The following is a 66136-nucleotide window of genomic DNA, read 5'->3' as shown; positions in this document are numbered from 1 at the left end:
GTCTTACCACGACCTCCTTAAAACATTATTTTCAATGTATGATTAAAATAATATTGTTTTAAGAGATGATAGTAATCCCCCTGTTCGCCTCATAGATCTTTTATTTTTGTTTTAAAGGTTCCTTATTCTACCTTAATTATCGTGTTCTATTTTATGTCTCCTATATTTTATTTCAGACTTTCTCTCTAGGGTACTTGTTTAGATTCTAGGAAAGAACCTGCGATTTTTGTAGTATTCAATATTAATTGCTACTTGCTTCAATAAATAACTTTTTCTCGCCTTAGCTCTAGCTTGAAGAATTTATTATTTTTGCCAATGCGGTATGCGTATAGGCACTAATGGATAGGATTGCAGTTCTAGTAGAGACTGATTATAGTTTATCGTCCGTTATAAATAACTAATCTATTAAATTTTTTGCCTACCAAATATCGAAATTTGACAATTGCTACAGGCAGAGATTGTTAATTTTCAATCTTTGGTAGGAAAAACATTGGATAGATTAATTATTATTGGTAATGGCTGGGCATATGGCCGTGTAACCTAACTAAATAAAAAAGGATCGCTATGGATGGATCATTATCGCTACACTGAATTATAAAAAATACAACATCGCTACATGCGACAAACATCTAATTTGTGGAAATAAAGCAACAAATTGCTTTAATAAAGTTTTATAGCGTCCAAAGCAATCGAGGACACTTATATTGATCAATTATTCAGTGGCCACGCATTTTCAAAGGCATATGTTGTGCCTGGACGACCGAGTCGCTGTGTTTTCAGGTGGGTTTCAGTTAATAAGATAACCAGGCTAAAAGTGCTATTTTATATGACGTAATGTAATTGATGCTATTATAAATCATATCACATTACTGCCTCGACAATATAAGTATCTTACAACCAGCTTACAGGTTAGTGAACCGAGCTGAAATACATATACGGTTTGGTTTGGGTGACAGTGCAAATTAGCTTAGTGACGTCACTGTAAATCCAATATGGCGGATGCCCCGAGACTGACGGCCACGAGGGAACACAAAGTCTTTATCTAACTTTTTAAAATCTTTTACGTATATAAATTATTTTCCTTAACTTTTGAAAATAGTTAATTTTTTGTATGGTTGTTGATTTACATGACATTTTTTATTTGAATTTTATATTTCTGTGAGTATCTTTAGTATATAATCTACTGACGACCCGCGTGGCAGAGCGGCCACCATACCGGTCTGACGTGCAAAGGGTCCCGGGTTCGATCCCCGGCCAGACAGATATCTAAATGATGAATTTAGATTTCTGTTTCTGGGTCTGGGTGTTTGTGTTTTTGTCTATGTGTGTGTCCATGGCACCCACGACACAGGGAATCCTAGTGTGGGGCTGTGAGTGTAGAAAGCGCTTTACTTATATAAGTATATCTGTGTTGCAATCATATTCTTCTTGCTGATTCTTGATCGTTATTAGTATGAAAGCTACCTTACATCATAATATAAACCTATTTCAATACGGTTTTACCTTAAGCCTTGTAATGAAATTATTTTCAGGAAGAAATAAAATTCGTAATGGAATTTGACGCTTCCAAAGAAGTGAAGGAACGGAAATTGGACGTAAGATTTGTTTTTTATTTTTATAAAACTGAGTTTATTACTTTTATGATTAATGGTAATCAGTGGTATGAGTTTTCTAGTCAGTACTGGCCATACCAGAGGTCTAGGGTTCAAAACCCAGGTACACACTTGAAGGTGGTAGAACCCTTTATTGTTCGGCTCCAGCGGCACTACAACCACACCTAATTCTACCTCATAACAGTAGTATACAGCGGTGCTATGTTCTGGTTTATAGGGTTTGGTATGAGAGACATACTTTTACTAGGCGTTCCAGCTTAGTTCTCAGGGGTAGGGACGGATCTGTGGCCGACCTCAGGTAGGAAATTAATCCCATCTGGGGTTGATTACAGTTATCCATGGTCTGCAGTAGCCACTTACCATCAAGTGGACTGCATGTTCGTTTGATTCTTCTATATGAAATAAAAAAAACACTGAGTTGTCGAAGAGCGTATTAGAAAGAAATTACTATTACTCGCTTTGATACTAAGTATAAGTAAATAGAAAAACATAGATTTGGTGTCTTTACGACAAAATTGGGATATCACTAAACCAATATTTCACAATATGGAAAAATGTATGGATTATATTGGTACTGGAATAGCGTCAATCACCAGTATTTTCCATTCCGTTTCGTATAGTGAGAAGAATAATGAATTTTTCATATCGCAACCACGCAGCCGTTGTCCGTTTTACTCGTTTTAATTTAGGGGCGCACTAAAACAATGGCTTAGTTGCGGGTCTTCTTTTCATTTAAATAACAGTTTTACTTATTCCTAAGAAAATTGAAGCCAGGTTGAAACACTTTGCGAAATATTTTTTGTCGGAATCAATTTCTTGAATTATAATACCTACTACGAATAAATTTATTTCTCTTTGCTTTTTAAAATATACGGCTTGAAGTACCATGTTTTTAAATACGTTATTGTAAAAAAATAATGTAAATATAAAATATAAAATTATAAAATCTTAATTAATTATGAATTTCAATGTAGAATTCTATAATAATTCTATTATTTTTAAAATTATTTTGTAATAACTTTAAATTCGTTCATAATATTTCTTTGAATTTTGAAATACATCCACAGTAAATAAATTTTACAAACGATAATTTTCATGTTGAATATGTAAATTTTATTTTTTTTAGAAATTTCTGCCTACAATAACATTCATATTTACTATCGCAAAATGGTTTGGGATCCCAGTTTATGGCGGCAGAGGATTTTTATGTCTTGCTGTATCGATTCTCTCGATGTTGGTCATGATTGAAGTCGCTGCCATATGGAAGGTATTGAGAGCTATTGGCGGATATCCTATAAATGTTACTGATAACCGTAAGTAACTTTACAAAAGTTTTTTTTTCAATAATGTAGGAGTAGCAGACGAGCATGCAGTCCACCTGGTGGTAAGTGGCTACTGCCGCCTATGGACATCTGTAAGCAACCCCAGATAGGATTAGATATTTCTAACTAAGGTCGGCAACAGATGCGCCGCGATGCGTGAGGACTAAGCTGGAACGCCCCGGCATGCATCTAAATAAACTGTAGTCCGCTGCATGCGGATTACAGTAGGTATATTTAGGTGCAGCTAGGAGATATAAAATATTTGCGGGATCCTTGGTCTTCGTCCTTTCTCGTTTTCCTAGGGTCAACGAACTTTTGTCATCCGAATGGATTATAGCAAGTAAAACATTGACGTTGAGATGTATATTGCAGGTGGGGTAACAGCACGCCTCTCAGGTGCAATATACTATGGAAATGCGGTACTATCATTAATATGCTCATGGAAATTGATCAGAACTTGGAAGGGATTATCTAAATACTGGCTAAGAATTGAAAGGAACTCAGGGATATATTTACGACCGGATGGTAGTATCAAAAGAAGACTTGTTTTTGTGAGCAGATTCGTTGCGTTTTGTGCTTGTTGTAAGTATCGTTGTAATTGAGACTTTCTCACAGCCTGACCTAGTTCTTTTTAAAGTTTATACCTTCAGAATAGTACACTACGATACGCGTGGCCAAAGTAGCCTATTTTTGCACGGCGTGAAGTTAGCGCCCGAGCGCAGCGAGGGTGCTAAACGCCGTGCAGATAATAGGCTACTTTTGTAACAAGTATCGTATACTATTTTATAGCTCGTGTGATATAAACCCGCTTATACTTGTGAAGAAATATGAAAAAATATGATAATTATTTTGAAACTTATAAATGATTGAAACTAAAAATTATGAACTAAAAAAACAATAAAAATGTGACACAACCAAAACCATTGAAATATAGAAAATTTTGTAATTATTCTGCTCTTGTGATAAAGACAAATCTAACACCACACATATGTCGAAAACGAAATCTATCAAGCCATTTAGGCTACATACAGGAGTCTAGACCAATGACTTACAATGGGAACTCCACCTAAACGTATTAAAGAAACATATGATAAGCAATCACATAATGTACCTACTAATACATAACTAATACTAGTGATACAGTAGAAAATCGATTATCCGGACCTCAGTTATAAATATTCGCGATTATTCGGATTGAGAAACGTGAACAAGTAACTTTGTAATAACCCTTACAGATAAGCCACATTTTGTGTGACATGTGCATTTAAATTCCGGAAAGTCGTCAAATCGCAACAAAATAGTTACTATAAAAAACAAAAACCCGATTGCTAAAAATATAACCTATGTTATCGCCACAATTTAGACGAATCCAACGACACATCATGTATCAAAATTAGTGAAGTCGTTTGAGTTTGCCAAAGAATGAAAAATACATACGTAACAAACATATAGTCGAAAAACATCACCTTCCTAAATCGGTTTAAATAGCTTTTCTTCATAAACTCAATTATCCAAATTTTCGATAAATCGAATGCCACAAATACTACAACAAATAGGTCGCTATGTCGAGATTCTACTGGAGTAGTATTATGGCTAATTTTGATAATGATTCCTAATTTAAATATCTCCTACTATGGTGTGTAGCGAAAATACACAGTCAAAACAAACAATAAAATTCGATAAAGCCCAATAGTTAGTCTTATAGTGATGCTATTGCTTAGTATGTACACAATGGCAAAAACATTTATAAATACGTCCAAAATAAAATATTAAAAGAATTATAGCTTTAAACAAAATACTCATTACTCACTTTTAATTTTTAAATGGCATTTAAAAGTATGAAACGTTCATAGCTATGTTTATTTTTTACAACTGTGAGGGTAGTGTATTAATATTCGTACGGTGTAAAAATCGGCTACTTTGGACACAGAAATGCGTGGCTAAAATGCGGGTTTAGGTCACAGAGTGCTATAATAGTACATTACAATACGAGGACGAAAAATTTTTTTCTGACAAGTGTGAGTTTGCAGGCCGAGCCGCAGGCGAGGACTGCAATCACACGAGTCAGAAAAACATTTTTCGTCCGCGTGTTGTATAAAATTTTATATTACGGGGTCGGAAATGGGGGTTTTGCGCACGCGAAGCGTGCGTAAAACGTCAATTTACGCACGCCGTGATATAAAAGAATTCTATTACTAGGTCTACGCCGTCCGTCCATTTTTTAAGAGGAGGATTTTTTGTACCTCTTTACGTCGTCGTCACCAACCCAATGCTGAAAACGGGTCTACTCTCAAAGTGATGGGATAGTTAAGGAAAAGTTAAAATTAAGTGCTAAATGTCCCCTTACGAAGATTTTTATTTTTGTCTTCTTTATTTTAAATATGAATGCACACTAAACAAACACAGTATGGTTATAAGATACATTCTGAACTTAACTCAACACACACTTAAATCGTTTAAGGGCAAGTGTAAAACAGACATTGGCTTTTAAAAATCATTGTTGAATAAATTTCGACACTGGAACACTGGGTATCTACCCCGTGTCCCATTGTCGGAACTGGGTAGTTACCCAGTGTTCCATTGTCGGAATTTATTATATTTGTATCTACCAAGTAGGAGATCCAATTTTTTAAACTTTCTTATATTTCAGTTGAACATATGCTCAGTATGATGTCTGCAACGGGATTCGATTGTCCGCCATCGGAATATTTCAAGCGATATATTTTAACCTCACACGGGTTTTTGCTGCAACCGTGTAAGTTAATTATAGTTACATTAAACATGTAAATAATGTATTTAAAGTAATGTTACTTTCATTGCATATTTTTCATTTACCAAGGTGATATTTTTTGCGGCGAAAATATTTACCAGGTAAAATGAACCTTAGTCGCTTTTTTGCGACTCATTTCTGTTAATTATAATAAACTTTGTACCCGAGTACGGAGAGTAATGTTTTAGTCCGTGTATATGTACGAGTATTTGCATTTGCATACCTGATTTTAACAGGGGGTGTCATTAGTTTTTTGTAATAATTATATTTATTTTCAGATAACTATAACATATGGGTGGCAATGCTAATATTTCTAATGAGCAAGGTATCCACTGTCCTGTGGAACTTTCAAGACTTGATCGTAATCCTAATAAGCATGGGTCTCGCGTCCAGGTACCATCGGCTCAATTTACTAGTGAGTCGTGTCGTCATGTTGGAGAGGCGTGCAAAGAAATATAAGGTTTACCTTTTATCTTAATATAATATCTACGGAACTGTCTAATGACAGATGTATAAATATTAAAATATAATATAATACAATACAATAAAAATAATAATACAATATAAAAGTAATCATTTCGTGCTTCGCTAAATATTTAAAATTTACAATATTAATTTTATTTCAATAGCAAATTTCTCGTATTATTTTGGCGCAATCTTCGATACAAATAAATAGAATATGTAGTTCCGACAATAATGTGTTCCAAATTATAATTAAATTACAATTTGTATTATATATTTTTTAATTAAAATAATATTCCTTATATTATAATTTCGTAATGAAAATTTGTATATTTTATTTTCTTGAAAATAATTATTCAATTGTAAATTTTAATAATATAACGTTACAATTTGTGTAATAAAAAAAATATTTATTTCTAATTACAATGAAAATCTTGAATGGTTCTTAGGTTTTATTCATTTAATAATAAATTAAATTTTAAATTATTTTTTTTATTGTTGGCATAGTCCGCGCCAAACTGTTATATTCAGATCGGTGAGTTTTTCGTGGACACTAACAATAGAGATGAATTGACAAATTTGCAGAATAGTGCGAAGCTATCAACAGGTGTGTATACTTGGAGGATGATACGAAGGGCGTATGTGAAACAAGCAGAACTAGTTCGTAAAGTTGATAACAAATTGGGTCTCCTGATAATACTTAGTACGCTGAACAATTTCTACTTTATCTGTTTGCAACTATTTCTTGGGTTAAGGTGAGTTTACCCTTAACGCTACCCATTTATTGAATAAAATAACCATAATATATTATTATAATTAGTAACTTCTTTTATATGTTTTTTATTTATTAGTTATAGCTTTTACACGAATTTTGTATTAAAGTTTTTTTTAATATGTATAACTTAAATTTCAATGTACGGTGAATTTTAAATCAGCCGTATTTTTGAAGTTACATTTAGGTTATCGTATTTAAGAAAATTTAAGAGAGTAAATTTTCAACAACCATAAACTTGGTAAATGTCATAAGTTTTGCAGAAAAAGGTAATTACTTAAGTTATTTTGGATTTTTAACAGATTTATGTATTATATGTACCGACTCGTTTTTTTTCTTAAAAAGGTCTATGTCCTAGATTAAGCGGTGGCCCAATAATAAGTAGTGTGTACTACTTCACGTCGCTCGCTTGGCTGCTTTTCCGGGCTTGCAGCGTGGTGCTTGCGGCTGCAGATGTCAATTTGCACTCACAGAGGGCGCTGATTACAGTGTGTGGGTGTCCTAGCGCGAGATATAATGTTGAGGTTAGTAAAACTTGACTTTCTAGTTATAAACATAAGTCACTGATCCTTTCTATACTCATATAGTAGTTATATGTCGTGGCTGTCTTGGACAAACTATAATTATACAAAAGCTGACACCCGAAAAGAAAATCTGGATTTTTTTATATGTGGAGGGATACGGTTATTGCGACGAAGTGTATGTAATTTTGTATATCACGGGTCACACAAGAGTAATAGTAAATTTCCGATATTCCTGCTCGAGACACTTATGAGCAATTAAGAACACACCTGTGTAATAGCTCATAGGGTCTATGTGAATTCATTTAGATCTTTGTCTCAGAGATCGGTTGACTAGGATCACTCCCACAATTGGTAGAAAACTACCTATTTCTATAGTACGAGTAGGTACCTATTCCATTAGGGATCAGGATCATCGTTAACTAAACAGGAGATTAAGTTTCAATGATAAAATGATTTCCAACGGTAATTGCAATGAAAATTCCTCATAAAAACCGACAGACGGCATAAATTGAAAACGATAAAAGTAATGGAATCAATTGTTTAAATCGGGTTATTTTACGGCCGCTCAACAGAATACCGTTAATCAACTCTCAATTGATGTTTAATGGAATGAGCTGAATCGTCGAATTAATCAGATTTGGAATCATTTCAGATGTAAATAATCCGTATCTGAAAATATCTGGGATAATGTTTATTATGTGTGTTATTCTCCAAATAAATTCCAATTCCAAATAATTAAAATAATTATTTATTTTTATTGATATTAAATGAAGACGCCTGTTTTATTAATGTTCATTTATATTTATTTAATACTTCATTTCAAATGTTAATTTTCCATATGTTCTTATGTATAAAATTCTCGTGACACAATGTTAGTTACCGTACTTCTCCGAAAAGGCATTCCCGATTTTCACTAAATTTTAAATGCGTATTCAGTAGGTCTGAGAATCGGCTACTATCTATTTTTCATACCCTTAAGTGATAAGGGTTGTTCATGTTCACCCTTAACAGTTTTTTATTTATATGGCAACACAACGTTTGCCGACACAGCTAGTACCTAATCAAGTATTTTAATGCTGAAAGAGCAAATAGGCTGCCCAGTGGTAAGTTGTCAACTCCCAAGTCCACGCATATCTGCATACCTGAGAGCCTTAAAAATGATCTCAAAGGTATGTAAAATGTACCAACATGCACCAGCGCATTGGACTATGGTCTAATCCCTCTCATTCTGTAAGGGGAGCCGTGCCCAGCAGTGGGACAATAATCGGTTGATGATGATATTTTTTGTTGTCTTAGAAACGCGACAATTATGTATTAATAATAAAATGTATTATTTTGCAGATTAAACGACTAGAATATCAGTTAATTCATGACAATGTGTTTTTAACGGGACTAGGACTATTTCATTTGGACCGAAATAAGTTGTTAGAGGTAAGTTTACCCGTATCTTATTATGAGAATTATTTAAATACGGTTTTATTTTTAATTTGAAAGTGTTCCATATTTTTAATAATTTAAAATTTGGTCTATTAATATTTAATATGCTCATGTGATACTTTTTCGAGGAATTTCAGCAGGTTAGCGACGCATCTGTGGCCGATATCAGGTAGGAATCTAATCTTATCTGGGGTTGATTACAGCTGATGTCTACGGACGGCAAAAGCCACTTACCAGCAGATGGAGTGCATGCTGCTACTACTATATTATTAAAAAAATATATTAACTTCAGTAAATATGTTTACAGATAGCGGCGTCCATTTTAAAATACGAATTAATATTATTACAGTTCGACCAGTAAATAAAAATGGATAAAACAGATTTATTAAGAATGGAAAATGGAAAACAGTTGATTGAGGCATAAAATAGCCGTCAGTCCAGAAAAGGAAAATTACTTCATCGTGGATTATTATCGTTTCTTCTTATTATACTAGTATTAAAGAAAGATCAAATATATTTCTGCTTTCATTGTATTTTAAAATATTTGTATTATTAAGTAACATAATTAACTAAGTGACGTATAATTAGTAGGTATTTTCATTAAAAAAATATATATATTTTGTAAATAAGTTATTAATGTAATTATAGTAATAGTCATTAAAATGTAAAGGCAAATTACAGAGTTATGAAAAAATGCACGGCAATAAATAAATGGGTACATGCTTGTCAATAAATATTTATTTTGGTAACAAAAATCTTCTTTTTTACCCTTTTAAGTATAATAATATAATGACAGCTTGATATACATATATGTATGTGCGCTATACTCAGGTCTCGCACGAAGCTAATCGATGTAATGGACTATATTATACAAAATTGTAATCCTTGTACTAGCAGATGAATAGATATATCCACCTACCTTGCCTTCCAAGCCGATTTGCAGACTGGAATCGTGTCAGGGGTAACGCACACGGCGCTGTCACAAGGCTCAAAGAAGTAGGCACGGTTGTCTTCCTGAGAAGTAATTACTATGCACATCTCAAGACACACGCGGTAACACTGTTATTCCACATAGAAAAAAAGGAGCGAGTGTATGATCTCCCCGAGCGCAAGAGGATGACTGGTTGCAATGAATGACGTTTGAAGACAACTCTGGTGCAATTTTAACACCTACCCACCTACTAGTTGACAAGGAAAGAAAATTAAATTTAGCTGACATGAACTAACAGACGTCAAATACATTCAAGTATATAATAGTATATAGCAAATAAATATAGCAATAGACCGGATTATACCGGACCAATTAATTCTAAATTATGTTAAAATATCTGTCAATAAATCCGGGATGGTGTCATCGTAAAGTATATTTTTTTATATGATATCTTGACAATGTCTGCTCTATGGCCTCATATATATTTTGATTACATAAACACATAATAATAGATGCATTACATAGGCTATTTGCTGAAAATAAATGTAATTACATCATGCGTCTAAGAGCTTCTTGTTAGGATTGTGGGTGGTGGTGAGGTTGGAGTAACTCCAGTCACTTGTAGAAGAACCAACTCGTAGGTCACTATTGTTCCTGCGATCTGAAAATGAAAAATAATTTACAATTTTTTTTTTATAATATAGGAGTAGCAGACGAGCATACAGTCCACCTGATGGGTAAGTGGTTACTGCCGCCCATGGACATCTGTAATCAACCCCAGATAGGATTAGATATTCCCACCTGAGGTCAGCCACAGATGCGCCGCTACCCGTGAGGACTAAGCTGGAACGCCTCGGAAAAGTCTGTCTCCTAGCGAAGCCCCGGAACCACACCGTTCAAACCGGAACACAGTAGCGCCTAACACTGCTGTTATTAGGTAGAAACAGGTGTGGCAGTGGTGCCGCTGGAGTCGAACCACAAAGGGTTCTACCACCTTCAAATTCAATTCAATTAATAAGATTTTTCAAAGGTTAATCTTTTAAATATATAGTAGACTAGCATGTGAGCGATATCTATAATCAATCTTAGATAGGAGTGTAGTCCTACTTGAAATTGGACACAGGTGCGTTGCTACCACTAGGGTTAAGGAACGCTTTAAATGTGTCTTCCTTACCACGCCCTTCGACCTTCAAACCTGAACACACTAGAGCTTTACTGGTATAAGAATATGGTCTGGAGATGGCCAAAATCTAACTACAAAAAGTTCTACTATCTTTTTACAGTGGTTTAATGCTGTTGTGTTGTGGTTTAAGAGGCGTGGTGACAAAAAACAGTGGTACATCATTCTCCAGTCAGACATCCGAATAGTCTCCAGGAAGTCATTAGAACTAGGGGAGGCAACAATTGAAAATTTTGTGAGTAAATAAAAATAAATACAATACAATACAATACAATACTCTTTATTGTACACCAGATTTATAGTGACAAACAGAAATACACAATAAAAATTAATTAAAGGTACAACTGGCGGCCTTATCGCTAAATAGCGATCTCTTCCAGGCAACCGTTTACAAATAGGAAGAAAGTAATAATGTATAAAAAGAGATCCAGGGTAGGGGTGTACATAAGTATAATGTAGCGAGAGTTATATTTTAAATATATCAGCAGCTAGAGTAGCAAAGAATGGAAGAAAAGGAAAGAAAGAGGAGAATACATAAAGTAGGAAATAATAGAATAGTATAAAAATAACAGAGTAACTAGGAAGCAGATTATAGTGATAGATAAAATTCTTTTACCTGATTTTTAAAAGAATCCAGTGACTGCGCACGTCGGATAGTAATTGGTAAGGCATTCCATAGGCGCACAGCCACTGAAGTAAAAGATTTACTAAAGAATGATGAAGAAGAAGAAGGAGTTAATAGGGAAAGGTTTTTATTGGAGCGCAGTAAATGTGTATCGTGAGACAGATACAAATAATGGATAAATGTTTTTCGTACATTAAACTTTTCTGTATTTTTTCAAGAAAAAGGTATTTTTCTGTATTTTTTATTCTGCACTTTTTTTAATATATTTTTTGTTGTTGTTCATTGGTACAATAATAATTAATACAAATAAAAAACAATATTCGACAAATTTATTTGCGTTTACGAAAGATTAAAAAATATGTAAGTTATTGTGCGGTTTATTGTGTCGGCGAGTGTACTAATAACTAAAGTCTGAAGTATTTCTGCTTCAGGTTAGTAATATTTTTGTTACAAAAATAAGAATTATATCAGACAGAATACACTCCATTGATTCCTTATCATGTTCCTCATGGATAAGCAATAACTCATTCCCGTTTCTATTTTTAATATAATATCTATTAGGGGTTGACTATGAACGGATGCGTGAATGAAGATAGATAGCTATAGTTAGACCTAGTACTGTACACAAAAGTCTTTGAATTGATGAACGACATTCTTTTAAATCTCTAAAAAATGTAATAATGTAATTTGTTTCAAAATTCAAGATCTTTCAAAATAATTTTGAATGAATGCTTTCACTTTAAATCCTCAAGTGTATATTATTATCGCTTGTGTTCTTCTTTATATACGAGTGATTGAGCAAGCGTATGAGCATTTCGAAAAAACATAGATTTTTCGGAAAGATTTGAGTCAGTGGCCATCTCTAATCCCACTCACCCGATGTTGAAATCATTGCCACCCTAATAAAAAGACTAAAATATAAAGTGAAAGTGACAAGTTGTAATAAATGATATAAATAAAACAAATCACTATGAATGTTAAAGTGCGCAACATAGTTTTTTACCCTAAAATATTTGTAAAATGTGTATCTATTTCATTAAAAATCTAGAATCCTCGCGTAAAGCCGCATCGAGCCGCTTGTATTCTGTATTAAATGTTTAAAGCTGGAAGTTAAATGTGTGTTTAAAATCCTAGCATTCCTCAGCTGGCTGGGTGAAGTGGAGCAAAGAAAAATACCTTTTAACTAATTTGCAGTGTAATCTTGGCCGAGGAACATGGGCATAATAACTAAATAGACGTCTACTAGGCTTTGATTGAAACGATAGATATGTATGACATGTGAAAGAGGGGGAGAGAGGAGAAGAGAAGAGAAAAGGAGAGGAAAAGAAATTACGAAGATATTTAATGAAAGAGAGCTGCTGTATTTGTTCCGATACACAATGGTGCTAATATGAATGCACATATCATTTACTGTCTCTACTAGGTTGCAAAGTGAGAGTTAGAGATATTAAGTGGTTAGTAGTGTCGGTGAGTAAGTGGCGGTAAGTAAGTGGTAAATCACTGATGCGTTGATAACTATTCTAGAACACTGTATACTGATATCCTTATGTTACACTTCATACCAGACCCATCAAATTTAAATCGCTATTTCAATACAATTCGTTATATTACCTTTAAGGCATTATTTTCGTTTGTACATAGAAGGAGTATGCACACAAATTGAACAACCTGTTTAGCCACTTAAACTCATATTTGGTTTCTATAATCGTGATTTGATATTCAATTTCTGCAGTAACGTAATACCAGAAAGTGCAGGTCTCGACATTAGGGCTCTATTCGGTTATCTTCTCATTCCGAGGAAACTACCACTGAGCTCCACGTTATTATTTAATTACCAACTCTGAGGTCTCTGGGGTAAATACATTTTTGGTTTAAGTTACTAGCGATTAGCGGAATGCGATTTTAAAATAATATTGACTTATTAATTATTATTTTTATAAGTTAAGAATGCATTGAGACTGGAAGCTTGTATTAATTAAAAAATAAGTTCTTAATTCGGAAGTTTAAAAGACCACTTAAAATGCAGCGTTATTTTGCTGTGTACGCCATTATTGTACAATTAAACGCGTTTATTGCGATATTAATTAAAATATTTTTTATTTAAAATTGTTTATACGTGCTTAAATTGTGTTTATAAAACTAATCTTAAAAGAAGCTTCAATTTAAATATTATTGTAAATTAAAGGTTTTTGTAAATGTTCAATTCACAGAAAGATTATTTAGGCAATATTTTAAGTTATTGAATATCGTTTAAATAAAAAATGGATTATAAATTCATTAAAACTTAAGAATTCAAAGTATGAATAATAAAAACGCTCATAATTAAACCACAATATCGTAATAGTCGCTATGCACTTCTAAATCGCGTCAGAACAATTCTTGGGGCGAATTACTTGTAACGACCACGATTTTCCCGCGAAATATAAACTCAAGAGATCATTTAAACTATGACGTGTTTTCCGTAAACCAGTAAAGTGAGAATTTGAAGCATAACTTTGTTTAAATGCTGGAATTGTGATTTTAAACCCCTGGGATATTGTTATCTATAGTATGTAGGATATTGTTTTTAGGGTTCCGTGCCCAAAAAGTAAAAACGGAACCCTATTACTAAGACTTCGTTGTCTGTACATCTACGACAGGGTTCTATTTCCTGAACCGTAATAAATGGACACTTAATTTTTTTACAAAGTATGTACAATACTAGCCGCTATAACAAAAAATACTAAAATACAAAAAACAAAAAAATTTGGTGGTACGGAACAATCCGTGTGCGAGTTCGACTTGCACTTAACCGATCTTTGACATAATGTACTTACTGCTAAGACCAACCCCCTTTTCACGTTAAAGAATTGGAGACCGCTTAGCGCCACAGTCTCGCCATGGATTTGGTCTAGGAACCTTTGTATCTGTAAGAGAAAGGTGGTTTATCATTTTTTTAGATTTTTGCCACGAGATGCTCCTGAAGTGCCATGGAAATCTTCAAAAAGGTGCAAAAAGAGCTCTCCGAAGTCGGCTTCTGCTGTTACAAATGTCTGTAGGCGCCTTTTTTCCTTCAGATAGCCCATCTTCCCTTATCGGTCTCTTACTGCTAGATTTATGTATAAATAATTATAGTTTAAAGAGTAAAATCACACTAGGAGAATCGTTAATTCTGATTCCTGACGATCCTGATGAGGAGAATGGGATAAAATTATTAAGATCGTGCATTGTCAGCGGTTCTTGACAATTGTTCAACATTTTTAAATGAATCGGACCGATCAAAGTGCGTAAAATTTGAGTTCAAAGATTCCGTTACATACATACAGGTCAAGCTAATAAAAGCGTGGTAAAAAGAAGAGGATGGGAGCTTTAGCTGATGTCAGCCAAGGTCCGCTCAAGTTGGAATAGTATAAGTGCCTCTTTCTTATCGAACATTTTAATCGGAGTACAACAGCGGTAAACACAGCTATTATTCGACAAAAAAAATGTGGCGGTGTGTCATCTCAGTCGGACGAAGTAGGGATAGTATTAATGCAAAAAAGTATCGATATTATTTGAATTTGGCATTGACCATATTATTACAATTATCGATATATGGAAGATAATATCGAAGCTCTAAGAATTTAATATTTAGCTTAATGTACAATATATTTGCCAAGGTATGCTTGTATTGTTACCAATCAACATCATCATCAACCCATTACTGTCCCACTGCTGGGCACGGGTCTCCTCTCAGAATGAGAAGCATTAAGCCATAGTCTACCGCGCTGGGCACCAATCAACCACTTGAGTTTGAGTTGATTGGGTTTACCAATCAACATATTTCTCATAAATGAAATAGTTTGACGCTCTGAAAAAATATATCGATATACCTTTTCGATAGTTGGGAGAATATCTAAATGTTAATCTTTTTTTGTTAAATGTTAATTATGAAAATTAAGTTTGTTTAGTTAAAATTTACGATTTATTGAACCGATAATAACGAAATATCAATATTTTCCGACAAGTCTATTCGACGGATTCTACTACATCGTAACGAATAAATCACTTCCCTAAACTCTAAACCTCAAGCCATCTTACATGTTCTAAGCTTATTCCTGGAATCTTATAAGCGGTGCACACATGATACAAAATACATGTCAGAAATTACTTCATACCTCCACACAATATACGGACGACGGAACCTCATACAATTCATATGCGGGCTTCTTGCTAGATGTGTGCACTTGGGCTGCTACCAGCGACACCGCCAGAGATCGTAGCACGAGGAAAATGAACGAGTACACGAAATACATTGCTTGCTCGTAACCTTTCAATGGCCTGTTGATAGAAGTAAAGCAGGAATGTATGTGTAACAATTTGGTATTGATATTTTAAGAAAGGAGTTGTAGAAGCTTAAGGGAACATAACGTTATAAATATAACTAGTATAATATGTTACAAGTTTGTGCCATACTATAATCTGTTTATCCATTATTCATACCTCTATAATACCCTATGTGTCGATGTAAACTGCACCTTTTACGTATGTTATATCGAAATAAAATGTTTCCAACGCCTTGTAGCAACATATTATTTCTTAACATATTTCATTTAAAAGCAATTAATTATATTATGGCAAGCAGATTGCTTCATTTTGTTGCCACTACGGATCGTAGAGAAATACTATAATACAAAAAAAAGTCCTTGAAGCTATAAATGTTCAAGATATGCGAAATTCCTAATGTAATCTCCATTAGTTGTAAGTTTCAATGAAGAAAACTATTAACAAAATTGTGTCTTTAAAACAACAAAAATCTTACTTTATTGCTTCTACTTACTAAATATCTCTTCATTACTTATTTTTTAAGCATTAATAAATAAATGCAAATAAAACACTAGCTACAAACCTATTTCCAAGTGTATATTTCCCAAGCAAACATAATTATGTGTTAGGTCTGCGTTTAACATAATTGTAGAGTACTAATATTTACCTCACGTCCACGTCCTTGAGTCTACACGACGGGGTAGCTTGTATTCCATCCCTGTGAATCAGTTTATAGTCCATAAATATTTTATTTACAAGGTAGAAGCGAATGTGTTGTCCACTTGATGTTAAGTAGTCACTGTCGTCTATAAGCATATTTTTTTATATAATATAGGAGTACAGACGAGCATGCAGTCCACCTATGGTAAGTGGCTACTGCCGCCCATGGACATCTGTAATCAACCCCAGATAGGATTAGATATTCCTACCCGAAGTCGGCCACAGATGCGCCGCTACGCCTGAGGACTAAGCTGGAACGCCTCGGAAAAGTCTGTCTCCCTTACCACACCCTTAAAACCGGAACACAGCAGCGCCTGACACTGCTTTATTAGGTAGAGATAGGTGTGGCGGTGGTGCCGCCGGAGTCGAGCCACAAGGGGTTCTACCACCTTCCGCATCTGTCACTAACTCTATATTTTGATTTATGCGCTTTGGTCTTATGCGCAGAGAACTCCGGGTTCGATCCCTGGCCAAACAGATATCTGAATGATAAATTTAGATCTCTTTTATGGGTCTGGTTATAGAGTAATTTTGTATTCGCCTATATGTCGTGGGTGCCACAGACACCGAGTGTGGGGCTGTGCCTGTAGAAAAATGGTCGTATAGAAAACAGGTGTTCTTCCTGAAGCCGATTATACATGTGGCAATCCTGATGAATACGATAGTTGCCTCATATGCATGTCAGTTATAATATACATAGTAAAGATTTTGGTACTTAAATACTTACTAAAAATAAAAAAATAATGAAAATATTGGTAGGAAGTACGGTCCTTCCATGTGCTAGTTTAACTTGGCCAATTATTTTACAATATAGTATATAGTATCAAATAAGCACACAGTCCAGTCCACCTGATCGTAATTGGTCACAGCCGCCCGGGAACATCTATAATCAACCCCAAATAAGATTAGTGCCCTAAGTGAGGTCCACCACAGATGCATTGCTGCCCCTGAGGACTTAGTATGCAGTACTATAAAATATGCTGATGATGGTACCATACAACGAACCACAAAGAGTTACATTCTTATAATATCTACAATAATATTACTGACACATTTTTTGTATACCAAAACTTACGATAAAGTATGGAGTAACTGTAGACAGATGAAGAACAGGTTATTTGCGAAAGTTATGAAAATAATTCCACTTATGACGTCATCGACACATCTCACTAAATTCGTGGCTCGGTTGTATTCTTCTCGTGTTGCGCGCCAGAATGATGATGGCGGCTTCTGAAGGCCAAAATACGTTAATTAATGTTTATTTTAGAGTGGCAGACGAGCATGCAGTCCATTTGATTGTAAGTGGCTACTGCTGTCCAAGGGCATCTGTGATCAACCCCACATAGGATAAGATTCGTACCTGAGCTCGGTCACAGAATTGGAATACCTCTGAAAAATATGTTTCCATTACCACACCCTTCAAACCACAACACAGCAGCGCTTAATACTGCTGCAATTTGGCAGACATAGGTGTGTTGGTGGTGCTGCCTGAGGCGAACCACAAAGGGTTCTACCACCTTTAATTATTTTTCATTATGATCCATTCGCGATGGTGACTAAGGATTCATATACATTTTTTTCCACAGACATAGAGCGCATCAGACAAACGTCTTCAGACATAGAGCGTAACAGACACGTGCCGTGACAGACAAAAACTTTTCTTCCATACAATGTGTATTGACGAATCTACGGTAACACATGGTTTCAGACATGCTTGTCAAAATATTATTTAGAACAACACGATTTTGTCTGATCCGGCCGGCCTGTGTCTGATACATTCAATGTCTGTAGATATAAACGTGGTCAGCGGCGCAGTTTGCCATTTGTGGCGGTAAACTCAGGTTATTCGTATTACGAGTATGTAAGGTGCATTTTAAACAGGAAGAGCTTTGAAACTCAATTTTCCGACTATTTCCTCGGGGCGGTAAATTCAACTTCCGCTCTACGCGAACCTACGCTTGGCCACTAATAGGGCCTAATAATTGATGTCTTTGTCCATCTATTTTGATTTTAAAATGAAGAAACAAGTCAAACAATGGAACAACAGCTGAAGGTAAGTGGTCATTGGAACTCGAGAATATACCATAGATCGAAATAAATCTATACCGTTCGTAGTTGTGAAATGATAAGACTAAAGTTTTTTTTTATAATATAGGAGTAGACGAGCATGCAGTCTACCTGATGGTAAGTGGCTACTGCCGCCCATGGACATCAGTAATCAACCCCAGATAGGATTAGATATTTCTACCTGAGGTCGGCCACAGATGCGCCGCTACCCCTGAGGACTAAGCTGGAACACCTCGGAAAAGTATATCTCCCTTACCACACCCTTCAAATCGGAACACAGCAGCGCCTAACACTGCTGTTATTAGGCAGAAATGGTGTGGCGGTGGTGTCGCCGGAGTAGAACCACAAAAGGTTCTATCACCTTCAAATTAAGATTAAAGTTTTTAATGAAATGAAATAAACTTCATTGCGTGATATATAAACTAAGGTTAAATGGGTTGACGGAGTGATTGAATGAGTCGTCGTCAACCCATTACTGACGCACTACCACGGGTCTCCCATAGTGCACCGCGCTGGCTAAGTGCTTATTTATAGACTTTACAAACCTTTGAGATTTTTTTTAAATATCTTAGAGATCCAGATATTTTCACGATGTTTTCCTACACCGTTAAAGCAAGATAATTAATTTCTAATACGCGCATATCTTTGAAAAATCAGAGGTTTGTTCCGACCACTCGATCGAAAGGCCGAGTTCCAACGACTAGGCTGCACTACTTTTGAAATAGAATTGAACTGAATTTAATGACTACACTAGTGATATTATCTTGTTTTGTATGCGTCATGTGATGCACTCAATGTTTTCCTGATTGGCGTAAATGATCAGTAGGTATGTGCGGTCGAAAATCGTAAATGCCTTAAGAAACCTGTTTACCTTTTCTTTAGCTGCCACGATCTTACGGTTGACTTGTTCAAGTCTCGACGTCAGGTAAAAACTGATACAGATTACGAATAGATCAGCATAGTTCCAGTTAAATGTGCACTGAATGTTTAGGATCTGAAAGAGTATGAACATTTTTGATGTGTTTAGTTCCAATAAGGCAAAGATAAAATGCTGTTTTCTTTGTAGGTAATTCCTTAGAACTTTTGTGGCTTTGTTTGTTTGGTGTGGTAAGACTTTATATTGCTAACTTTAAACTTCTGTATTCTAGTACTTAAAATAGTTATTAAAAAGTTAATTGCCAGGCATATTTTTAATTAATTCTACTAATTCATTTTTTATTATCTGTTGATAGCAAAGTCCCGCTCTACATTTGAGCTAGGAAACAATAATAGGTACAGTAGTAATGCTGTCGTAACAGAATTACTTCGTGCCTAAATCTCTGCTGTGATACTATGATTAGATCATTTTAGACTAAAATTATCGCTTAATAGAGATATTTTACTATTGATTAGTAAAATGTCTCAATTTATTCTCTCAATTTTAATAGTAAAAAAACTGTGATTAGACTTTAATATAAATCGTAATGAGCCTATAGCTACTTACTTGTGATAAAAACGCTATAACATAGTTGTAAGGCAGGAACACGAACACCCAAGGAAAGCTGTTCTTGATGAACGCCTCGTAACGGTTGTTTGGGTGACAGTCAAGTGCTAACGCTGCCCCCGACAGATCAGAGAGGACATGCTCTACTGTAATTAAGTTAAAAAAGTGTAAATAGGGAGATTTAGTTTCATTGCAAAGTATTTTTATTAAATCAAATCTCATTTATTCAAAATGGATTCATATAGAATACTTTTTTAAAGTCAACAAACTATCACCGCTTCGGAAGGTGTTTCGCTATAGAGATTAAGCAGCGCAAAAAAACTACATAACATACATGGTAAAGTAATATCTGACGGCTTAAAAGCATGGAAATAACAAATTATAAAGAATGCGTCACATAGGTATACTCTTTTATTACGTTGCGACAACGAACTTCTTAATACTGTACCTAACTATGTAAGTGACAACCGTCTTTTATGAGAATAAACTTTTTTAAATCTAAACCTAAATGGTATAGGCCTGTGACAGACGGACAGACGAGGCTTAGTAATAACATTTTTAAGTTCTGTACCCTTTGGATACGGATCTCTTAAAATTGTAACCAACAAAAGAGAAAATAACTGAAATAATAATTACTCGTATTTAAAAAATGCGAGTCTAATAAACTCGTTATCAATTGGAACTTACTGATAGCCAAAATTAAGACAAGCACGCAAGATATATTGCATTTTCTGATAACTCCTACATCGGTGCAGGGATCAGATGCTTCTGTTTTTGATATGATTTGACACAACTTAGGCCATTTCGTAGCAATTCGTAAGAAGAGAAGAACGGTTATGAAGTTTGAACCGTAGAATACCAGGAACGCTGGAAAACAAATTAATTAAATTAAAGACGACCCGCGTAGCGGAGCGGTCACCATACCGGTCTGACGCGCAGAGGGTCCCGGGTTCGATCCCCGGACCCTTTGCGCTAAATATAATAAGAATCTAAGATATAAGAATATAAGATATCGAAATGATGAATTTAGATTTCTGTTTCTGTGTCTGGTTGTTTTGTATTTGTCTATGTGTGTGTCCATGGCATCCACGACACAGGGAATCCAAAGGAAACCCTAGTGTGGTGCTGTGAGTGAAGAAAGCATTTATTTATTTATTTATAAAGCGTTTAATTACATGTCATAACAGTTTGTTTGGAGTTTATTGTCTTTTGTATTTCCAAAGAGTATTTTACAGCTCGACTGTAAAGATATGGAAGGGACGAAAAAATACGATGAATTAAATTGAATTCAATACAATTCAAATCCTTATTATCCAAGCTTGATTAAAATATTTTTAACGTCATCAATACCTATGGTAGATTGTATTGCTTGCATATATTAGTAAGGATTACTCGCTCCTAAAAAGAAAATGTAACCTTTTGAGAATTGTCACTGTCATCTATTTTCGTGTTTGAAAAATATTAAAAAAATTTAGTTTTTAGATCATTTACGAATGAAACGACATTTCTTCACTTTTTCTTCGATTTCGTGTCTTAACGGCGCATGTCGGCAATTTAAAGGGCTGACAGAATTGTCAGACGTTTAAATTGTTTAATGGCTTCCTTCAATTACAAGGCTGTGAGATATCTATACTTATCTATGATTGCATGTGTGTATGGTGTGTTGTGTGTATGGGTGTATTATGAACGTCAAAAATATGGTTACTGGGATTGAAAATTCCACCATTTATAGCAACAACGCCGGGATTTCCTATGAATAGGGTGTAATGGACACACAAAGACGAATACGCAAACATAAATACATCACTTAGATGTGTTTCTGACCAGGGATGTAAGCTGAAACACTTTCATACTTTTTGCTTAACAAAATTTTCATTCGATGAATTCATTTCTGCCATGGCCGGTCCCAAGCCCGGGTGAGAAAAGAGGAGGGTTGGTTCAGAGGAGACCTACCTGCCGTAAAATGTCAACGCCGAGCACCGGGCGGCGGTTAAATAACCTGGAAACTCTGCAAGGAGCGGTTCGCAATGGCCGTGAGAGACTAAATCCTCTCTAAAATATTGATACGGAAGGACGCGGGAGTCCACCGTGATTATTTTCCCAAAAAACCACCTCATGAAATCACAACTAGCGCATATGGAGACGTCTGGCGACCCGACTGACAATCGGCGCTATCCGGTTACCGGGCTGGGTAGTGTGAAATTGGCTACCGAAGATTCCGAAGGGGTTTCTCACCGGGCCCCTGCAGGAAGAAATGCTACTGGTGAAAAACTCAACATAGCCAAGAAAGCAGCAATACGTAACCATCTTCGTATTGGAGCCTGGAACGTCAGAGGACTTCTAAAACCAGGAAAACTGAACATCGTGGAGAAAGAAATGGAACAACACCAGCTAAGTATCCTGTGCGTCAGCGAGACACACATGCGTGACCAAGGCCATTTCACTACTGACGCAGGGAACACCATGTACTTCGCAGGTGCCGACAATTCCAGTGTGAATGGCGTGGGCATCACTGTACCACGCAAACTCAACGCGCACGTCCTCGCATACAACCCTGTTTCAGATCGAATCATAACTTTAAAGATGGACGCCAGACCGTGCAAACTTAACATCGTTGCAGTTTACGCGCCAACCTCAGAATCAACTGAAGAGGAAATCGATAGGTTCTATGGGATGCTGGAAAAAGTACTGGATCAACTACCCAACCGGGAGATCACAATGATTCTCGGCGATCTTAATGCTAAGATAGGCAACACAGATGCTGATACCCACATACGGCAAATAGTTGGAAGATACGGTCTCGGAGATAGAAACGATAGAGGGGAGAGATTTCTAGAGTTTTGCATTGAAAGGAGTCTCACCATTCTCAACTCCTGTTTTCAGCATCACCCAAGGCGCCTGTATACTTGGAAGTCTCCCGGAGATAGGTACAGGAACCAAATCGATTACATTCTCATCGGAGCACGTTGGAAGTCATCTGTCACAAACGCAAGGACATTCCCTGGAGTCGACTGCGGTTCTGACCACAACTTGCTCGTAGCTTTTCTCGCACTCCGTCTGAAGTCACCCAAATTAGCAGTGAGGAAACCAAGACAGCTAGAAGGCCCTGAAAGGGCAGTTTTTCGTACAGCTATGGAATCAAAGCTGAATGAACACCCACCAGAACAACACAACAGTGCTAATGAACAATGGGAGGTGTTCAAGTCACAAATTTCTGACACGCTAAGGGACATCACTCAGGGTAGGATAGCAGACCAGAAGAAAAAGACGTGGATTTCAGAGCACACGTGGGAGCTTATCCAACGCAGGAAAGAGCTTAAGGCAAGGTCCATGGAGCATGATGACTTCAACAGAGTCTACTCAGAGTTATCCGCCGAAATTGATAGTCGTTGCAAAGAAGACAAGAACAACTATCTTGGAAACATCTGCCGCGAGATTGAAGACCATTCCCTCAGATATCACACAGCAGACCTTTTCAAAAAAGTCAGGCTGCTCACAAGGCAGTTCAAGCCCAAAGCCTGGTCAATTGAAGGGAATGATGGACATCTCATTCATGATCTCGAGGGCGTAGCGGAAGCATGGCGTATCTACTGTTCCCAGTTGTACTCCAGCCCACGTAGCGACAACGAAAATGCAGATCTGGAATGGGGAGCACTCGAGTTGGAGCCAGAAATTATCCGCTCAGAAGTGGCAGATGCTCTAAAGCGACTAAAACCAATGAAGGCACCAGGGCCAGACGATATTACAGCGGAGGTCCTCATAGCCCTAGGTGAGAAAGGAGTAAGCATCTTGCACATGATTTGCAAATCCATCTGGCGCACCGGCGTATGGCCTAATGACTGGACAAAATCTATAATCATACCCCTACACAAAAAGGGAGCAACAACGAAATGTGACAACTACAGGACACTCTCTCTTATATCCCACGCCAGCAAAATCCTCTTGCACATTGTGAATTATCGCTTTCGCTACTACCTAGATTGGCAGATTCCACAGGAGCAAGCAGGATTTGTGAAGGGCAGAGGGACGCGCGAACAAATCCTGAACGTGAGACAGATCATAGAGAAGGCATACGAATTTGACACACCGGTGATATTATGCTTCGTCGATTATAGCAAGGCCTTTGATTGCGTAAACTGGCAACATCTATGGCGGGTACTTGGCGAGCTAGGCGTGCCACGACATCTTACAGCACTCCTCCAAACTCTGTACTACAACAGCCAAGGAGCCGTCAGAGTGGAAAAATGCTTGTCGAAACCCTTTAGTTTTGAAAAAGGTGTTCGTCAGGGCTGCATCTTATCTCCGATCCTCTTCAATGCAAATGGAGAGTACATCATCCGTAAATCTTGTGATGACTGGGACGGTGGTGTCAGCGTGGGCGGGGTGAAAGTATCAAATCTCCGTTATGCAGACGACACGACCCTTCTCGCTGCAAATGAAGAGGAGCTAAAGACCATCTTGGAGAGGATAGAGCGAGTTAGGAACGACCTAGGCCTATTTATAAACAGATCCAAAATCAAAATCTTGGTGGTTGATCGCTTCAAAAACTACACTCAGCGATACACTCAATTTAGAGGTAGTTGACAGTTTCACATACTTGGGATCAACCATCAGCAACAATGGATCCTGCGAAACAGAAGTGCGAAGACGCATAGGCATGTCCAAAAATGCCATGACACAATTGAAGCGAATCTGGAAGGACAGAAGTGTCTCAGTTAAAACGAAACAAAGGCTGGTTCGCACTTTAGTGTTCTCCATATTTCTGTATGGCGCAGAATCTTGGACTCTCAGGACAGCAGACAGACGTCGCATTGATGCGTTTGAAATGTGGTGCTGGAGAAGAATGCTACGCATCCCTTGGACAGCCCACAGAACAAACGCATCCATACTGAAACAACTCGAAAAAAAGACCAGGCTGTCCACTACGTGTCTTCAGAGGATCCTACAATATTTCGGTCACATCTCAAGGAAGCAAGGAGATAATCTCGGAACCGGAAAAGTAGAAGGAAAAAGACCTCGTGGTCGCAGCCCTATGCGATGGTCAGACCAGATTCGCGCTGCCCTTGAGTCAAAGAAGCTGTACGATGCTCTGCACACTGCTGAGGACAGAGCCCAGTGGCGCAATATTGTGCAATCAAGTGCAATTCATGGAGGAGGTCACGACCCTCAGTAATGAGGAATACGAAGCAAGGAGGAGGAGGAATTCATTTCATTCGATTCTGATCAAATTTGCGAACTCTAAGACCAAACTGTTAGTCCGGTCGGAAGTGGTTGCGAGTAAGTGTAGTCATACAATTTGCTATGGCGACGCGATTCATTTCGATATTCAGAGCGGACTAGCAGTTTTACGCGGACTATACTTGTTGAATTTTAGCAAAACAAGTAAGTGTACATTGATTGAGAATATAGATTTCTGTTCTGGGTCTGGGTGTTTGTGTATTCATCTATATGCGTGTCCATGACATTCTGTTGAAGATTTTTTTTTTTTTTTTATAATATAAGAGTAGCAGACGAGCATGCAGTCCACCTGATGGTAAGTGGCTACTGCCGCCCATGGACATCTGTAATCAACCCCAGATAGGATAAGATATTCCTACCTGAGGTCAGCCACAGGTGCGCCGCTACCCCTGAGGACTAAGCTGGAACGCCTCGGAAAAGTATATCTCCCTTACCACACCCTTCAAACCGGAACACAGCAGCGCTTAACACTGCTGTTATTAGGTAGAAATAGGTGTGGCGGTGGTGCCGCCGGAGTCGAACCACAAAGGGTTCTACCACCTTCATATATATGTATATATGTATAATGTATGTATAATAGATATATGTATAAACTTAATGTAAATTAATTTTCTTTTTAAATATATGTGTCACTTTGACTTGTTCAGTCAATCTGTCAAGTGAATGTATTATATAGTGTACAGATTCCATGTAATATATCACTACTAGATGAACCGGCAAACGTTGTGTTGCCATATAAATAAAAAAAATGTTACTGGCCTCCTCAGCCGATTCTCAGACTTACTGAATATGCATATAAAAGGTGAAAATCGGTAAAGCCGTTTCAGAAGAGTACGGAAACTACATTTTTGACACGATAATTTTATATATAAGAAGATTAATCTCCGAAGTTTGTTTATGTTATCCAACAACTCCTTCACATTCACGACACAGGAAATCCTAGTGTGGGGCTGTGCGTAGAAAGCGTCTAATCAAGAGAACGAATTTAAATCCTTAATCATATTTCAGAGATTCAATTTTGAAACTTACGAGTATGCATATTCATGGCGTTTCATATTCCGATTTCAAAGGATTTTAATCATAGATATACTACTAATGAAGACTGTTTCAATTATAAAAAGTTGCTCATCAAATTATTCAATACTGCTTTGAGTGCTATTGTTTCCGAATTAATGTTCTTTCCGGTCCAGTAAGTCCAGTACATATTGTATTAGTAAATTAGAATTGCTACTAATATTATTGGGTTGGGCTCAGTTGCTGAATATAAATTGAATTGTTTGCTAGTGGGTATGTAAATGACAATATGTACTTTAAATTATGTTGTAGAAATCTTGCCGAGTGTCGTTATCATTATTTTCTACAGAAATGATTTATTATCAAGAGAAAGACTTATATGACACATTAAAACATAATTCTTAAATAGTGACGTATTAGCCAACCTTAGAACTAAAATAGTATGTGTAAATAATTCACTATTATCTGTGAACATTTACAACACCACACAGTTTATATGAGCACTTAAACAAGGCTAGACAAGGATTTTAATATCACATTTTGTAAACATATTATTAATAACATAAATTACTTTCTTGGTTCAATTTACAACTTTTATTATTCCCGCGTAAAATACAAGTCTCGCGCCAAGCGCGTTCTTTTACTTTTTTAATGCTAATGCACACAATCTTATAACCGATACAGCCAGGTGGTAGAACCCTTTGTGGTTCGACTCCGGCGGCACCACCGCCACATCTATTTCTACCTAATAACAGCAGTGTTAGGCGCTGCTGTGTTCCGGTTTGAAAGGCGTGGTAAGGGAGACAGACTTTTCCGAGGCGTTCCAGCTTAGTCCTCAGGGGTAGCAGCGCATCTGTGGCCGACATTAGGTAGGAATATCTAATCCTATCTGGGGTTGATTACAGATGTCCATGGGCAGTAGTAGCCACTTACCATCAGGTGGACTGCATGCTCGTCTGCTACTCTTATATTATAAAAAAAAAGCCAGTGACTATATAAATGGGCACTTATTATTATAAAAATAAAACGTCATGAAAATAACACAAAATAATTAATTCAAACACTACTATAATTAAATAATTTGGATATATTGCTAACAATATAAACAATTAAAAGAAAATACTATACAACTAGTAACTTACTATTTGATGCAAGAGTAGCATCTGAATCTCGGACGAATCTTAAAATACAGAACAGAAGCAACGCTCCTTGTCCAATAATGGAAATGATGCTGTAAATACACCTCCCGGAGAAATACGTAAACCTGCGAAATAATTTGATAATTTAACACAAATAGGAAATGCGAAATCGTGACATCATAACTTCATAAAGTCAACTTTTTGTGAAAACGAAAGAAAAGTATGAAACGAGTAAGTGAAGCATAAAAAAATGGTTTATATCTAAAGTATTGCTATCCATAAACATCTACAACATTGAAATGTAAGAACTAAGTACATAAGCAGTATGAGACGACCCGCGTGGTCGAGCGGTCACCATACCGGTATGACGCGCAGAGGGTCCCGGGTTCCATTCCCGGCCAGACAGAAATCAATTTTTTTTTTTTTTTATAATATAAGAGTAGCAGACGAGCATGCAGTCCACCTGATAGTAAGTGGCTACTGCCGCCCATGGACATCTGTCATCAACCCCAGATAGGATTAGATATTCCTACCTGAGGTCGGCTACAGATGCGCCGCTACTCCTGAGGACTAAGCTGGAATGCCTCGGAAAAGTCTGTCTCCATTACCACACCCTTCAAACCGGAACACAGCAGCGCCTAACACTGCCGTTATTAGATAGAAATAGGTGTGGCGATGGTGCCGCCGGAGTCGAACCACAAAGGATTCTACCACCGTAGAAATGATGAAATCTAAATCATGAATTTAGATTTCTGGGTCTGGGTGCTTGTGTATTTGTGTCTGTGAGTGACCATGGCACCCACGATACAGGGAATTCAAGTGTGGGGTTGTGAGTGTAGAAATCGTTTAATCTTTTAATATACCTTACAAATAACTTTACAACATCATCAAATTGATGCTATGCAGCATAAATAGGTATGGCGTTGTCTTTGGGAGCATCGTATCATCATTCAGAACATTTGACGCTAGATACTATTGATTTTTGTTACGTAAAATTTGTCATGTCTCACGCCCGTTATTAATAATGACAATCTATCCAATCGTTATTAATAACAATCTATCCAATGTTTTGCCTACCAAAGATCGACATTCGACAATTTCTTCATACTGAATGTTTTCCAATTTCGATATTTGGTAGGTAACGTTAGTAAATAGTTACACCCCTCAACTAAATAAGTAAACGTGGTTAGACCAATGAAAACTCTCACCAATATATTCTCATATATACCATTAGGTACTTAACTTGGTAATTTATAGATAAAGTGTTGATACTCCAAGCCAATTTCTCACTGAAGGTAGTCTGCACGTACTGGCAGTAAATACTGGCGTTAAAATAAATAACTGCCCTGTATCATACCAAACAGTTTCAACCTCTAATTTGTTTTCTGTATAAACGGCTTCCAGAAAGCTATTAGTTGTGGACGTGATTCTAGGTTTTATCTCGTTTTCCGGATAATAAGTATAAATGTCATTAGTATATTTAGAAGATGGTAAAACCCATCGTGGGTTCACTTCGGAGGAACTATCTACACACCTATTTCTGCGTGATAACAGCAGTGTTGAGTGCTGCTGTGTTTTTTTTTGTAAGGTGTGAGAAGAAAGATTCATTTCTGGTTCTAAGGTGTTCCAGCTTATTCCTTACAGATAGCAGACCAGAGGAATGCAAGAGCAATGCTTATAGTCAACTTGAAATAAGAATTCAATCTTATCTGGAGTTGATTATTTATGGACAAATTTCCATGATGCCTAACACAATTTCTTAAAAATCAGTAATATCAATTAAAAGAACAGTACCCTTATCATGAGGTTTCAAAACATCCCACAATTTTACGTTACGTTTAATCAATCCATTATTCTGTTCCGTTTGCTGTAGTAGATTGAGTAAACGTAACAATAAGTAAGTGCTCAAGTTTTTTTGTCTGCCTCACATGTTCGCAAAAAAGAGAGTCAAAACATAAAGCGCCGTTTTGTCAATTTAGACATTTAATGTAACGTTACTGACACTATAGTTCTGATACAATCCGCTAGGGACGCTGGAATTGTATGGGCAATACGTAAACAAATACCAAAACAGTCATATTTGTCAAAACGTAAGAACTCATGGTAAGGGTACAGAATATTTATTCCCCATTTCCTTACAAACTTTATGAAAACCAAGATTGTTTTCAAGCACTCGAATCCAGTTGTGTTATACACAATACCAAGCACTGCAACGCTTACATTTGAATTGGCGACGCTCCAACAAAGTTCTTGAAGGGTGCTAATACCGTTCCTACTAATTGTTGGCAATCGGCCAGTGATGATAGACTAAGGATATTACACCGGACACATGAGCCTGATAATCTATACACCTTGCGGTAGCATTGAACGAAATAAGTTCAATGTGACGAGATATTAATGTATCCTACTAGTGAGAAGTATGATAATTTTTCGCCTAGGAAATGTTACACAAGTTTATTTTCTTTTTATAACGTTGAAGTAGCAGACGAATAGTCAGTCCATGGACATCAGTAATCAACTCTAGAATAAATTAAATTCCAACCTTAAGACGACTACAGATGCGCTGCTACTCTTGAGGACTAAGTTGTAAACACTCTAATAAATATGTCTCCATTATCACATCCTTCCATCCATCCAAAGTGGAAAATACTAGCGCTGAGTATTGCTGTTGTAAGGAATAGGTTTGGCGATGGTGTCTCCATAGTCGAACTACAAAGGGTTTTACTACCTTCAAGTGGTAATGTAGAAGTATGTCTACTAAGACCATGAGCAGATGTACTTTTTACCTTAGTTTGGATGTATCAATCTCACAGACACCCAATACTGGATTCAGACCAAAGCATTGACCGATAATGATAGTGAGCTTCATTGCAGCTTGAAATGTGGCCTTTCTCTTGTACTGAAATCTAAAAGGCTCGAGAGGTGTTCTGTGCGATCTTGCTGGAGCTGAAAAAAAAATTTAAGCAATGTAATTCTGCCTCTACGTGTCCTAATAAAACACAGCGTTCGCGTGTGTGAATATCCGTTTGTTTATTTGATAATTTATACAATTGAAAATTATTCCTATGAGCCAATATACTCGTTTATCTAATTATTGCTGTTTAATATCTACAAACCTAAAAAGCAGAAAATTAGTAAATATTAATAAGGGAGTAAAAAAATGGAGGGCCATTTTTTTAAATTTTAGTACTTATTTGTTACCGGGTCTGCCATGATGCCATTGTATAAATTTTTAGTGTCTATCTACTCGTATTATGGTTAAGAAAAGAGCCTTGTGTCAGACAGACAATCTGACAGTCAGCGGAAACTTATTAATAGTCTCGTTCTTCGCTTTGAACACGAAACCATAAAAACTAAACCAATTTGTTGGTTCAATTTTTTCATAACGTAGTACCTAACCATTTTACAATATCTCAGCACCATCCTATCATGGAATTACCGAAATCAATTTATCAAATGGGACACCGTATCGGAGATTCATAAATTCGATATTCATTCGTGCTTACTCTTCAGTAATTTTATAAAAGACCCAATGGGCCGTATAAATGAGTTTAGGGATGGAAATAGACCTAAACCTGATTCCTGAATTCCTAAAAATGTTGTCTGTAACTTTTCTAAAGTAAAACTTGGAACCAAATTCTCTAAAGTTGTAGTAAATTCAATTATAATACTATTTTGGCAAAGGATCTCGCACCAGGCTAGTAATCATGCGTGAAAAGAGGCTCCGATACTCTCAGATCGGAACTTCTAATACGCAAGAAATTGAGAAAATTTCGATAGCGTGATTCAGAAATATTAGTGGCGCCATCTTTTGACAAGTTGCGGAAGTCACTATATCAATAAATTTTAACGATTTTTACACGATACTAGGATATCAAAATAAATGTCATTTGGTTTGTATCATATCTATTAACAGCATATGGAAACTTAAGTTATTACTAGACTACCTCATCATTAACTTTAACACCGTCCGTTACATAGAAATCTAAACAAAACTAAATTAATACTTACAGTAACCATTTTTCGCCCTTTTCCGTTTAATCGTTGTAATTTTTTCTTTCATCATCATTTCTACGTATTCATATTGGAACTGAACCTACAATATAACAGAAACCATTAAGTTTGTTTACACTAGAAATTAATTGGATTATTAATACAGAAGTGCTTTGTAATTACTGCTGTAGGGTTTCAGAACGCTTAGTATAATCAATTATCAGCCGTAAGTCCTTGATTATAAGGTTGAAGGAACATGCCTTCGTGAAATGTAATAGTTCGTAGCACGTAGGCGTGCGAACTGATTCAAATTACCCTCTAATTGCTTTTGTGGGGGCATAATACGCTTTCTACGACCTATAGTATATCATGGACCTTTGTAGTTGTATTGTAGATTCGTAAGCCACTTTAGAACGTTTATAGTTACACGTAAGAGTTACTTTATCAGATGCTACCTTGAGCCGCGTACATAGCGAGCTATAAGACAGTTCTTAAAGGCTGCAAAGTTTACCGATCCGCAAAGGGTTCATAAGTAGACGCACGTGGCTATGGCCTAATTTTTTCTCACTTTGACACTTTAGACTTGACAGTAAAGGGTGGATAATGACTTTACGCCCAACGACTTAATATAGATTTTAACCGATAAATAAAGTTTAGCTATGGCGCGTGCATCGGTGCGATCTATGTGACATCCCGGGATTTTAGACTGAAAAACTGTTACATAATTTTGTCCTTTCCCTTTATAGGTCTTTTGAACTAAAGATCATCTTTAAAAAGATTTCCCTCCTAAAACAACAAAAGATAGACACGACAATCACTTAGTAGAAATAGATAGTCATTGACAGTATCTTAGCAATTTTCTTTGACTTTTACTTTATTTAGTAAATAAGGTCAATACAGCCAGTAAAATAGATAATGACAAACATTCACATAAAGCCAAGTGGCCGTCATCAAATGGAAATAACCTCATTTAGGTCACACCGCTTTATTGAGTTAAGCGCTAAGAGAATTAAGCAATTTTATCACTTTGCCTGCAATTCATTACTCTTCACATAGTTTCGAGAACTCGAGATACGAGACGTGAAAAATATAGAAAAAGCTCCTCTAATGCGAAGGATAGCTCATTCGATTCAGATTTCAGTTTATCACGTTTTTACTATGTTGAAACAAGGATAATAATTTTCTAACTAAATAAAAAAAAGGATTATAGCTAAAATGTATACAAATTATTTCCAATTTACAATACAATCAAGTGTATAAGATAGAAAATCATAAGTAAAATAAACCATCTAAAATTGCCGTGTGAGGCATGGTTCCCAAATAATATGTTGAAATATAATTTCATGAAAAATAATTGTATGAATCCGTTTATCTCTGTCTCAGCGCGACTAAAGAAATAAATTCAAAAATATTATACTAATTCAATTCGCTTTGTAGTTTCTTCTCTCATTTTCCTTTAGTATATTGAATTTTAATTACTCGATTATTGTCATTATTGAACTTGTTAAGACTACTTAAGTACGTTTAAACCATATTTATGTATATAAAGTATTTGTAATTAAAACCAAATTATTTTTAATATTGTAATCTTACCGCTCACGTAACATATACGGCTTTCGTTTATCCACGAACCAGGAAAGACGTTCAGTAATTAAATCATAAACCGACACCTGCTCCACCGAAATCACGTAGGAAAACTGTTAGTATCACAGCTTTGTTTAACCCACACAAAAGGTTACAACTCGTAGATTATACACGGGAATTTAGTCTCTATAACATTGAGAGTATACGTAACAGTGGACCAAATTCCTATGAAGTGTTGTTGGTTTAAATGGTATTTATGTTAGTGTTTGTTTGAGCGAAACGGACTTGAAAGTCTCGACATATCACCGTTGTGGTATGAGTTGTTTTGGCAGGAATATTAAACTGACGTTTCGTAAGAACGTCGGTCGTACAATTCTGCACAACGTATGTGTGAAATGAAACACATTTGGTATTTACCATTGTATGAATCTCTAAGTGACAAAAGTTTAAAAATTAAATTAAACTGGCTTACGGCCTTAATTGATAATTGATAGACCTACCTACCAAAGAATGATATTAGAGAATATTATACAAGAAAATGTGAAATATAGATTTTAAGCACTTAAATAATGGATAGATTGAATATTAATAACGGGTGTTAGTGGAGATTGGTAGACTTTATACACCTTAGAAAACATTTTAGTGAACTTTCAAGCATACTTTACTGTTTATGCATCTGATAATTTACGTGCATTGTGCCCTATGTCATACTCAAAATAAAAAAAATCACCAACAATTCAATTGTTAAAGTCTATCAAGCCATTTATGGCTTGGTATGGTGTAGGGCATACACAGAGACAAATTACCAAATGTCTATAAAGTATCAGAAATCTCCTTTTTTATAATATAGGAATAGCACACGCATGAAGCCAATCTGACGGTTAGTGGCTACTGCCGCCCATGAACGTCTTTAATCAACCCTAGATAACATTAGATTTCTACCCGAGGTCGTCAACAAATGCGCCGCTACCCCTGAGATAGCCCTCAGCCGCTCGAATGCCGAATGTCTCGGATAAGTAAGGGAGACACCCTTACCACAAACCTTCAAAGCCGAACACAGCAGCGTTTAACACAATTATTATTAGGTAGAAATAGTTGTGGCGGTAGTCCCGCCGAAAAGCCACAGAGGGTTCTATCACCTTCAACTACTACTGCTTATTCCAAAAAACAAATTTCTTGCACTAAGACCGATAAATGACACCCTAACCTTCGTATGTAAATAACGGACGAACCAGATTTTGTCCGTGTCTTGTAAACATGAAAAATAGTTTTCTCGGATTTTCTGCTGCCTTTCGTCGCGGGGATTAGTTCAGACTGTTCAGAGTGTCTACATATAGGTGTTACCCTGGACCACTACCGTAATCTTGAGATTAGGTACGTTGAATATACACGGCGTTGTATTTCGTGTGGGAACGCCACTAAAAACGTATATATTGCTCTTTTAACAAACGTAAAAAAGGCAAGTTCTATGTTTGGTTAACCCCATTTTGATGGATTTTATTCGGATAAATTGAGAAACGAAACTGTATTAACAACACAGATCCAAACCATGTAGAATAGTATGTTCAATTGAAAATACAGAAAAAGAAAGTCAAAAACATTAGGACAAAATACGTGAGTTTCAATGTAGTAAGACCTATTGAGGTTCAATTCCGGCGGTACCAGCGTCACGTCTATTTTTGCCAAAATAAAAGCACTGTTAAGGGCTGCTGGGTTCCGCTTTGAAGATTGTGGTAAGGGAGACAACGAGGCGTTGGAACTTAATCCTCAGGGATAGCAACGTATCTGTGGTCGAGCTCAGTGCTTAGATAGCAATAGATACATCATGAGACGGACTGTATGCTCGTTTACTACTTCAAGGTATATTAAAAGATAATTATAGTTTAAACAATAAAAACTACGCTAAAACCGCACAAAGAAAATCGTTAATTCGGATTCCTGACGAACGTGATGAGGAGAATGGGATAAAATTATTAAAATCGTTTATTGTCAGCGGTTCTTGATAATTATTCAAAATTTCAAATTAATCGGCCTGTAAAAGTGGGTAAAAATCGAGTTCAACGATTTCGTTACATACATACAGGTCAAGCTAATAAAAGCGTCGTAAAAATGCATATTTGTTTATAAGTGATTTCAAAATGTATGTTTACAAACAGCGAGAAATGTATGGCAACTCGGTTCGTCCGCGGTTATTTAGCGAAGCGAGCGACTTTTAATGAAGTTATCCTACACCCCAAGTTTCGTAGAGTTGTATGGACTTCATCATGTATGGAAATCACTGGACAAACAAAAGACTATTTATGGATGTTGGTAGTATTGAGGAAAATACGGCGTTTATTACGAGCCTACCAACTTATATTTACACTTGAAACTTTGAATATAACTTTCTTCTGTAATCAAACCTGATAAGATTACATTCCCACCGGAGGTCGGCTACAGATTTGCCTCTAACTCTGGGGACTGAGATGCAATGCCTTACCACGTCCTTCAAACCAGAACACAGTTTAGTCCTCAAGGGTAGTGGCACATCTGTGGTTGACCTCAGCTATATAGGTGGTAGAACCCTTTGTGGTTCGACTCCGGCGGCACCACCGCCACACCTATTTCTGCCTAATAACAGCAGTGTTAAGCACTCCTGTGTTCCGTTTTGAAGGGTGTGGTAAGGGAGACATACTTTTCCGAGGCATTCCAGCTCAGTCCTCAAGGGTAGCAGCGCATCTGTGGCCGACCTCAGGTAGGAATATCTAATCCTATCTGGGGTTGATTACAGATGTACATGGGCGGCAGTAGTCACTTACCATCAGGTGGACTGCATGCTCGTCTTCTACTCCTTTATTATAAAAAAAAAGCTAGGAATATCTAAACCTATCTGGGGTTGATTACAGATGTCCATGGACGGCAGTAGCCACTTACCTTCAGGCGGACTGCATGCTTGTATTATAAAAAAGTAAGAGAACATGTCAAATATTTTTATAATTAAAATCATTTATTTCGTGCTTACTTAGTAACGTTTTAGGAAAATATAATCAATGATAACATATCTGGTATATACCTACATTAGCCGCTTATATAATCCTATTACTGCTTACACATATTTTTTACGGAATTGAACCGGAAAGTATAACGGAAAATGCCTTTTCCGTTTACCTCGTTGAATGGGTTATTCCACCTCTGAAATTATTTCTGTCTCTAAATATTTTTTGTATAACTTTTAGCTATAAATAATATAATCAAAAATGGCGGCTTTAGTATGATTGTCCCTTTTAGAGAGAAGGTTTCGGGTTCTATTCCAGCCCCAGACATCTCATTGAAAAATATTGTATTTGTAACGGTTCCTGTAGTACTCGTAGTAAGATAACAAGATTACTTTTTGTTAATTTTTGGTTTTTTATTTTCAGTCACTAGAACCTTATATTTTTTAAACTAATCTTATGAAAATCGGTACATTATTTTCAAAAATGTGCATACTTAAGTAACAGGAAAAAAAACATTATTTCATGAAATTAACATAGCAAAAAAACTATATTTTGAATATACGGACAGACACTGTAATTTTATTTATACATACAGGTTAACCTTTGGGGTACCAGGGCACCATAAATCAAACCTGTATTGAATGTGAAAAATGTTTGTACTTCCATTATTCACTGACAAATCGACAAATATTTCCAATGTTGGTCATTTTGACATGTCAATGAATAAGATATTACTTGTAGGCCTACTCTTTTGAAAAATGTCATACTGTCGTGACTATGTAATAATATTCATATTTATGTTATCCATAAACATATGTAGGTAGAATCCTTTGTGGTTCGACTCCGATGGCACCATCGCCACACCTATTTCTGCCAATTAATGTTAAGCGCTGCTGTGTTCTGGTTTGAAGAGTGTGGTAAGGGAGACATACTTTTCCGAGGCATTCCAGCTTAGTCCTTAGGGGTAGCGGTCTGTACCGTGCGGTGCGGTGTATAAATCTGTGGTCGACCTCAGGTAGGAATATCTATTCCTATCTGGGGTTGATTACAGATGTCCATTGGCGGCAGTAGCTACTTACCATCATATGGACTGCTCGTCTGCTACTCCTATATTATAAAAATAACTTACATTATGCTGTACTAAATAAGATTACTTTAAATCGATTATTACGTAATGTAGTTATGAATTGAACTAAAAATGTCATTTTAACGAGACTAAAGAGCGAATATGTGACTTGTCGCTCGTTTGTTGCCTTCCTAATTCATCAAATTAGTACTAAGGACCTTAAATCTTAGTTGTAATTATGTCAACCTTTCTTCGAAGGCTCAGCGTTCTACCTTCCGTTAATAATATTCATATTATATTATAATAATCGTTTATACGTTTTCCTACCGGACCCTAAAATATAATAAATCGGCCTGTCACATGTCACATACAAATATTATACGTTATTATAACCAGGGGCAGTAGGTACTCGTTATTACACGTAAGTATACGCACATTTGATTTGTAAGGAGTCCTATAAGGAAAGATTCGACGAGACGCAGTGGGTTTCAGGTTCGATGCCTGGTCACGCAACATATAAATAATAATTTTTATTCAGGGTCTGGGTGTTCTTATCGTTTTTGTGTTACCTTTTTATAAGTGCATTTAATGTTGCAATGCTTTATGAAGAAACTTAAAGTAGAATGTAGCCTAGCGTCAATAAATACTAGTAACAATTGAATTCAAAACATTTGTAACTGTATATAGAATATCTTCTAACAGGATTTCAGGCTTTAAAATGAAGATTTCAAACGTAACTCGCATAGTTGAGAGCTGTGAGATGCACTCCTGCCTTCAAGATACAATGAGGCTCTCCCGCTGGGCCGGCGTTTTCCCAGTAGAAGGCTTGAATAAACGTGACATTGGAAAACTCAGGTACAGTGTCTTTTCAACATTTTTAATTAATTACTCTGAAATCACAGACACTTTTAATTAGTTTGCTGGAATACTTTCTTTCCAATGTTTTAAAATGGGTGACGGAAAAATCATAAGAATTTTAGTTTTAATTAACTTGAAATAGTGGAGTATTCAATTTGGTTCCATTGTGTGTAATTGTAAGGTATAGGATGTATTTTTAAAACCAAGGGAATATGCGTATATGTAATCTTTAGATAGTAAAAAAATCAGCACTAAATTACGATCAATATTCGTCTTGGAACTTTCTATTATATAGGAATAACTGGCGTGCAGTTCATGATCATAAGAGGCTACTGCTGCCCATGGCCATCTGCAATCAGTCGGAGATAACATTAGATTCCTACCTGAGGACCACAGATGCATCGCTACCCTTGAGGACTAAGCTGGAAAGACTCGCAAAAGTATGTCTCTCTTACCACACCCTTTAAACCGGAACATAGCAGCGCTTAACACTGCTGTTATTAGAAAGAAGTAGGTGTGACACTGCTGCCACCGTAGTCAAACCGCACATGTTTCTACCAAATACCTATAGCAAGAGAAAATATATTGCCTCGTTTAAATACAATTATTCTAAGCATTTCGAAGAGCCGTACCATTTATTCCATTCACCGTATTTATTTCCGTTTTATGAAAATGAAGAGACTAAGTATTATGTTATTGCTCAGGGTAATCTCGAAACAACCGATTTACGGAGAAAATCCAATGATAGATTCATAAATCAATAGGGTACTTGGAGTATTTTGATATTTTTTTATAATATAGGAGTAGCAGAGGAGCATGAAGTCCTCCGGATGGTTAGTGGCTACTACCGCCCATGGACATCTTTAACCATCGTCGGTAAGATTCCTACCTGAGGTCGGCCACTTGTTCACCCCTACCCATGCGGACTAAGCTGACATGCCTCGGAAATGTTTATCTCTCTTACCACATCCTTGAAACCAGAACACATCAGCGCTTAACACTGCTGTTATTCAGCAGTAATAGGTGTGGCGGTGATTCCGGCGGAGTTGAACCAGAAGGATTCTATCACATTCAAATTAAAAAAACAACTTGAACTTAATGTTTAAGCATCTAATACGAAATACATAATTTCTATAAAACAGTCTCAATACATAACATCAGCAGCATCGAAATCGAATTATTTTTACGGCCGTAATAAATGGTCCTTTACAACAGACCTCAGGGCTACTTCTATTTATATTCCTGTAAAACCTAACAGAATGCCTGTATCTAAATTGAATCGCTGAGCGAGGGATCTTTCGACATAGCGATTACGATTTGCATCCCTTGAGTTTTTATTTTCTTATCATATTCATTGTATTGAGTACCGTTGGCTTATATGTAATACAGTTTTATGAATTAAGAGCTTAGTATACTAGATTTTGATTTATGTGGTAAATAAATGATTAATTATGTTTAGTTAGTTAGAATCCAAAGTAATATATTCGAAACTGTTATTAATTATTTAAATTTATTAGTATTACTGTCTTGTGGTATTTTCGTTTATTTTTACCTATGACCAGTATTATTTGGCTTGGGAGGTAACACCGCCACACCTGATCCTAGTGTAAAATAGTTTTTACGTTTAGATTTAAGAGAACTTCAGGGACGTCAGGTGACTGAATGTACGACGAACATCTTAGATCATAATAGTGGCAAATCAGTTTTGATTGGTATAATTAAGAATCCTAGTCCTTATTTTTTTTTATTTATACCTAAAGATAAGGCAGACGGGCTACCTGGTGGAAAGTAGGCACCGTCGCCTATGGACATTTGCAACACCAGAGGAGTTGCTAATGCATCGCCGGCTTCGGAGGAGAATTTTTTTTGCACCCCTCTTGAAGAGAGACATGTCATAGCGCTCAGGGAATACTTCAGGAGGGAGTTCATTCCACATTTTGCACCTACGCGGCAAAAATGATCGTACAAACCAGGCCGCCACGGGTCCAGTTGATGTAAAAGTCCTATATGAAGTTAGTCACAGATACATGTGTGCGGATAGGTGGCTACCTATCATCTAGTTGACAGACTCTATACTTGAGTCTACATCGATATTACAAAAAACAAACATTGGAATGTTTGTTTTTTGTAATATCGATTTGTAATATAATTTCATTTATAACTTTTTGAGTTTGAGATTATTCCGGGATAACACATGTTAAAAATTATTAAAATTCTACGTAAAGTAAATTTAACTAAAAGCGAAATTCATTAGTACTTAAAATTTAATAATTACTCAACTCACTAATATTAGCACTTTTGTAACTGGTTCAAACCATAATAAACCGTTTCATGGATATAATTATGCGAGGAGACCTTTTTATAATGTATTTTTTGTTACAGATTCAACATAAAGTCCTTTTACACTTTATATTACTTGTCAACTATCATTATGCAGACTAGTATCACCGGGTTCATGGTACACTGGTTTCTGATTAGGGAACTAAGTTTGAATACTATATGTAAGTTCATTGAATTCCATATCTAATACTAAGTTTTGTATCATTATCAACCCATTATTTTCCTGCTGTTGGGCACGGGTCTCCTCTCAGAATGAGAAGGATTAGGCCATAGTCCACCGCGCTGGCCAAGTGCGAATTGGTCGACTTCAGATACCTTTGAAATCTTTTTTTTTAAGAATTCTCAGGTATGCAGGTTTCCTCACGATGTTTTCCTTCACAGTTTAAGCAAGTGATGATTAACTTCTAAATACGCTCTACTAATTCTAATACGCTCATAATTTTGAAAAATCAGACGTGCCTGGGATTTGAACCTCGGACCTCTCAATCAAGAGGCCGCGTTTCTTCTCCACTAGACCATCACCGCAAGTTTTGTATGTTTTGTGATTTCCGTATAAAATTATGTATACCGCAATATAATTAGTGTGTTCAGTGTTACATAATACTACAAGATAAGTCACCGACAACCCATTACAATACCATTGCTGGGCACGGGTCACCTCTCAGAGTAAGAGGCTTTAGACCATAGTCTACCGCGCTGGCCACGTATTCTGATTCCGATAGAACGAGTTTCTACTAGGCTATCACTGCTTACCAGTCGAGTAGAATATAACAATTTATTTTACCTCTGTAAAATATTCTTATTCATGAATACATATCATTTTTCGTCAATTAATGAGAGATTTTTGGATAATGGTCCCAAGACGATGTCTTATAATATTTTTTCAAACTTGCATAGTCACGACAAACCTTACTACAATGAAAACACCGATTTATGCTTTGAGAGCACTTTAGTCCAATCATAGCCTATTGTTACCTCTCTTTTTAGGGTTTTCTGTTTTTATAACCCTATTCCAAATAGATTTAACAATTTCTACACTGCCCTTCAATATGAAAAATGTTTTTTATCCAGGTGAATATATGTACCAACATACCCAGACTTAGTAAAGGAGTCTAAATTAATCATGGGTAGTATTTAAACGAGTAACTGCAAATAAAAGTTTTGAGTGACAAAAATAATGAATTATGGTTATAGTATTACTAAGTGAGCGACTGGCTGCGAGTGACGAGAAATCAACAGAACAGCGACTTACAAACGTTAATGTGAGTTACTTAAAATACGAAATAAGAAGCTTCATTTATTTCTGAGCGACCTTATATTTTTCTAAGTGTAAACATTACGTCCTGTGTTTTATTCAATATTTAGCAAATATTTTTTTTAATACTGAGCAGCATTTTATTTTAAATGAAGTGTTTCGAATACAAAAACCACTTTGAAAAATACTATAATAAGTAGAATATTGTGTGCTCACTGCTCATATTGATCATGAATAAAGGTAAGGTCTGAATTCATACAGATTGGGCCCTTATATGTTCCAACCTAACCTAACCAATTCAATTAGAAAAACCTAATCTATCTTAATACTAAAGTTGCCTCTCTATATTTCCAGTCGCTCACTTAGTCGCACAAGTTATTAAAACAGTATGTCATTATCAGTTGCTAAGTTTTTTTTTATTCGACCGTTTTATAATTTCCCATTAATCATTAAGATTATCCTACCCGAATATCGAAACTGAAACCTATAACGCGCATTAATTTTAAAATATATACGCAGAACTAGATCAGACGTTTAAAGTCATCATTAAGATCATAAAGTCATCTGGTGCAAGATCGAACCTGGGACGTGTATCACGCAAACAAGATTAGTCATTGACGGACCAATAGAATCGTCAATTGTCAATTCAATCATTACATTCACTTCATTCTGATCATAATGTCATTCTATAAAGCTCCTTTTCTTATCTTACTACTATTTTATCCCATCTTAAACATCAACCAAATTTAATATTCATTGTATTGTGCGAGAAATAAAATGTGAATAAAAGAGAACCCCATTCAAATTGGATGAGTGATTTTCGAGAAAATCGCGGACCTACAAACATACTTAGCGGTCGAATATAGAACGTAATTTTTGAAGTCGGTTAAAATACCTATAATTAAAACACTGTTAACACAATATATTATTTCAGCGAATCTAGCGTTTTATGTGACGGGGCTGATATCAGCGTTATTTCTGCTGAAACTGGCGAATGAGTGGCCAAGTTTGGTGAGAAGGGCTGCCAAAATAGAGCAGCGGGTTACTGTGATCCATGTTACGAAGATCAGGGCTGTCAAGTTCAGCGCGATTACGTATGTTGTGTTGATTTTAGCTGCAAGTAAGTTACCATCGCCCATAGTGTGTTAAGTATTGTCTTCATTTTTATCTTTTCTTGTTCTTGGGACGTTATAGCCCGCTCGCGTCAATCTAGAGGTCGGATGGTCAGAAACTTTTAATTTAGAAGTTGTTCTTGTTCTGATTTGACATGAAACGGAACGAAATGAATCGAAAAGAAATGAAGTGAAATGAAATGTATTTATTTTTGTACACGCCTACGGCTACGTATAAATTTTCATTTATAATTTTATTATCATACAACTACTAAAATGGATTACACCCTGCAAACTAAACCCTACAAACTACACCCTGCAACATATAAATATCAATGTTAATGGGAGATACATGGAGTTATAGATGATGGATTTACCGGACGGATACAACAACTGCATTTTTATTTGTATACTTAATTATACATGACAAACCATAGATTAGTAAAGATACTTCGCCACCTTCAAATTGAATGAAGCCACAAACGGCTTATTAGTATGTTCTTTTTTTGAATTCTTGACAAATAAAAACATTTTTAGAGAAAATTTTACGAATAAATAACGAATACTGCGTGATTTACATAATAAATAAATAATTATTTCAAATATTTTAGGGACATTTTAGCACGGAGACGTGGCAAAACTTTTTTATGCAACTATTTCAATTCTCAAAACTGCGTACATTTTCTTGTTAGGAGTGAGTAATCTTTACTAATCTATGTGACAAACATACAACTATTTTTTTTTAAATAATTTAATGATTTTAACCTCATGTTTGTTTTATTTTCCAGTTGAGCATTCCTTATCGTTAATATATAAATTCAAAACCGTGGTCTTATGCTACGAGGATGCTGTTTTTGGAAACAGAATATTGAAGAATTACTGTCACTTTTCGTACCCATTCGTCTTCAACTACGTGCCTTGTAACTACTTTACATTTTTTATCTGCACGGTAAATATCTTATTAATAATACTTTATCTTTGCAGGAAGTTCATTATTCACTTTATTAAAATATTCGGGAATTGCAATGTTACAATTTAATTTGTAATAAATTAATTAATTCGAATTTGTATTTCACGTCATTTTTAAGCTACGTGTACTAAAATTTGAAATGTAATTTTACGAACGTTTATTTTCAAGATAAATTATTAAACATTTATTGCTTAAAGAAATTTGATTGAAAACATTGAAATTTAACATTATTTAAAGTTCTTTTTAATTTTATTGAAGTATTAATATATTTTTAATTTATTTCAGACGGTAATTTTTATATTTTTATAATTTATTTCAGATGGCCAATGTCCAATCTACTTTTCTCTGGAACTTTACGGACATAATGACAATGTGTTTCAGCTTGTATCTTACTGCATATTTTCGAGATTTGAACACACTTGTAAATTCTCAACAAGAAAACGTAAGTTTTACTCGTACAAACACGAAAATAGATGACAGTGACAATTTCAAGTGTCATAACTGGTTACATTTTCTTGTTAGGAATGAGTAACCTTTACTAATCTATGTTTGCACCAAAATCAAATCAAAGACTTGGCGTTGAGCTTAGAATATATGATATTCTATAGACTAACACACCCTAGACTAAAACCCTTTTTAACCGACTTCGAAAAAGGAGGAGGTTACTCAATTCGACCGTATATATATTTTTTTTTTTTTTTTTTTTTATGTTTGTTCGGCGATTTTTTCGCGATGCCGCGACCGATCGACATGATTCATACACCATTGTATGCGGCTAGTTTCACAGGGGGTCCCATTTCGAGGAAATTTGAAAATTTCCGCCAGTTTTCCCGGAAAATTGGAAAAACCCGATTTCATATAAACTTGAATAAGTCGAGTATTTCTTAACCAATTTTAATTTTCTTTTTTTCATATGAAAGGGTGTTTCGTTGCGGTACTTTTCTACCTTAACATTAGTACGCTCTGATGATTAGAATTTAAGTTATGGGGTGGAACTCATCATCACTACCCCTGCTTTTTACATATTTTATGACAACTTACCTTCTGCCCACTCAATTCTCATGAAACTTAAAATGAACATTGAGTGTCTAGGTTATCATGATATGATGGAAATTTTGACGTTCAACTCTTCAACCCTGGTAATGCAGAAGTGCCTCCTGCCTCAACCATACAAGTTAGGCATTTGGAACTTATGGATATTTAATAAAGTCAATAAGTTGAGATATATGATGGAAAATTTGACCTTCCACTCTTCAACTCTGATAATGCAGAGGTGCCTCCTGCCTCAGCTATACAAGTTAGGCATTTGATGCTTATGAATATTCAATAAGATTGATAGGTAGAGATATATGATGGAAAATTTGACCTTCTACTCTTCAACTCTGATAATGCAGAAGTGCCTCCTGCCTCAACCATACAACTTAGGCATTTGGAGCTTACGAATATATGATAAGGTCTCTGAGTAGAGACATATGATGGAAGATATGACCTTCAATTCTTCAATCCTGATGATGCAGAGGTGCCTCCCATGTAAAGTATATAGATTAGACATTTGTTGTAATGAAGTAGCTAGACAGAGATATATAATGAAAAATTTGACCATCAACTCCTTTTTCTTTTCTTAACTATTGAATTAAGGTAAATTGGACCGGTTCACTCGCAGAGTTTTACCACCTAGTTTGATTTATTTACTTATCTGTTCCTACCTAACCTAGCCAATAATTAGTATCTCATAAAGCTTCGCCTATAGTGTTTCGTATTGAATTGGTTAGGTTAGGTTGGAACATATAAGACAATATAAAACTAAGCGAGAAGGGCGCGGCAGCGCCCTGCGAGCGGGTGGGTCCAATCCGTATCTATTCAGACCTTACCTTTATTTATGATCACATTTATACAATTTTACATAATATTAATACAAACGTTAGCATATCATCACTAAAAAGGGTGAAAAAAAAATTTTTAACAAAAAAATAAAACCGACTTCTATGTCACTACAAAGTAAAAAATAATTGAAATAAATGTTGGTTTAGTACATATTTCTGAAGTCGGCGCTCATATTGGACACGCTGTTATCAAAAGAAATATATTGAGCGCCGACTTCAGAAATATGTACTAAACCAACATTTATTTCAATTATTTTTTACTTTGTAGTGACATAGAAGTCGGTTTTATTTTTTTGTTAAAAATTTTTTTTATACAATACCGCGGAAGCTTTTAGATATGCGTATGTATTTATTTCTCATTAATTGGCAATCCCTGCAAGCAGCTTGATGGTTTAACACATGAGGTGTAGCGATGCGCGATCGTTACTAAAACATTCGAATTATTAGATTGTTATTGTGTTTGATTGTATTCGAATACAATACAGTATTTGGTTATTGGTCGATTGTTCGATTGTTCGTCGATTGTTCGTTGGTTGTTCAATGAATAAATCGACAATCCAAGGAAACGAAGGAAGCTAATGAGGTGTCGTTGGAATCATCTAAACAGTATGAGTGACATAGCTTAGAATCTTAAGGAATCAGGTATTTGTTTTATATTTATTTTGTCATGTACAAAAACATATGTGAACGGTAATTTTATACATAAAACTAGCGGATCCGGCAAACGTTGTGTTGCCATATAAATAAAAAAATGTTAAGAGTGAACAATCTTTATGACTTAGGGGTATGAAAAATAGATAGTAGCCGATTCTCAGACTTACTGAATATGCATATAAAATTCGATGAAATTCGGTAAAGCCGTTTCGGAGGAGTACGGTAACTAACATTGTGACACGAGAATTTTATATATAAAATTACTCTTGATATGGCACAATACATTACCTCAACTTTAAGGGTTGTAAGAACTATAAATCTCTTTAACATTTCCGGAGACGCATGACGTTGAGAACTAAATGGGCTCAGGCAGTCCGTATAATGCTCTAAATGACTAGGTAATGCTTTGTTTAAGTCTAAACAAAGGCTTTTGTCTCGTTTTTTTGGACTTTTTTGTACAAAACACATACTCGCACATGAAGATTACGGCTATTAAAGCTCCGTTTATGTTTACAAGCATACAACGTATGGCAATAGGCATGTTAGCCAAAATTTTGTTTTTCTGTACAATATTTGCAATGAAAACAGTGATAGCCTAGTGGTTAAGAAACTCAGCCTCTTGATCGAGGGGTCGCACATAACTGAAAAATTAGAGGTGCGTGCCAGGTTCAAATCCCAGGCATGAACCTCTAATTTTTCAATATGGGATTAGAACTATAGACAACTCGATTGAGAGGGCGAGATTCAACCACTAAACTAACACTGCATATAGATGATTTGAACATGAACTCTAATGAAAGAACTTCAAACCACCTTACACTACATTTTGATTGTTGATTCTTAAAACAAATATTTGTTTTCAGAAAACCCATAATTGGGAGCAATTGAGGTATTACTATTCCCAACTAGTAGCGCTGGTGCAGGCAGTGGACTCGAAGATGTGCTACCTGATCCTATTGTCAATATTCACGAACCTTTTCTTCATTTGTCTGCAACTATATAATACTTTGAAGTAATCACTTTAAAATATGTAGTTTATTATGTAAAAGTATCAAATGACTTTTAAAGGTGGTAGAACCCTTTGTGGTTCGACTCCGGCGCCACCACCACACCTATTTCTGCCTAATAACAGCAGTGTTGAGCGCTGCTATGTTCTGGTTTGGAGTGTGGTAAGGGAGACATATTTTTCCGAGGCATCCAGCTTAGTCCTCAGGGGTAGCGGCGTACCTGTCGCGGACTCCAGGTAGGAATATCTCATCCTATCTGGGATTGATTATAGATTTTCATGGGTGATAGTAACCACTTGCCATCAGGTGGACTGCATACTCGTCTGCTACTCCCATATTATAAAGAGCATATGGACTGTGTCTTGATAGTAAGACCACTGCATAGACATCTGTGATCAACCCCAGATTAATAGAGTCCTACTGGCGATCGACCACAGATACATTGCTAATCCTCAGGACTAAGAAGGAACGCTTCATCTAAGTCTATCTTTACCACAACCTTCAAACTGGCAGCTGCGCTTAATACCGTTATTACGCAGACATATGTGTGATGGTGATGCCGCCGATATAGAATCATGGATGTTTTTATTTGTGAACTATATTAAGGTGGGTACAGACTGGTGCAACGTGCCATACAATGTAACACGCAGTGAAATAATTTACCGTCCATATTGCCGCAATGTATCATGCAAAGTAACAGGATTTCCATAGTGTAGACGCCTAACGCGCACAAACCTTGCATACTACGCACGCGAAAAGAGCATTTCAAGACGTGCGCGCCGCGATCCGGCATTTGTCGGTTTTTTCAAACATCAACAAACATCGTCACTAATATATGGTCATCACGATCCATTTTTTTCAGTTTTCTCGATAGACTGAGCTATGTTCGCCGCGAGCATGCTAGAAACAGATGCGAGTGGGTACATGCTCAGTTCGTGCGCGCTAAATGCTCCTTTTATGTTACATTGCATGTTACGTTACTGTACCCACCTTTAAATTACTAACATATTTTTACAGTTTTCGCTATGGTACACACAAAAATTGCGCTGGTCAACCACGAGAAGAAAAGACGTAAGTATCCTAACTAACATTTTAAATTGAATGTGAGTTTGTTTGTTTGTTTGCTATAACCGATTATCATGATTTATTGTATGTAAAAACGTATGTACGTTGTTAGGGGTTCAGAAAAGGACATAGGGTTTCCTCTAAAAGGTACCCGAATTATAAAATATGATTTGCATTGCATCTAATAAAGTATAACATTATAATCAGATATTTCATCCTGGTGAGTTTAAGGACAGTGCTACGAAATGTTAAGAACTCACAATCATATAGGTCTTCTTATGATGTTTTCAGTCACCGTTAAAGCAAGTTAATAATTCACTTCTAAAAAACATATAACTTTGAAAAATCAGAGCTCGTCTGAGATTCGAACCTCCGACCAATCGAAATCGCATTCTTCAACTTTTATCTTCTACCAGAAATCTCCAAATTTCAATCCTTGGTACGAAAAAATTGGGGAGATTAATTATCAATAACAGACCTAAAATGTTAGCTATAACCTGTAATAGTTCCAGCAACATAGGATGGAGTATAAACCTGTTCTACTACGCGTATTCCTTCACATTTCTGATGTTGCGAGCAGCTGTGATGTTCTTCCTAGCTGCCAACGTTAATACTGTTGCCAGTGAACCAAAATACGCATTGAGCTGTGTATCGAGCCGAGATTATAATATTCATGTAAGTGAATTGGTAGGAGCTATATTATAATTTTTAGTATACCCAGCATGGCATACGAGTAATCTCTGAGTCCTACTTGCCTTCCAATATCATAGAGCTTTGTAAATTTGCTATGAAAATTGTATTTTTCTATATTTTTGTTGCTATAGCTTCTCTAGCAATATGTTGTATATAGTTGCGCAATATTTAACACAATATAGCTACATAGCAAATTGTAACAGCATTGTCAATCCATGATTTGAATAGCTCTCAAAAATCTCTTCATATATAGAGAAATATAACTATGAAATCTATCTAGAATTATCTGCATTGTTTAAAGGCGACAACTTTTACACGACAGCAAAAACCATTTCTACAGAAAAAAAACAATTTTCTAATGATCGTACAGTGTCAAAATACACTCAGAAATCTCAGATTACACTCTTAAATAAAATTTTATAGATATAAGTCTAATAAAAAAAATAAATGCAGGATTAAGTCACAAATTCATTTCAGGTTCAGAGATTCCACCGCCAACTCCGGTACACGACAACTGCATTAAGTGGCCTTTTCTTCCACGTAACAAGAGAAATGATTTTGAAGGTAACTTTATGCAGGAATCGAATATCGAAAAGTTTTTCCAATGGTTCACTTTAAGCGATTTTTCGTGCATTTTTTGAATGAGGATTTTTGGTTTTAATGCTTTTTTAGTATTCCGTATTCTAAGGGTAAAAAGGTTCCGCTATTTGTCCCTCTATCCCATGAATCATAATTGACAGACAATTGAGAATTTAATGTTTGATAGAAGTTTATGTAATTAGTAATTTGACAAATTTAATACAACTAACATACAATACAGAAAATGCTAGCATTAATAAGTGTAAAATTAACCTCGAAAATCTGTCTCATAAGTAACTGTCATAGTATATTATAACTATGGCTACTAATTCTGGAAATAAAAATAAATATTTTTAGTAAAAAAGAAGACACTGAATAATGTAATACAAAAAGGTACAAGAAAACTCAATAGCAATTTCAAATAAACTGTCATTTCAATCGAGTGTTGTACTAAGTTGATAAATAAAGTTAAATATTATATTAGATTTTTAGAACCTTGAAATAAGTCTAGACATTCAACGAGGCGTGGGTAGACAATCATAGTTGAGGTAATAATTGAGATCAACGACTTCTAACCAAAAATAGAATTAGTTAATAGTAATACTATACTATGTTACTTATAAGCCCACGAACGGAATATAATATTGCTAAGTTATATAAGAACTGTGAACCAAGATGTAATCAGACGCTAAAGGCACGGCAGTGATGCGGCCAAGTTAAGAAATGACTGGAGAATTATTACAAAAGCAAAAAAACGACTGAATCAAATATGTTCCCCTCAAATGTGTCAAGTCATTTGGTCATACATATAATACGCTATAAAAACATTACGCTCTGCAGTAGGGTAAGGTAAGCTGTTGTTAAATTTAAAAATATGTTTATATCACGGCGTGCGTAAATGGACGTTTTACGCACGCTTCGCGTGCGCAAAACCCCCATTTCCGACCCCGTAATATAAAATTTTATACAACACGCGGACGAAATAGTACATTACAATACGAGGACGAAAAATTTTTTTCTGACAAGTGTGAGTTTGCAGGCCGAGCCGCAGGCGAGGACTGCAATCACACGAGTCAGAAAAACATTTTTCGTCCGCGTGTTGTATAAAATTTTATATTACGGGGTCGGAAATGGGGGTTTTGCGCACGCGAAGCGTGCGTAAAACGTCAATTTACGCACGCCGTGATATAAAATGTTTTTCTGACTCGTGTGATTGCAGTCCTCGCCTGCGGCTCGGCCTGCAAACTCACACTTGTCAGAAAAAAATTTTTCGTCCTCGTATTGTAATGTACTATTTCTCTTATCGTGAACTATTTTCTTTTTACAGGTCTTCGCTACTATCATCACTTATGAGCTAGTATTACTACAATTTCATAAAGACGATTCTTAAACAGAAATAAAAACGTTGTAAGTACTTATAGCTTGATGTGTACTTGACAAAATTTATACAAAAGTTCTCAAGGTTTTCAAATAACACTATTGCTATCGAATTGTGTGTGAAAGAGAGCTTATCTGTCTTTTATTGACGATATGATTAAAGTACTCTTTATTACAATTCCAAGAGCTAGAAAATACGAGACACCTCGTCTTTCATTTCGATCTGACACTTGTCAAAGTGACAGGTTGAAAGCGCTTTGTTTTCCACAGACTACATAGAAATACAGATTATGTGTATTTATTTTTAATTTAAAGAAGTGTTATTGTTAAGAATAAATTCATCCAAATAAGAACTTATATAAATTATAATCATTAATTTGGTAAACTTCGTAATTACTAAATTTCGCCTTGATTTTTATGTATGTTTTAACATCTTCATAATAAATATACATGCATACATCAAATGGTTTCTTATTCCTGTCACAAACATTAACATTTTATCAAACACCTTTACGATGCTTCTACATTTCTTTTTATTTTGTACGCAAATTAATATTTTATAGTTATTGTATCGAATACAATGTATTAATGTTATCCCTAAATGGAGAGGAGTGTTTTGAATAAATTTATAATTGTGGTAAATAATTAATAATGTAATGTGCCTCGTAGTGTGCGCTCAAACTTGGAACTTTTGTTTGAGTGGCAGTCCACTAAGCTATCAGAATTTAACTTAAAAGTAATATGTCGTATCTAACTCAACTTTAAACATAACTTAATAAAAACTCCTACATAATTCTCCTCATATAAATCTTATTACAAGCTCAAGATCTTCAGGGGCTTAATTTGATTGTCTTTTTGTGCACACTAAATTGATCTTTTTATCTTATTCGATTTTTATACGTCTACGAATCCAATTTGGGTAATACACGTAGTGAAGGGATTACGTCAATTTTCTTTGAGAATTTATATAATAATCAACGTAACAATAAATATTAAGGTTTATATAATATGGTAGCTTATGTAGTTTTTTGATGATTATTGTAGGGCTATGAAAAGATAGGATGGAAGTAGTAGAACCCTTTACGGTTCGTCTCCGGAGGCACCACACCTATATGTGCATCTAATAATAGCAGTGTTAAGCGTTACTGTATTCTGGTTTGGAGGGTGTGGTGGAGAAATACTTACTTATCAGCGGCGTTCCAAGTTGGTTCTCACGGGTAGCAATGTATTTGTGACCGATCACAGGTAGGATACTAATCTTATTTGGCATTGATATAGATGTTATAGAAGTTATGTGCGTATTAGAAGTTAATTATCACTTGCCTAAAACGGTGAAGGAAAACATCGTGAGGAAACCTGCATTCTTAAAAAAATAAAAAAAAAGTTTTCAAAAGTATGTGAAGTATACCAATTCGCACTTGGCCAGCGCGGTGGACTATGGCCTAATCCTTCTCATTCTGAGAGGAGACCCGTGCCTAGCAGTGGGATAATAATGTGTTGATGATGATGATGATGATATTGATCCATAAGCGTAAATATCCACTCACCATTAGACTGCACACTCGCTTGCTACTATTATGTTATGTGTGGCGTTCGTGCCTCAAGTGTCCACCCCCAAAGAGGTTCATCAAAATCTAATATAATCTATCAGTGCTGATAGCTTTATTAATATTGTTTTAAGCTATGACATTAAAGGTGAATTATGAAGACCTTTAGTAGATCAAACCACCTACGCATAGCGAAATTTAATTATGAACGGGGCAATATAGTCGCCTGTGATTCAAAATACGTTTTGAATTAAGTTAAAGGTTGAATAAAACTTGGTTCGTTAAATTTAATGAAGTTATAATATAATATTATATTACAGATTACACTCATATTTGACAATATCTATTTTTTATCTGAAGAGTTCTGAAATTATATTTTTTGAAAATTAAATTTAGTTGCTGGATTTTGGTATCGCACTCCGTGCTTCTATATTCGTGTCTTTAAACAATAACAACATTTTACGGAATATTTCATTAAGCAATCAATCTAAAAATAATAATGAAACAATTTCGAGACTTCAATTCATTAAGTAATAATCCTTTGTAATAATGGTGTCCAAGAAGTATTTATTATCATGCTCCCTCTCTCCTGGGTTCCTTTTATTTTGATTTTCAATCATTAATTTGCAGTAGTACTAGTTCATATGTGAGTATAGTCGATATCATCTGTAACAATATAAAATATATTCATTTATAGTTGGTGAGACGCGAGTGGGGGTGTAAACACGCGTGACAGGATGCATGCCTTTCCATTGTTACGCATACACGATAAAAAGTAGGAAAAGATAATGAAAAGAAATAAACTGACATGGAATGAAGAACGACAGGAATGAGACGACAAAAGTTAAATAGAAGAGCTTGAATCGCATCTGCGATAAGATAGGATACGTATATCTATACGTATCGTGCTATATGGTAGTACAATATATTGAAATGTATTGTCAGTGAAATAAATATAAAACCTCATCAAAAATACATACAGACAACACCGTGCCACGAGTCACATAGAAGAATTTTAGTCCAGTAAGACAGACTTTTGAGTTATAGACTTGATCCATGAATTTCTGCATCTGCAATCAATATTATTTTATTATAATGTAATATTTTTAATTCGCGCCTATAATAATTATCACTCACTTGACCAAGTGTCGGTTCATAGTTTACATAATTCCTAATGTTCCTTAGTTCCAAATGCCAAGGATATAATTATGTAAATAAGGTATCATATCCATATCCACCAAATCAAAACTCATTATGATGATTAACGACTTCCATGTCACGTGACATTTTGTGCTTTCGAAGAGTAATTTCCGTTAATTTCGATGAATATTTCATCATGACAGTTTCAGAGATTCATATTAAATCAAGTATACAAAATAATAATAATCTTACATCATTATTATATGCAGAGCTAGACACAGTGTGCAAAGCGTTGAGTGGTTCACGGCTTATCGTATGCAAGTGAGCCGTCATTAATGACACCATTAATGATCGTAGCAGCAATACTGCTAAGGAGAAGGATAGATAAAACACTGTTATAGCGTCGCCACTGTAAGAAAATATCAATATCATTACACAATACAATACAATGTGGTAGAATACAAAGCCATATGAAATTAATATTACGATTATGGTAATGTGAAGTTAATTGGAATAGGTTTATAACCTAAATAAATAAATTATCTGTATTTTTATTGTAAATACTGTAAAATATAACAAATAATTGATAATGATGATGACGTTTAAATAGCAGATGATATAAAAATACAACATTATTAATGCTTATATCAGTAAACGTAAAGGAGAGAATTTTCAGTCACATTTTGTTTAATAAAAATATTAAACTCACCTATGGATAAGTACGCACTCTGTTGTTTGAAACAGATGAGCTGTTCGTTGTTTTCTGAAATAATTTATTAAAACAAAATTCTGAGCAGAAATAGATATTTGCAAAGAAACACTTTTAATGAACACTTAATGTTAATTGTTAATTTGTAATAATCTTTAATCCTTACTTCCTTACTAATATTATAAATCCGAAAGTAACTCTGTCTATCTGTCTGTCTGTCTGTCTGTCTGTCTGGTTGTCTCTTCTTCACGCCTAAACCACTGAACCGATTTTATTGAAATTTTGTACAAAGATAGTTTGAGACCCGAGAAAGGACATAGGATAGTTTTTATCCCGGAAATCCCACGGGAACTAGATGGCGATCTAAGATCGATTAATCGGAATATCGATCGTTTGGACTAAAAAAACGATTATTTTAATCGATATTGGTAAGGATTGAATCATAAACTATGCATTTGATCAGATCTTTAGCAAAGTTGTTGTCCATGAGCCCACGAAGGTTCCAGAGTTGGTACGACCAAATTTTGACAGATGGTGCACTGTCGTTCCAATGAAGGTACGAATTTTCAGTTTTATGTATGTCATATTATTTTCTTTTAAACGCGGGCGAAGCCGCGGGCAAAAACTAGTTTGTAATAAGTATCCAACGATGTTGCACCGAATACGTGGAGCACGTGCGTACCAATCAGAGGCTACGATCAAACTGACAGTAAAACTAGCCACCCCCCTCCAGTCCATATTACGTCATGATGTCATGTTTTGGTTGCTTTGGTATTTATTAAAAGAGGGTAGTAAAAAATACATCACAATATCGCGTTGTAAATAAATATTTATCTATTACTTACTGTATAACATCATATATCTGTTTGCAATTAAGTAACAGATGTGACAAAAATACTGTGAAAATCAAAGGGCTTATTAGGTCATCGACTAACGCTACAAGCTTTGTAAGACGTGTGTAATGTGCTTGTATCTCAAACCATGGTATTTGTCTTCCAGCTCTGTTCTGCAATGGGAAACAATACTACAATACAATATAATATGGCAAACCATATTAGGCTGTATCGTTTACTAAAATATCTAATAAAAATTATGATTTGTAATGCCATACTACACCGATCGTCGACTTGAAGGTGGTATAACCCTTTGTGTTTCGGCGACACCACTGCCACATCTATTTCTGCCTAATAACAGTAGTGTTAAGCACTACTGTGTTCTGGCTTGAAGGGTGTGGTAAGGGAAACATAATTTTCCAAGTCGTTCCATCTTAGTCCTCAGGAGTAGCAGCGCATCTGTGGCCGACCTCAGGTAAGGCAGGTAAGCCACTTACCACCAGGTGGACTACCATGCTCGTGTGCTACTCCTATATTATAAAAAAAAGCTTAGTTTACTTTCCACTTAGTTACGCCATTGAAGCCAATATTACACAAGAAAATAATATAAAATACAATATGGAACACAAACTAATTTTACAACCAATTTACCGGTTGATTATCGCGAAATTAAAGTTTATTAATTCAATGACTCCCTCGTTTAGGATCAAAGCCTTAATCCCATCCCCGAAACCTTTGATAACGACCCAGCGCGTTTCCGATCCGAATGCATTAGCCCGCTTGATAAAGGATTGCCGATGTCATCGGCCATTATTGTATACGTTTATGGTATACGTATGTTATACAAATCTTGTGTCCACATATAGTGTTAATTTTAGGGCAATATTAGAAATCTGTTTACCTAATTTCGCCCATAAATTGTGTATCACTTAAGGGATTTATTTTATAAATATTTGAATAAAGAAAAACATATCCGAAATTTAAATTTAATTACCCTTCTTCTAAGCTTATGTTTATACTATTTTATTTCTTTTATGTCATGTTTAAAAAACCTGCAGAATTCTACCATATTAATCAAAATATTAGATTGGTATAAATTTGGAATTTGTGGAAGCAAGTAGCCAAGGTCCTCACAAAATTTATATTACCTGTATTAGCAATTCTTAATGAATACTTTGGCCTGATTGCTTAAGCTTGAACCGAAAAACAAATGTAGTGGGTGGTATGATCTCGATCTCTGATAACAAACCAGAATCTGCCTTATAAGGACATATTATAATAGATCTTATGTCTACAAAAGTGTCAGTCTTCCCTATTATACCCGAAACTAAATCTTGTATTCCCCAAACAATGTCGCTTCATTCCAAACTACCTAAAGATCTTGTTTGTCCATAAACTACATTGTAAGCTTGCAGTGTAAAATGATGTCGTAAAGTTCAAAATGACTACAATGTAAAAAATAAAACTTGTAAAGAAAACTAAACATCAAATTCAGACAATGTTGACAAAGTAAGTCTCACAATTTCCATTTTACTACTGTTCTTTAAGGCCTTTGTCCTAATACGTAGGGTTGGGGCCACGTACGATTCTAATCCTATCTGGATCAATAATATCAATAATAGGATACAAGTGACACACACAAACACAAACACATTCATTCATTGACATTTAGTTAAGATGTGAAATTATGTAAATTAACATATAATGTCTGTTTTTTAAATAATATAGATACTGTATTATGTCTCGGTGGATGAGCGATGATGATAATTATAATTGCCTACAATTACATCAGTTTCTAAATTATAGTCGTATATATTTATTGTAAAAGCTTAGAAATGGACATGTTGAAATATCAAGATACGTTGAAAGCAATGACAAGTAGTTTGACATAAAAATTGTAAATTTAAATCTTTAATTACCTTAATAGTTTGTACAAAAATCCTGTAAAAGTTTTTAAATCGATATGAGAGGTAAGCAGTTATGACGACTATGAGGAAGTCAGCCATGATAGCTATAAGTTGTCCTTCTATCTTTATTATCTGTGAAATAAAATGTGATTTAGTAGATACCTAGTAGTAGTAGGTAGAGGTAGATAGTTAGATGTACGAAATGCTTACTATCTCCAAATAGAAGGTTGTCAACTCATTACTGTCACACTGATGGGCACGGGTCTCCTCTCAGAATGAGAAGGATTAACTATAGTCAACAGCTGGCCAAGTGCGAATTGATCAAACCACGCACCTTTTACAACTTTTTTTAAATCAAGTATGCAGAAGGAATATATAAAATTAGAAGATTATCGTCGTCTAATAAAGTTAAGGCTGATTAGGGAAATAAGGAACACAATTTTGTCAAATTAATAAATTTCCAATACATTTGCAAATTCATTATCACGTGCTAAAAAGGCGAAGGAAAATATATAACTACTTAACTACTACCCTACTAACTCGCATGAGAATTCTTAGATATAAGTAGTTATCGAGGATGTGTGAAGTCTGCCAATTCTCTTTTGGTGAGCGCGATGGACTGTACCTAACTATTTATTTATTTACTAACAAAAATTAGTAAGCTTTTTATACTTGAACTATCTACCCCGAGGCTTATGCCTCTGTTATCTGAAGGGTACGAAATTATAAAACCTTCATTAACTAACTAAAGTTAGAAAGTTTTTTTAAATACCTGAACGATCACTCCAGAAGCGTAACTGAAGGGTAAGACATTATAAAACCATCGAGCAGAAGCGATGAGGTATGACTTTATATACCACCCAGAGTCATCTTCAAGTAGATAACAATGTTTCACCATCATTATTGCGTACAGATTATAAACGAAATGCTCAACTGAAAAAAAGTTATTCGTAAATAATAACTCATTATTATTATTTAATTTAAAATATTATTATTTTGAAATAATTATCGAAATTGAAATTATTTTAATGCTTATTTCGTCAATAAATTAAAAATCCTAATAATACATAAGACGTTTAATTAACGCAACATTTTTAAAATAATTAACTTAAAAAAATAAAAAAATATTCGAACTTATATATTATTTCATAATTTAATGCAACGACATTTCATATTTTAAATTACGTCAAGCCCTTCGAGTTGCAGGGTGTACCAAAGATTGAGACATACATTCAAAAATTCATACGCTCGAATAACATTACTCTCCGCTGTCCTATAAAAACAAAATAAAAAGCACTTTATACTCACGTAAAGTAATACTAAGCATGATACCAACGAACCAATGGACTTGTTTGATAATCATTTTATAGTTTCGCAGAGGGGGTAATAACAACTCTATAGATTCGATTTTATTCAAGCTTGATCGCCAGTTTTTACAGAGTCTGAACAATATTAGTATGAGAACTGCACTCGAAGTAATTATTAGAACTCCAGCTGTAATAAAAAAACTAATTTAGGAAATATTTGTTATCGTCGTTAATAAGAAGCTTGGATATTAACGATATCACATTTTTATAACGTTACATTAAAGTAATAAGTGACGCATTTGATACTACAGTTTAAAAACAGATGCGGGTAGGTGAAGTGGGGACGACACCTTAAAGGCGCTCGAATTAACAGAGAGCGACATTCTGGTCGGAGACTTCAGCAAGAACAGTCGAATAACGGAGATACTTGTGTAGTTATAATACTTCTATTCACTAGTGTGAACTTACTTACGTATAGTTATTATATCGTTACTCTGTACCTTTTATGTGACTATAAGATTACACGCCTTCAAGACCTTCAAGATGACTATTATTTAATATCAGAAGTGCTCGTGAAGAATCCAGCTCGCAATCATGAACGGCGATTCGTAAGTACGAACATCCTTGACACAGGACTAAAAACCGTGAGTTAAAACATTATTTTGTCATATGTGAGTTCAATCTCGGTAATAAGTAAAAATGAAGGTAGATAAATGTCTTTGATGTAAGGGCAAAGTATTTGAATGGATAGATTGAGACTAGTATGTTGAAAACAAGATATAATTGATTAATATAATTATTGTTGCTATTATAATTGGAGGCTCAATTTAAAAATATATATATATAGTACAATTGTGCATACCGATAATTCTTAATACTGGAACGAATTGTCCTAATTGTTACATAAATTAACTAATAATTAAATGATATGTTAATACCCTCTGAAAACAATACAAACTTTAATCTTCTCAAATTACTTGTTAACATTATAAACTGAAGAGTTTACTTCAAAATAAGTTCATTTTCTGTGAGTGTCTAAAAAAAAATTTTTGCAAAGCAGTTCTTGTGGTAACTCTGATCATTTGGCTATAGTCTGTGGTGTGAAAAGTAAATCCTAATTGGTCTAAAGGTACACCTACTTATGAAATATATATAAATACACCAACTTATGAAAATATTTTAAGGGTCTTTATTCTTAAATGTCAGGCTGTATAGATATAGAGAGGCATATATGGGAACCTAATGGTTGTTAATATAGGCTAATGTACGCCATAAATTGCATACAGATTAGACTTGTATTTATTTTTGATAACTTTTAATGTTGAATCAACTAGATTTACGTATATGCGTTTGTTATTATTGTATGGAAGGGACTATGCGGTAACAACAAGTGCAGTTACAGAGTACAGTATACCTACTTGATATAACTGACACGTTTATTAGGTTGCAAAATTTTGATTATTCATAATTGTACAGAAATATATAATATCTACGTGGTAAATATTTAACTGGCTGCAAATAAGTATCACGACCACCGTATTGAGTGGCTGATTGTACCCACGAGGGAAATGGTCAATGAGTTTAAGGTTTTATGTTTATATGGATATAAATTGGCTTTATTTAAAAATAAACTGGACATTCACATCTACATTGTTCACATTTTCATTTTATAGATCAATGAAAGTTTCCTTTTGATTTCATATACTTGATACGTATTTGTTATGAAAGAAGCAAGGAGTACGTCGCCAAATTTGAGCTTTCCATCAATTCTAGGCGATCTCGCGCAGTACTGTGTACTACTGTGTTTTGACACCCATAAAGTATAAATGCACATCAGTTAATGATCTATAAGAAAACTGAGAAACTTATACGCTGCGGTCTTTGGAATATAATATTTAAAAAAAAAAGTCTCCCATTCTACTTCTGACTGACTCACTTATACAGAATATTAGATGTCTATTTTAAATTAATTATGCAACGCTTCGTTTTGTATTAATATTTCATTACATCTCTTAATTTGAAAACTTTAAATTTGAATTTGAAACATTACACGTCCTTTTTGTTTGAAAATTGGGCACTATCAAATACTGGTAAATGAAGTTTTGTACCTTAAACGTTGAGACACTTAGACTATCGATATTATCAATTATGTGAGCCACTTACGAAATGATAAACGGGATCCACTTTGTATGGGATTCAGAATAAGTAATTTTAAATCAAATAATAATAATAATAATAAATTGATGCTTTTATAACTTGCGCTTAGTTCTATTTACAAGTAACAGAAATTAAGTTATTATACGTATTAAGTGAGAAACGGTCACTGAAGCCTACATAAATTTAGATAGTCTCTTGTATACCATATTTAAAATGAGTCTTGCCTGCGACTTTGTTCATGTGGATTCAGAATATAATTTGAATTGCATTTTTAAAACGAGTCTTGCCTGCGACTTTGTTCATGTGGATTCAAAATATAATGTGAATTATACAATGCCGTCTGTCAAGATCACGGAGTACGTTGGTAATTTGGAATACTCCATTACCTGGTCATAGAATGTTTAAAAAAAATTATACTTTTGATATCAACTTCGTAGTTTCGGTTTTAATGCATTTTCAAACATACAAACCGACAGAAAAAAATTCTTTTTCAAATATATTCGATGTAAACACGTGAAGATTTCATTCTTATTATAGGTATATCATAGCCAAATGAATAATAATGTTGTTTAATAATATAATCAAATAAAAGCATAGGTACATTTCGATGGGATTTTCTTATACAATAATTTACTTTTCATATGGATTTCATACGGTTCACAATTGCGTCATGTCTAGGTTTTCTCTATAGAAACATCGAGCGCCTCCTTGAGAGTGTTGTAAATGATACATATTATATTAATATAATATATACAGATATTACGCACTAATATATTTTTTATTACAAACTATATAAAAGTCAGGTGAAGCCGAGGCGTTTGAAATATATATAAAGTATGAATTGTTCGGTAATAAGGTGCATCATAAGATAGTTTGACTAACTGTTTGTTTGGCTGGCTGGTATAAAATCATGATCAACTTTAAAATACCTTTTTCAGGTCATAGAAATTTTAGGTTGTGATTGATAAGGAGCCACATGTTATGTAAAACAGTTATAGTTTTAAATCTGACGATCCTGATGAGACAAAATTAGAATTGGACAAGATTATTAAAATCATGTCACGTCATAAGTATTCAAAAATTTTAAATTGATCAGACCGTTCAAAGTAGGTAAAAATCAGATTCAAATATTCCGTTACATACATACAGGTCAAGTTAATAAAAGCGTGTTTAAAAAAAATATTTTATCAGTTGTAGACACAAATAAGTATAGTTAAATAATGGCCGGTTTCTGAAGTCATTTTTCTTGGTAGGTAGTTTACGAGTATGTATTCAATAACACTATCCGTTTGATAACTACGAAAAAAAATCCGCTTCCGAGGAACTCAATGTAAGTAATAATATAATGTAATGTAATGTAAGTAATAATAATAATAATGTAAGACAAGCTCTGTTTAAACTCCGTTTAGATTAACGAACCATTTTAATGTGTTTATTCTTTCCATAACATTATTTGATATTTTTTTTTTAAAAAAAAAACGACGTTTACGTAAAGTCTAGCAAATCTTTCTTAGTATAATGCATAACTTTTACAATAAAATAGCCCCCAAACCATAATTTCCTTATGGGAATATTAATTTAAAACTTTTGGTGAAATAAAAAAAAAGTTAAGTAGTTAAGATTATTGCACAATTGACAAGTATGTCGCTGACGTGAACGCATGGGTCCGTTAAGCTTTGTTAATTAAATTTTGAAATTCATGTAATAGTATGTATTATTATAACCGAATATAAATTCAATTTAATGTATTGAATTTTCTTTCTGACTTTCAAGTGGGTTATGTAGCCCTACTTTGAAACAAATAATTTGAATTTGTGATAAATAACGTAAAAAAAATGGGTTCATACAACTTATTACGTGTTATATTGTGTGAAATTCATGGTTTACCATTATTTAGTCTTTAACTTTAATATAATTCATTTCAAATATAAACGATATATTATTATTTTGATACTGCTTCATCAGTTGATAAAAGACGTACGTTGGAAAGGCAACTATTTGTATAAAATAACATTGTAATAATTAAAAGAAGTACTAAGTAGTAATATAATAATGTTATAATAGTATTTTGAGTCGCACAGATTCATTTAGTGGCCAACTATATATCTATCTATCTATCAGTATAACAGTTATTGAACAGGTTGTTGAGCATTCCGAAATGCACTAATAAGATAAACGTCGTTATTCTGATGCGTAACTTTATCGAATCAATAGTTGTTAGAGATTTAACTATTGGGCTTAGAATCCAGGCATAAATAAAGTGGGCAGCTAGATGTTGTCATTACTGTAGGTGTAGGAAACTTTGTGGTTTGATTTTTATTTATCTGGAGTTAAGATGGATTAGTGCAGATGCCTCGAGCAGTGTGATGTTCACGGGTGTCTCTTGGTGATGCATATGGTTGGGTTGACCCAAGGCATCGAGTACCTTGAAGACACTAAGTGAATATTGCATTTTTGGAGTAAATTTGAGTTGAGCACTGGCCGAATGTTATCGTAAACAAGGTACAAAAACTGCGGTGATACATGACTAGAGTGATCCTATATGAACATCACCTAGTTATAACCGTGTTTTTTTATTATTTAACAATGGTCTAATGCATTCGCTTCAATACCTGTCGCGCATATGACATACATGTAAAGAGTCCTTATGAACTATGCCTGCAACAGAAATCCGTGGTGAACACTGTTGGGGCAGATTTATAACCTAGGTAATATACAACTAGTGTGATTCTATATGAACATCACCTAGTTTAAGCCTTGGTTCGGATCAACAGTTCGGGCCTTTTACATGCGAGTCGGTATTGCAAGAAAATGCGTATAGTTTAAGCCATGTTTTTGATAAACAGTTCGGGCCTCTTACGTGCGAGTCGGTATTACAAGAAAATGTGTAACTCTTCTGGACTTAGGCATTAAACAACTGGTTTTCTTTTGCAGCTCTTGCATCAGACCATACACGATCGAGGACGAACGTGTGAGCAGGACGGCCGAATGTTATCGTCGTTAATAAGAAGCTTGGATATTAACGATATCACATTTTTATAACGTTACATTAAAGTAATAAGTGACGCATTTGATACTACAGTTTAAAAACAGATGCGGGTAGGTGAAGTGGGGACGACACCTTAAAGGCGCTCGAATTAACAGAGAGCGACATTCTGGTCGGAGACTTCAGCAAGAACAGTCGAATAACGGAGATACTTGTGTAGTTATAATACTTCTATTCACTAGTGTGAACTTACTTACGTATAGTTATTATATCGTTACTCTGTACCTTTTATGTGACTATAAGATTACACGCCTTCAAGACCTTCAAGATGACTATTATTTAATATATTATTCACCCTTTTCTTTATGAGTACAATTTTGTAAATTAATGCATTATGAATACATAAAACTGGCCACCTACAAAACTTTGAATCTTATTTAGAAAACTTGAAAAAAAAAATAGCAATTGCGTTTTGAATTGCGAATTTCAGTCTACGATTGGGGTAACGTATAATTACGTAAAATAAATTCCAAAGTTACTCACAATAAAATTAACTTAAGCAAATATAATGTTATATATAAAAATTGTGAAATTTTATTTTACTGTTTAAAACTGTGCCAGGCAGAAATTAGTACAAAATGATTATTATGAACTTGTATATGAATGAATAGGTAAATACAAATTTTCAAGTTTTAACAAATATACAATAAAACATAGAAATATGTAAAGGTAGTACCGTCAAGTAATCACAAATAGTTCCACCACGTATACTAGGTTCAATTTATATCAGGTACTTACAAGAATCTCTCACAATATTGAATATTTTGACCATACGAATGTGGTAAATCATGATCACGCCCATATACACCAGAGATACACATATCACATAAATGATCGTGTATGGAGATTTTAAATTGAAACTGAAAAAAAAATGTATATTAAAATACAAATATTCAGCGCTATTTAGTTCCCTAAGAAAATAATGTTTCAAAAAACTTTAACGCTCATATTATATTTATAAGGAAATTTCATATCCACCTCAGATAATATTAGACTCCCATTTGAGATCGACCACAGATACGTTGCTACCGGATTGAGTCGAAACGCCTCGGATAAGTATTTCACGCTTAGCGGACGCTTCAAACCAAAGCGCTTAACACTGCCGTTATTGGGTAGAAACAGATTTACTAGTGCCTCTGGAGTCGGATAACAAGGTATTCTACCTTCAAAATATATACCTTTTTTTTTTGACGAGTGGGAAACCTTCAAAAGGTACCCGATGCCTTGGGAGCGACACAGGGTTATGTGGGACTCTTACCGCACTAAAACCCCCCCGGTGGCCGTCCTCAGCGCTGCGTTGAGGACTCCGGGATCTCCAAAGGAACGCAACCGGAGTCCTCTTAGCGCATTGCCCCGACGGGCTCCGCCCAGGTGAGCTTATCGCTCACCGCACCGTCTGGTGCGTACGACGGTATGCGACCACACATACCGCCGTTCTTCCCGGGGCCGTTGGCTGGGCGGTTCAAAATATATACCTAAATATCATATCTTACCATGTCGTACTACTATCAGGATTGAACAGTCCTTGTAGCGGCAGTAACCCCATCAATCTGTACACAAGCAAAGGTTTCCTAACACATCCGTAAAAAACCTTAAAAGTCTCCACTGGGTCTGTGCGCCCCGTTTTACTTCTTTGCTCCATTTTACGAACAGAAATAACACTTAATGATCGTATTTGCCTACTTGTAAAATTTTCTGATATGTTTTGATTGAGGGCTGAGTATTTAAACAATCTCCAAATATTATTAATGTTGGTTTTTGTAAAGGGGCTGCCACATTGGTAGCATAAAATTATAATTATGTTCTGATGCTTAGGATATTTTAAATAGAGTTGTTAAATTACTTACGAATGTGTGGATATTCGGACAAATCTTATAATCGACATAAAATAAAATTGCAATGAAATACGAATGTAAATGGGGAAATATATATATATTGTAATATCACTTCTCAACATATTTTTCGCACATCCTTCATTATAACACTCTGATTTTAAAAAATAAACAGAATTTTAAGAAATAAAGTGATAGAAATGTTCATGACATCAGTTTAAATACATCACAAAATTCTCAAATAGAAACAAATACACGCATCGCCATAAATTTTAATGTTAAAACACAAAAATTGTTAAAAAAAATAATTGCAACATAAAAAATAAAATCTGTAAATGACTTTATATTTTGTTTGACGTAGACGTAGTAACTAAATAAATATATTTACTTTCTATCAATCATAATTTTGGTACCCTTCAATACCTATGTGACTGAGTTCTTATCGATAATGTCGAATGAGTAATGACATATGATTGATTATTTATTTTGTTTATCGTATCAAAGAAGTGTTTTGAAAATGTTATATGTTTTGAAACACTTATGTTAATAAGTCGGTAATATTTGAACGTATAGAAACTGTACTTTGCAAAGAAAAACATTTCTTAAAAAATACAAACAATAATTCGAGTGCGTTTTTTCCCGCGTATGCCCACCTCGTTATGACAT

The 66136-nt window shown here is 35.1% G+C and overlaps 4 protein-coding genes across 4 annotated transcripts; 2 read left to right on the top strand and 2 right to left on the bottom strand.

Moving 5' to 3' along the window:
- The first annotated feature begins 2167 nt into the window (after positions 1–2167).
- Positions 2168–9359, top strand: LOC140747543 (gustatory receptor for sugar taste 64a). Its single transcript, XM_073080053.1, has 9 exons — positions 2168–2227; positions 2740–2926; positions 3308–3517; positions 5586–5690; positions 5984–6165; positions 6753–6922; positions 7298–7463; positions 8805–8894; positions 9208–9359. Exons 1-9 carry the CDS (start codon positions 2168–2170, stop codon positions 9259–9261), a joined length of 1224 nt encoding a protein of 407 aa, XP_072936154.1. The 3' UTR covers positions 9262–9359.
- A 1034-nt stretch (positions 9360–10393) lies between these two features.
- Positions 10394–30471, bottom strand: LOC140747542 (gustatory receptor for sugar taste 64e-like). Its single transcript, XM_073080052.1, has 10 exons — positions 30368–30471; positions 27585–27706; positions 20878–21057; positions 20191–20336; positions 19579–19701; positions 17716–17870; positions 16588–16638; positions 15773–15935; positions 14453–14542; positions 10394–10492 (listed from the first exon to the last, which is right to left on the bottom strand). Exons 1-10 carry the CDS (start codon positions 30448–30450, stop codon positions 10394–10396), a joined length of 1212 nt encoding a protein of 403 aa, XP_072936153.1. The 5' UTR covers positions 30451–30471.
- A 7488-nt stretch (positions 30472–37959) lies between these two features.
- Positions 37960–51005, top strand: LOC140747538 (gustatory receptor 5a for trehalose). The gene is made up of 9 exons (XM_073080046.1): positions 37960–38054; positions 40440–40558; positions 42587–42772; positions 43553–43677; positions 44054–44176; positions 47135–47283; positions 48871–49018; positions 49514–49600; positions 50943–51005. The coding sequence occupies exons 1-9, from the start codon at positions 37960–37962 to the stop codon at positions 51003–51005; spliced, it is 1095 nt and encodes a 364-aa protein (XP_072936147.1).
- A 2146-nt stretch (positions 51006–53151) lies between these two features.
- LOC140747537 (gustatory receptor for sugar taste 61a-like) lies at positions 53152–57239 on the bottom strand. Its single transcript, XM_073080045.1, has 6 exons — positions 57141–57239; positions 55234–55394; positions 54389–54442; positions 53932–54088; positions 53520–53609; positions 53152–53205 (listed from the first exon to the last, which is right to left on the bottom strand). The coding sequence occupies exons 1-6, from the start codon at positions 57225–57227 to the stop codon at positions 53152–53154; spliced, it is 603 nt and encodes a 200-aa protein (XP_072936146.1). The 5' UTR covers positions 57228–57239.
- Positions 57240–66136: the final 8897 nt, after the last annotated feature.

This window comes from Epargyreus clarus, unplaced genomic scaffold, assembly GCF_041222505.1.
Source record: "Epargyreus clarus isolate Ecla_fem2 unplaced genomic scaffold, WU_Ecla_fem_2.2 ptg000014l, whole genome shotgun sequence".
Classification (NCBI taxonomy): domain Eukaryota; kingdom Metazoa; phylum Arthropoda; class Insecta; order Lepidoptera; family Hesperiidae; genus Epargyreus; species Epargyreus clarus.
This window is presented reverse-complemented; position numbering and strand designations above follow the sequence as displayed.

Coding starts and splice junctions, on each gene's coding strand:
- LOC140747543 (XM_073080053.1), top strand. CDS start 2,168: ATGTATGGATTATATTGGTACTGGAATAGCGTCAATCACCAGTATTTT. Junction 2,927..3,307: donor TATAAATGTTACTGATAACC/GTAAGTAACTTT, acceptor TGTATATTGCAG/GTGGGGTAACAGCACGCCTC. Junction 5,691..5,983: donor CGGGTTTTTGCTGCAACCGT/GTAAGTTAATTA, acceptor ATTTATTTTCAG/ATAACTATAACATATGGGTG.
- LOC140747542 (XM_073080052.1), bottom strand. CDS start 30,450: ATGAAGCTCACTATCATTATCGGTCAATGCTTTGGTCTGAATCCAGTA. Junction 27,707..30,367: donor ATTGATACATCCAAACTAAG/GTAAAAAGTACA, acceptor ATTATTTCGCAG/GTTTACGTATTTCTCCGGGA. Junction 10,493..14,452: donor AAAGGGGGTTGGTCTTAGCA/GTAAGTACATTA, acceptor TTTCATTTTCAG/ATCGCAGGAACAATAGTGAC.
- LOC140747538 (XM_073080046.1), top strand. CDS start 37,960: ATGCACTCCTGCCTTCAAGATACAATGAGGCTCTCCCGCTGGGCCGGC. Junction 43,678..44,053: donor ACCCATTCGTCTTCAACTAC/GTGCCTTGTAAC, acceptor AATTTATTTCAG/ATGGCCAATGTCCAATCTAC. Junction 47,284..48,870: donor CAACTATATAATACTTTGAA/GTAATCACTTTA, acceptor CATAGGATGGAG/TATAAACCTGTTCTACTACG.
- LOC140747537 (XM_073080045.1), bottom strand. CDS start 57,227: ATGGCTGACTTCCTCATAGTCGTCATAACTGCTTACCTCTCATATCGA. Junction 55,395..57,140: donor TTTTTGTACAAACTATTAAG/GTAATTAAAGAT, acceptor TTCCCATTGCAG/AACAGAGCTGGAAGACAAAT. Junction 53,206..53,519: donor CTCGTGGCACGGTGTTGTCT/GTATGTATTTTT, acceptor ATATTGTTACAG/ATGATATCGACTATACTCAC.